Below are 72,089 nucleotides of genomic sequence, written 5' to 3'. Positions count from 1 at the left end.
GTTTAAAATATCAATGGCATATGCAGTTGTATTTTTGTTTCTATTATGACCGTTGAATACACTAAACCAATCCCTTTCTTTCCCCTCTGATTGAAGGTTTGGTTTCAGAATAGAAGAGCCAAGTGGAGACGACATCAGAGGGCACAGATGCTCCGAAATATGGGTCCTGTCATCATGGGCCCCCCTATTGGTGTATTCATCAATGGGCCCTATGGTGCTGTCCCTGTTCTGGAACCTGCTTGGAGATATGTTCCTATGATACCACAACCCTATGGGCCCCCTATCCCACCTATGGGACCCTGGCCACCTATGGGACCCTGGCCACCTATGAGACCCTGGCCACCTATGGGACTCTGGCCACCTATGGGACCCTGGCCACCCATGCCTCCCAGGCCACCGATGCCACCCATGCCACCCAGGCCCCCTCTGCCACCCAGACCACCCATGATGCCTATGCCTCCCAGGCCACCTATGGTTCCCTTTGGTCTGGCGCCTGTAGGTGTGGCATGGACCCCCTTCATGGATGGTTATTTCGCAGGTCCCATTTTCTAAAGCATGGTCTTCATGATAATTTTTCCAAAATGTTTTTCTGCCACATATAAATATACATAGCACAGCACCAAGAGTTATTCGGCAAGTACAAGATTAGTTCATCAGACACCTGTTACATGAATTGCACTTATTAGCAAAGTTTAGTGCCTTGTTGTTTCTGTAGACTATGTGATTGTATGTTCAATAAAGATGTGTACTCACAGTATCCTGGTTTTGAATGCCAAATGGTGGTAGTGGGTATAGGAGGGAATTGCTAAGGGAATGTGATTTCAACGGAATGATGAAGAAGCCTCCTTTTATAAGGTAATATTTAATGAGGTAATAGCCCTAAGTCACCATCAGTAGACTGTGCACATTCACAGTTCTCTAAGTATCCATGGCAGGTTCATACTGACCCACACATTGTCCTTCCACACCTACTGATCCTCATCCCTCCCATCCTCATTCCCACTTTGCCCCATTGGGAGAACATAACATGTCAGTTGGGAAGGGTGCAAGTCTAGTGAGAAAACAGTGTTTCCAGGAAGGGTCCTGATCCATTAATGCAAAGGAGCTCAGACTACACCCTGGACTCTAAGGGAAATTGTAAGGCTCCTCACAGGCAGTGAAGGTGGCAGCCAAATACTCACCCTGTACTCTAATTCTGTTTACTGTCCTTTGTTTTGTGGGGAGGTAGAGGAACAAGAGCCATTCAGAGCCAGGCACAGTGGCACATGCTTGTAATCCCAGCAGCTCTGGAGGCTGAGGCAGGAGGATCGTGAGTTCAAAGCCAGCCTCAGCAATTTATTGAGGTACTAAGAAACTCACTGAGACCCTGTCTCTAAAGTATGAGAAAAAGGGCTAGGGATGAGGATCAGTGGTTAAGCATTCCTGGGTTCAATCTCTGGTACCACCCTCTCCCCCCAAAAAAAGCTATTCAGGTTCCAAAGATTTGAAAATTCTTAGGCAATGAAAGGGAGCTCCATCAAGAACAGAAAAGGGCTCTTCCTTTCCTCACCTGCAGGCCAGGAGAGCATATTACTGTAGTTTCCTCAGCTAGAAAGCAGACAATTTCACCTTCAAGTATATTTGGTTGCCTTCAACATCCTGGAGAGAATCCTGGTTCCTGCTGATTAAACACTGAAAGGGAACCTGGTTTAGTGCTACTCAAAGCAAGATGTAGTGCCCTGAGTAATGTTGCAGAATAATCACTCATTGAAAAGAAGCAGTCAGATATTTGCTTTGTTTGTGTTGTCTTTGTGCAGTTCTGTAGGGTAGAAAACAAAACCAGGGGCTGGAGCTGGAGCTCAGTGGCAGAGCACTTGCCTAACACATGTGAAGCATTGGGTTCAATCCTTAGCAACTACAAAAAAATTAAAAAAACAAAAAACTAAAGTGGGGTATAGGAAGGAAGGCCAGACCCACTTTTTTTCTTTTCTTTCTTTCTTTCTTTCTTTCTTTTTTTTTTTGGAAATGAGGATAGAACTCAGGGTGTTTTACATTGAGTTATATCTTCAGCCCTTTATTTACTTATTTATTTTCTTTTGAGACAGGGTCTTGCTAAGTTGCTTAGGGCCTCTCTAGGTTGCTGAGGCTAGCCTCAAACTAGTGATCCTCCTGCCTCAGTCTCCTGAGTGACTAGGATTACAGGCCTGTGCCACTACACTCAGCCAGCCTCACTATTTTTAAAACATTTCGTTTTGGCAAAACCTTTGTTTTTGAGCAATTACTAGCAATATATGGTAATTTTATGAATATAAGTCATACTATGAAATGACTGCAGTGGATTCAGATAAGGGTGTCATGGTCATGCCAGAATTTTCTCACAGGAGGTGGCAGGGTGGTGGTAGTGGTATCAAGATAAGTTACAATCTGAGTGCAGTGGCATGCACCTGTAGTTCAGCTACTTGGGAGGCTGAGATAGCTCAGGAGTTGGAAGCCAATGTGTATAGCAAGACTCCATCTCAAAAAAAAGATTTTAAAGATAAATTACACAGCAGTTACATGCTCCCAAATTGAATGGAGGAGGCTGTTTTCTCAGCAAAGCGTATGGGTTTTGCAGTGTTGTCCAATACTTTTAATTCCTTTCTCTCCCTGATTCCACTGTTCACAATGTGGATGTCAACCACCAGCAAAGTGGCTGTATTTATTTATTTATTTATTTAGGCACTCAACCACTGAGCCACATCTCAGCCCTATTTTGTGTTTTATTTAGAGATAGAGTCTCATTGAGTTGTATAAGCGCCTTGCTTTTGCTGAGGCTGGCTTTAAACTCATGATCTTTCTGCCTCAGTCTCCTGCACTGCTGGAATTACAGTCATGCACCATGGCGCCCAGCAAAGCAGCTGTAGTTAATGTGAGACTTCTGCTGCAAAGAGATCGTCACTACCCCAGAGGCCCCAGCCTCCCTTGGGAGTGAGGAACATCAAGGAATGCACTCATGCATGCCCACAGCCATCCTCACCAGGTGGTTTTGAAATCAACCATTCTTATTGCTGACCCCTTTACTTCTTGTTAAACTTCAGGTTTCTCAATACCTTAAATCCTCTTGGAACCATAGGATTGGTATAAATACAAGTTCCAGGACTCTATCATGGGCCCTTGCCAACTCAGACTCAAAGCTAAACAGCATCCAGCACACAAATCCCACAGTTAACTCTTATATCCAATCTTACCACACAAACAGAACAGTTTTTTAATCTCAGACTACCAGGAAGAAGTGAAAAATCTGAATACTCTTTTCCATAAGTGGATGAGGTCAAGAGACATTCATACTATTTTAAAAATTATAGGGGCTGGGGTTGTGGCTCAGCAGTCGAGTGCTCACCTAGCACGTGCAAGGCCCTGGGTTTGATCCTCAGCACCTTATAAAAATAAATAAATAAATAAATAAATAAATAAATGAAATAAAAGCATTGTGTCCAACTACAACTAAAAAATAAATATTAAAAAAATATATATATACTTCTTCCGGGTGCCAAATGATTTAAGGAAGTGTGGTAGGAAGAGAACAGGGGTAATATGCAAAACATTTCTGCAGATAAAATGCCCCCCACCCCCTGCTAGGTTTTAAAAGGAAGACATCTTCTAATATAATCTCATCAGCCAAACATGGTGGGGCATACCTATGATCCCAGCTCCTCAGGAGGTTGAGTCAGGAGGTTGCAAGTTTGAGCACAACCTAGGTAACTTAGTGAGATCCTGTCTCAAAATAAAAAATAAAAAGGGCTGGAGATGTAGGTTGCCTAACAAGCATGAGGCCTTGGTCTCTATCTTCAATGCCACAAAAAATAAAATAAAATAATCCCACACAGAGCATTTCTCTTAAAGTACATTCCAAATACCCTAAGGCATGGATCAGAAACTATTTTAATATAAGGAAATTCTTTTGATTTATAAAGCATCTTTAGAAACTGGCTACCAGCAAATATATTTACCTGTGATAGGTGGTCTTTGCAAATGTTAGTTTTAGCTAAAAAGTTATAAACACAATCTCAGGAGAAATGTGAGCAATTTGCAGTAATCTCATAATTCGGGATGTGCTCTTGCTTTCTAAAGCTATTTCACATTGAAGAACACATGCTGGGGAGTTTTCACAGCAGTAACTTTCATGGTGAAATTAAGCAGGCAAAAGTGAAGTATTATCAACTATTTGGGGAATGGAAAAAGCTTTTTTTATTAAAACTAGATTTCTATAAACTGAATTTTGTTCTACATAGATGATATCAGAACCTTGGAGATATAACTTGAAAGTGACTGAGAATCAAAATTCTAAGCCATAATTTGTATTATAAGTACTTATAAAAAAGGATAAGAAATGAAGGGACTAGGGCAGGGGATGTGGCTCAAGCGGTAGTGCGCTCGCCTGGCATGCGTGCGGCCCGGGTTGGATCCTCAGCACCACATACAAACAAAGATGTTGTGTCCGCCAAAAACTAAAAAATAAATACTAAAAATTCTCTCTCTCTTAAAAAAAAGAAATGAAGGGGCTAGAAATAATTATTTAACTGATAATACAAAGGTTTGCCTTGAGGTAAGTGTGAAAAGTAACTTTTGAACAAAAAGAAGAGTCACTGTAAATACATACAAAATGTGGAACAAAGTTTTATGTTTTAGTTGTAGATCGACACAATACCTTTATTTTATTTATTTATTTTTATGTGGTACTGAGGATGGAACCCAGTGCCTCACACGTGCTAGGCAAGTGCTCTTCCACTGAGCCACAGCCCAAACTCTTGAAGAAAGTTTTACATGAGTTGTTTCAAAGAAGAGATATTTGCCTGAATTCTAACAGGGTGTTATACCTAAAATTGGTCATGTTCTGAGCATATATGGATATACTGTTTTCTACCCAATCATTTGGAGCTGATGAGATAACTCTAGAATTTTTGAGTACCTGAAGGTAAAAATATGGTGCCCAAACAGTCCTTTAATGCATTTCCTGATAGGTAATTCTACTTTGTCTAATTTGAATTATCATAATCCAGGGCCTCCTTTTGATAGAAATGGAGCAATTAGTACAATGGAATTTGGACTGGAGTCCTCAAACCTTGAGTGCAGCATTTCTTGAGAATGTTGCATGAAATTTTTTGAGGGAGATTCATCAAGACTTTCCTAAGGCTCCCTCCCAATTCATCAAGGCAGTAGGGTGTCCCGAAGAGAATGATACCTTGCCTCAGCTCTCATGTCCTCTTTCCTAGAAGGTACTTTCTGGTTTTCCTTTGAGATACATTCATACAAGATCATGTTAATTTGGCAAGTGAGACAAATCTTCATGAGTCCTACAGTAAAAGGATGACAACAACAGGAAGCCAGACACAGTTTTATGCTGCCCTCCTGAGCAATGGGCCTTTCTTTTAGGGGACACCCAATTTAAAGGGAGAACTCTAGTGGCTTTCACAGTCACCCAGTGTATTCCCTTCACTTTACAGATAAGGAGGAACATGTGCACATCAGGAATGACCTGTCCTAGATGGCAGGCAGATTCATCCCAGAGAAGGCCAGCATCTGTGTGGTCATGTCCTTCCCACCCAGGGCCCAGGACTGGCCAGCTAAGTGCAGTGCACACCAGCCCAGGTACAGCTCCTAAGTGCTTATCACCTTCATCTACCCAGAATACTTTCTTTCAAGAGACTGTAATCTCAGGGCACCTCCTCAAGCCTGGGCACTGGGCCATTTTACCTCTAGGAAAAGTAAGCAACTTCTCCTGAAGGCATGCAGTATCCTGGTGTCCATTCTCCAACACTGAACAGCAGGGGCTTGAGAGAGTGATGCAATTTGTACCCTCCTCACAAAAGGCTGAGTGTGCTTCCACTACAATAACCCTCATTTCCCCCAATCCCTTTGCGAAGTTGTGCCTGCCAACTGGCAGCACAACACATAAGCAACAGCCAGCACTGGGCTTGTGTTGAATTAACTTTTTTTGTAAAGTAGGCTAATAGTTTGGAAACCGTCATTATGCAATTTGTATTCATTTTGAAATGTGGTTATTTATGCTTTGCTTCAATCAACGTCACGCTCTCTCCCTCTCAGACATTAGTACAGCACTATGGGGCGAGGACCCAAGGTGCAATTGGTGTAGATTTAATTTTCAAATGTACCAAAGTGGTCTGTATGCCTCCCCATGCAAAGTGTAGATCTTAAGGAGACTGTCTGGATTCCCAACATTTACATGCAAATATTTTTAGACTCTAGGAATACAAAAGACTCTTTCTGAAAGCACACTCTGTTGTGCTTTACAAACAAGGGGACACAAGTGATTGAAGAGGCGGCATGCAGGCATGGGCAGCATAATTGATACACCTGGACCCTTTTGAAACACAGTCCCCAGACAAAACTAGGGCCTCTATGAGAAATGCAGAGTTGGAACACATTTTCTATTCCAAGCTCAGGAATCTTGATCTAGGGAATAAATAAGAGGCAGGATGGGGACTAAGGAAGAGTCTCTAGCCAGTTTGCCTTGAATAAGAGAGACCAAGATTTGAAACAGATGTTTTGAAGTCAGAAGTGGGAAATCAGGCTGTGGAGACCCAGGGAGAAAGCAGTCCATCTATGTCCATGACTGGGCCTTGAACTGTTGCTGGGGTTTTGGGTAGTGAGTGGGCACTGACAGCTGGAGAGTGTTTCTGGGAGATGGTGAGTGGGGCTCAAGGAGGTTGCTCTGGCCAGCTGGGCTTTACAAAAGAGAAGGAAAAACAAATCAGTTCCTCATATCTCCTTCCCCAGTTCTCATAACAGGGTGAGATGATGGAGCTGCCCTTTCTCATTTTCTCTTCTCCATGTTCTCCCATAACTCATCTGATCACCTTAAGGGGTTCTCACCAGCATTAAAATATTTATGAAGATCCCAGCAGCTTGGAAAACTGAGACAGGAGGATCATGAGTTCAAAGCCAGCCTTAGCACCTTAGCGAGGCACTAAACAACTTAGTGAGACATGGTCTCTAAATAAAATATTAAAAATGGCTGGGGAGGGGTTAGGATTGTGGCTCAGTGGCAGAGCACTTGCCTCGCATGTGTGGGGCGCTGGGTTCGATCTTCAGCAGCACATAAAAATAAAGTAAAGGTATTGTGTCCGTCTACAACTAAAAAAATTAAATAAAATGATTTTTTAAAAAGGGTTAGGGATGTGGTTCAGTGGATAAGCACTGGATTCAATTCCAAGTACCAAAAAAAATAATTATGAAGAAAGAGGAGGAATCAGAACAGTGAGGGTGGAGGAATACTAAAATATGGTTGTCCCTGTCCAAGGTCTGTAGCACAGACAACTCACAAAATACTCAGGATGGTTCTATTACTTTATTTTAAACAAAAAGAATTTCCAGACATTTTTGATAATTCCATGACCCCACCTAACACATCAAAATCTTAACTACAACAGGCAGTCAGATAGAAATATTACAAGATAGTAAATTCATTCTGCTGTTCATTCAATATAAAGGCTTAGGCCTCAGGACATATCCAGTTTCAAATCTGTTTTTCCATTACGTGAACATACTCTATAGTCTCAAAACTCTGCTTAATACTCAAAAGAGTGTTCAGCCAGGAGCAGTGGCACATGTCTGTAACCCCAGTAACTGGGGAGGATGAGGCAAAAGGATCACAAGTTCAAGGCGACCTCAGCAAATTAGCGATGCCCTAAATGATTTAGTGGGACCCTGTCTCAAAAGAAAAAAGAAAAAGGGATGGGGATGTAGCTCAGTGGTAAAGTGCCCCTGGATTCAATCCCCAGGACCAAAAAACAAAAGAGTGACAGCGAGAGAGAGAGAGAGAGAGAGAGAGAGAGAGAGAGAGAGAGAGAGAGAGAGAGAGAGCATTCAGTTCAATCCATTCATTCTGAACATAATCTCATCAGTGGGCGAACATCATTAGAGTGTTCTTACACAATTGAGACAGCTGTGATGTCACTAGACAATACCTTATGAGGCTGCCATTGTTTATGTGGTTCATCATTGACCAAACCATCATAATGAAGAGCATAACTGTAATATTATACATTAATATCTCAATTAAATTAGAATCACATTTTTAAGGAACACTGGTTTATTTGGATTATATATTTATTGCAAGGAAACACAAATTGTCAGAAAAGTCTCTGTTTTTGTTTTTATATTTTTAAACAATTTCTTGCTGTTGTTTTCATTGTGCTGTGCTTTCTATAGCCACTTCAAGTGAGGTTATCATACAGTCTAATTGCTTATGTCTTTTTCAGCTATAGTCTTAGCAAGGAATTTGATCTCTGGAATGATGACTACAACCTCACAGATAATCCCCAAAGCATGCCATACTCGTTTCTGACCCACACCTTTGTTTTGTACTGTTGCATCCCTTTTCTTCCTCTGGATGAATCATTTGAGACTTGCCTGCTTCTGTCTTGCCTTTTTCTCCTTTCCTCTCTCCTCTTTCCTCTCTTCCTTTTCTCAGCCTCACCTGCCCAGCTATTGTCTCCATCCCTGAACCCCAGTGGGCCTGAAATGTGCATCACTTGTTTGACAAGAACTTTCCTAACTTGTAACATTCCACTGAAATTTAAGTACTTAGTGGATGTAGTTCTTGTATCCTTTAACTGCACAGTAAGCACTTATAGTTTCCAATGAGTCTCCTACTTTTTTTCTTCCATTGCACCGAGGATGATGCTCCATATTTAACAATAATCAATACTGAGAATGGTAACAGCTAAAATTTTCTGAGAGCTTACAATGTGCCAAATACTGTGCATACCCATTTCTGGAATTATAATAAGTGCTGTTTTGCAGATGAGGAAACTAAAACCATTGAGGTTAAATAATCTGCCCCAAATCACAGAGCTGACAAGTGGTTGTGATAGAATCCAAACAAGTTTTTTTTTTCTTTGTTTAATACATAATCTGAGTCAAACATTTCATTCCATTTACTAGACTCTTAAAATTTGAGAGGAAAAGAACTAATGAATATTTTCACAATTTTTTTTATTGGTTGTTCAAAACCTTACAAAGCTCTTGACATATCATATTTTATACATTAGCATACATTAGCTTCAAGTGAGTTATGAACTCCCATTTTTACTTCACAATTTTTTTGATAGAAAAGTTGGAAATGCACAAAACATGGATTTCTTGTTGATTTCCAATTCATCACAAATCTCCACTAAGAAGAATAATCCCATTTATTGGATATTCTGATGTACTAAGGATTTATTTATTTTAATATACCATCATGCAATATTTCTAGATAAAATATTGGGTCTTAAACTGGGATTTTTTTCTCATTTATTCTTCTACCTGAACAATTTAAGTGGATTCCCTTTTCTCAGTTTTAAGCTGTCTTTTTTTTTTTTTTCCTTTTTGCAATGCTGGGGATTAGGGATTGAACCCAGTGCCTCACACATGCTAGGCAAGTGCTCTACCAATGAGCTACAACCCCTTTAAGAGAAATTAATCTCCCTTTTTCTGGGTGAACTAAGGACAGTCTGTGAACATACATTATCATTTGAAACTGGAAACGTTATTCATTAAAAAGCATTTGAATCCAATGTTTTCAATGCATGCTAATCTTTGGGGGTTTTTTTTTTTTAGTTTATTGGCATAGTTTACTTGACAATTGTCATAAACATAAATTTATCTGACATTAATTATAAAAATAGTTCATGAGTCACATTTATAGTCAAGTGATTTCCTAGAAGAATAACAAGACCATGGGAATGTAAATGTAAAACCATGCAACCACTTTAGAAAACCATTCAGCAGCGCTATGGCTGTGGCTCAGCAGTAGAGTGCTTGCCTAGCACATGTGAGGCCCTGGTTTGATCCTCAGCACCACATAAAAAAATAAATAAATAAAAGTATTGTGTCCACCTACAACTAAAATTTTTTTCTTTTTTAAAAAAATGTTTTTGTATGTGGACACAATACTTTTATTTTATTTATTTGCATGGTTTCACATTCCCATAGCAGTGTATGATTGCTCCATTTCTTCATTAACATTTGTTATTACCTAACTTTTTGATCAGAGCCATCCTAGTGTGTGTGAGGTAGTACTTCTTCATGGTTTTGATTTTCATTTCCCTAATGTCTAATGAAGTTGAGCAAATTTTCATATCTTTATTGACTATTTGTATATTGTCATTTGAAAAATTTCTCTGCAGATCTGTTCTCCACTTACCCTAATGCCTCTACTTTTGGCCAGCAGAAAGGCTTTCCCTGTGTACTTTTAGTACATTTTCATCCTGAGCCAGAATGAACACATCTGAAGCAAATCAGAACCAACCAAGAACAATGAGCCAATCCCAGTCAATGCATAGCTTGAAACATAGTCACTCAATAAAACTGTGTTGATCAGACAATTGCTAATTAATGTATAAGAAATAAATGCTTATTGTTGTATCTCCCTGAATTTTGGGCATGACTGTTAATACCTTATTGACACTGGAGGGAAAGAAAATTGGTGACATTATTATTTATAATAGCAAAATATGTATAGAACTACTGATAGTAATTCTCTGCCCCCTGCCTGCACTTCACCAACAAGTACCTACTCTGCATCCTTAGGGTCAAATTTGACAGTTTCCCGGGTATTTTTTAAATAATCTCATCCCACATTATTACTACATTGCTAGCTAGCATTTCCTTTTAAGAAATTCCTGAAGAATATAATTAATTCTATAATAGAGAATTTTAAGTCACATGGACATTCAATAGCAAGGTACTTTTAAAAATTCATTCACAATTTCATGATGCAATTAATTATGTCTTCCTTCTGCCTGACCACTCTTAGGATTTACAATTCCAACGCCACTGAAAAGAAAAGCAAATTCTAAATGAAAAAAAAAAAAAAACTCTTTCTTCTTTGCTCTTTACCACTAAGCATTCTGGTATGTTTCCACCAATAAATTAAAATGCAAACAATTGAGGAATTTGTAAGCTATTTTCATGGTCAGATAATTCTGGGTATTTATAGTAAGATATTGCCAAATAAGTTAAAGAAGCCAGGTAATTTACAAAATAAGTTTACCATTAGTTCTTTCAGTGAGAGGAGCTACTCAAAAATCCTCTCCACTGCTACTTTTACTTATTAGCCTAAAATTAAAGTCCAATGAACAATAAAAAAAGAAGAGACATTAAATAGAGTGAGTAAGCTGGCATCAGATACTGTACAGCAGGACACTTATGCTATAATCAATGTAAACTTTCCAAGAGCAGCCAGTGTTGTGTGTATTCTTTTATCACCTCTTTGGCTAAGAAGAATTGGATGTCACCTGCAAGCACAGAACAAATCAAAGAAATAAATCCCAATATTATCTCCATAGATACTCAGATGGTAAATGGAAATGACACTTAAAATTCAGTAAGGAAGCTAATAGTAATTTACTGAGAGATAATTTCTTTAGGCCCAAAAATCACCTGCCTACTGTGGCACAGGCAAATAAAAGTGTCTGATGGAAAATGGGGCTTGATAATATCACTCTTTAAACAGAGTTAACAAAATGGAAATCCAGTATACACATATTATGAGATATATAGCAAAGAGTTCCACAAAGCCTTTTATAATTTTACATTGCTGCAAATAATAGTAGCTTTTCAGTTTCTATTAATACAAGGAATGTTATTCTTTTTGAAAAATCAACAACACCAAAAATCAAATAACCCAGAAAATAAATAGGCAAAAGAACTAAATGGACATTTCTCAAAAGAAGAAATACATATGACCAACATTTATTTGAAAAATGTTCATCATCCTTAGCAATCAGGGAAATACAAATCAAAACTACATTGAGATTTCATCTCCAATTAGAATGGCAACCATCAAGGATACAAAATAGAAGCTGACAAGGATGCAGAGGAAAAGGAACACTTACACATTGTTTGTGGGACTGTAAATCAGCACAACCACTATGAGAAATCAGTATGGAGATTCCTCAAAAGACTAGGAATGTAACCACCACATGACCCAGCTACACCACTCCTTGATAATTTATCCAAAAGATAAATATCGCTATAATGATACATTCATAGCAATGTTTATAGCAGCACAATCCACAATAGCCGAGCTAGTGGACCGGTGCAGGTGTCCATCAACAGATGAATGGATACAAAAATGTGGTATATGTACACAATGAAGTTTTATTTAGCCATAAAGAAGAATGAAATTATGGCATTTGCTGATTAATGGATGGAACTGGAAATTTTCTTTTTTAAAATATTCTTACTTGTAGATGGACACAATACCTTTATTTTATTTATTTTTATGTGGTACTGAGGATTGAACCCATGCGTCACATGTGTTAGGCAAGCACTTTACCACTGAGCTACAACCCCAGCCCCTGGAAAACTTCTTGCTAAATGAAATAAGCCAGACTCAGAAAGTCAAGAATCAAATGTTCTCTTTCATATGTGGAAGCTAAAGAGGAAAAAAAGGAATAAAATTGGGACCTCACAAAAATAGAAGGGAGAATAGTAGAATACAGGGAGGAGGGGAGGGGAAAGGGGGTACTGAGGAATTAAATTGATCAAATTATGCTATGTGCATGCATGAATATATCACAATGAATCCCACTTGTATGTATAATTATAATGTATCAATTTAAAAAATAGAAGTGAGATTAGTAGAGGAAGGGGCTCATAGGGAGGGAGGGAAAGGAGAAATACTGGATAATGAAACTGATCAAATTATGTTTTTTTCATATATGAATATGTCAATGAATCCCACTGTTATGTATAATTGTAATACACCAATAAAACATTAAAAATCAACAAAAAACAAAAAACATATTTTAACTTTTCAGAGGAATCTCAATAAGTAAGTTAGGATCAAAGCTAGGCTTTTATCTCTAAGAATATCTCATGTGAACTTTTGAAATTTTGATGAATTGCCAAAGCACAAAGTTTAATCACTCAAAAACCAGTGTAATTATCTAAAAGAACTAAAATCAGCATGCTGTAGTGATAACAGGCACATCAATGTTTTTAGCAGCACAATTCACAATAGCCAAGTTATGGAACCAGTCCAGGTGCCTGTCAATAGATAAAGAGAATGTGGTATGTATACACAATGGAGTTTTACTCAGCCATAAAGAAGAATGAAATTATGTCATTTGCTGGTAAATGGATGGAGCTGGAGAATGTCATGCTAAGTGAAATAAGCCAGACTCAGAAAGTCAAAGGTCAAATGTTTTCTCTCATATGCGGAAGCTGTACAGAAAAAAAGGAATAAAAGGGGGATTGCATGAAAATAGAAGGGAGATCAGTGCAGTTGAGGTGGGGGGGAGGAAGGATGGGAAAAGGGAGTAACTGCAGAATAAAATTGGCCAAATTATCCTTAGTGCATATGTGAATATACCACAATGAATTCCACCTTTCTTTATATCTGTGAAGCACCAGGTTTTTTTTTAAGCAATAAATAAATAGAAGTAAGACCGGAAGGGTAGAGGAAAGTGCACAGGGGGAGGAAGGAGGCAAGAGAAAGTGGAAGTATTAGCAATTAAAATGAACAAATTATATTCCATGCCTGTGTGCATATGTTAAAATGAACCTCACTATTATGTATAACTAGAATGCACTATTAAAAATAAAATGTATGAATGAATAAAAAGTAAATTTTAAATTCTAAGTGTAATTACCAAATTAACAAACTAAAAAAGAAAAATCATTGCATTGTGATAGATACAGAAAATGCATCTGATAAAATCCAATCTTCATTCTTTTTTTTTTTTTTTTTTTTTTTTGTACCAAGGATTGAACTCAGGGGCATGCAACTGCTGAAACACATCCTCAGACCTATTTTGTATTTTTATTTAGAGACAAATTCTCACTGAGTTGCTTAGTGCTTTGCTTTGAACTCCTTTTCCTCCTGTCTCAGGTTTCCCAGAGGCGCCGGGATTACAGGCGTGCCACAACTTTTACTCTTGATTTAAGAAAAAAAAATTCTTGTAGCTCAGTTATAGAGCACTGGCCTAGCATATATGAGGCACTGGGTTCGATTCTCAGCACCACATAAAAATAAATAAAATAAAGGTATTGTGTCCATCTACAGCTAAAGAAGAAGGAGAAGGAGAAGAAAGAAAGAAAGAAAGAAAGAAAGAAAGAAAGAAAGAAAGAAAGAAAGAAAGAAAGAAAGAAAGAAAGAAAGAAAGAAAGAAAGAAAGAAACTCTTAGCAATCTAAGAATCAATGGGAATTTCCTTCACTTGTGAAGGAACAATTCTGAAAAACCTACAGTAGCACCATAATTATAATAGACTGAATAGTTTGAGACCAGCCTTGGCAACTTAGCAAGACCCTGTCCCAAAATTTTTTTTTTTTTAAAAAGAACAGGGGATGTAACTCAGTGGTAAACAGCCCCTAGGCTTGATCTCCAGTGCCACACAGACACACAAAAGTCCAATAATTTATTAGAATTGCTTGAATTTGCCCAACACTGTGCCAAGCATGACAAATAATGTATACCTCAAGGGGTTTTGCTCTTGTGAGGCAGTGTTCTCAAACTTTGGTTTGCTTTCAGAAGTGAAGTTCATTAAAATGCATATGCCTAAACTCCACTCCCAGAGATTCTAATTTAAAAGAATCCCTTAATTTTTGATACTGACGCAGGTAGTCCTGAGGCCCTCTGTGGAGTAAGGACTATAAAACATCATGAATACAGGAATCTAACTTTGCTGAAAGGACACTGAATGTTAACTCTGTCTTCCAGTACTCATGCTGCCAGATAATCTGTTGGCCACAGAGACACTCCCTATGCTATGATTTGAAAGCATCCCCCAAAACTCTGTCTGTTGGAGGTCATCTGTTGGCCACAGAGACACTCCCTATGCTATGATTTGAAAGCATCCCCCAAAACTCTGTCTGTTGGAGGTCATCTGTTGGCCACAGAGACACTCCCTATGCTATGATTTGAAAGCATCCCCCAAAACTCTGTCTGTTGGAGGTCATCTGTTGGCCACAGAGACACTCCCTATGCTATGATTTGAAAGCATCCCCCAAAACTCTGTCTGTTGGAGGTCATCTGTTGGCCACAGAGACACAACCTTTGCTAGGATTTGAAAGCCTCAAACTCTTATCTGTTGGAAACTTGATCCCCAATGCAACAATTTTGAGAGGGAATTCCTTTGGGAAGTAATTAACAGCACCCTCCTGAAAGAATAAATGGCTTTTGCAAGAGGGGCTTTGTTATAAAATGTAGCTCTCTGGCTACCTTGCCCTGCCTCACCTTTTGATGCCCTCCACCACGTGCAGTAGGAGCCTTTTACCAGATACTGAAAAAGCAACTATGCCATGTTCTTAGACTTCCCAGTCTCCAGAACTGTGAGCCAAATAAATATCTACTCTTATTAAATTCTACAAATCCAGTTTATGATTATTCAGTTATAGCAACAGAAAACAGACTAAGACACCCTACTACACACCTTCTCTGCCCCTGCCTCCATGACACAATTGGATTCTAGGCTTCCTCCCTTTTCTCTGACTGCCCATATGACAATTTTGACAGGGATTGACTGTTTTAAGACATGTAAAATCATCAGAGGAAGGGCATTTTCTGAACCACTCCCTACTAATATCATATTTGCTTTTGTTCTGGCACCTCCTCATCCTAGACTTTCTCTGCTCAGTCTCTGAAGGAGACTGATGAAGCTGTGCTGCTATTGGGTCATCTTGCTTTTTCAGCAGGACCATACATGTAGAAAACTACATATCATATTATATGTGTAATTAAAACCATTTAAGTCAAAACCAATTGTATGCAGTGAAAAGATACACTGGTAAACTGACCTAAATTACAACTGTTTCCATCCACATTAATTTGTTTTGTACATGAAAAGTGCAGTTGAAAGAGCAGCATGGTGCCCGACAGGACTTGAAAAGCAGCACTTGCTGTAAGTAATTTAAATTGAGCACTATTATCATTTACGGATTTATTCTGTTTAGAATCAATAAGAAGAAAAGACCTGAAAGCTATAAGCTGATGCTAATCACTTCTAGTTCAGTAACTCCTTGTACTCATGTATTTTTCCTTTGTGTCTTATTTAATGATATTTCTTAGGCAGCAAATATTTAAATGTTCTTAAAATATTTTACATGGTATCCTTTCTCCTCCCACCCCCTTCACCAAATGTGGCAACTATAAATTCATTGTGATAGGGAACTGGAATTTATCACAACTATAAGAAAGTCAGATAAATATGGTTGGTACCTAATTTCAGAAGGTAAAATTATTATGCGTTATTGACATTCACTACACATGACTTAAGAGTATTCACAGTGGAAGGACACTTAAGAATCATTTAGTTCCATCTCCCATTTTTAGATGGACAAATTGAGACCAAAGAAGGAAGAGATTTTCCCAGCTCCTAATGAGTCAAACATTACCTTTCTTTTTTCCTCCTTGCTCTTCCTTTCTCTAGCCTTCACTTACCTCAGGCCTGCTGGGACTCTAAGGTTAACCTTAAAGTCATGCTATATCTAGATATTGGGAACCCCTGACCATGTTGACCGTTTCGTCAGTCCCCAGATCTGGGGAAAGCCCACTATTTGCAATTACTGAATTGTACTTGACTCACTATGTCCTGCTCCAACCTTTTGCCAAATCAGGTGATTCTACTTTGGCAGTATTTTGCAAGGCAACCCATGCCTTCCTAATTCCTGCTGCCAACAAGTTCAGGTGTTCATTGCTTCTCTCCTGAATCAGTGGCACAGCCTCATAATTCTTCCCTATCACCAGTTTCTCTGTCCCCAATCCCATCTCCACTGCCACTCTCCATGGAACTGGAAGATTTACATTCCCAAAGCCAAGTCATTTTGTTACCCTCCTGCTTCAAACCTGACAGCAGCTCCCTATAATGGACAAAATAAATCCCAACTCTTTGACCTGGCATTCAAAGCATGCTATGCATTGATCCTCCTTTATTTATCTAGCCTCATCTTCTTCTATTCTCTTTGCTGTATCATATACCCCAAACTAGACTAGCAGCATATTTCCAAGTATACCCCAAGTCTTCACTTACCCTTACCATCCCCATTAATCTCTGTAAAGATCAGCTTAAATGTTCTTCCTGCCACATACCACACTAGAGATACTTTCTCCTTCCTCTTTCATAACACTTAACTATAATACAATTTTAGAAAGAAGCATTTGATTCTTATACTCTCCTTACTCAAACCATAAACTTCTTGGCAGTGTAACCCATTGGCTTCATCTCTGATTCAAGCAGAAGTCATGATTTAGTATGCAGCCATTGGAGCAGAGCTGTGCAATGAAAAAATAATGTGAACCACATATATAATTGAATATTCTCTAGTAGCCATCTTAAAAAATCTACAGATAAAATTAAATATAACCCTATATTTTAATTTATATCAAAATAATTAGCACTTCAACATGTGATAATATTAAAATATTATTGAGATATTTTATATTCTTCCTAAAAATCTTAGAAATGAAGTGTTTTTATAATATTTTATTTTTTTAGTTGTGGATAGACACAATATCTTTATTTTATTTTTATGTGGTGCCAAGGATCATACCTAGGGCCTCGCACATGCTAGGCAAACGCTCTGCCACTAAGCCACAACTCCAGCACAAGGTGTGTGTTTTTTTTTTAAGTTTACAGCACATATAAGTTTGGACTAGCCACATTTCAAGTGTTTAATCACTGCAAGTAGCCAGTGGCTACCATATTAAACAGTCTTGCTGTCCTGATTTATATCTCTAACTTAAAGCTGTGTGATCTGGACTAATTGCTTAACCTCCCTGTGTCAGTTGTATGTGTAAAAATAGGAAATTCATAGGGTTACAGTGAGGGTGAGAAAACTTAATAGCTTTTACATGCAGTTAAGCACATGGTAATCATCATTTGATTATCAATAATGATAATCATTATTTTTAGTGTCAACTTTGTAGCTACTGAAAGATCTACAGAACATCCACGGTTGGCAATTAATACGTGTTTCTTGAATCGAACTAAATTATTTTGAGTTCCTCAAAAAGTAGAGGTATTGAAAGTAATGTTTATCTTGGGGGGTGGATAGTAGAGGATAGGAAAGGCAGCAGAATACAACAGACACTAGTATTGCAATATGTAAATCAATGGATGTGTAACCGATGTGATTCTGCAATCTGTATACGGGGTAAAAATGGGAATTCATAACCCACTTGAATCGAAGTGTGAAATATGATATATCAAGAACTATGTAAGGTTTTGAACAACCAACAATAAAAATTAATAAAAAAGTAATGTTTATAGCTGGGTGCTTGTGATCCCAGATACTCAGCTAAGGTATGAGGATTGCTTGAGCCCAGGAGTTTGAGGCCAATCTTGGCAACATAATGAGACCCAATCTTTTTTAAAGAGAGAGAGAGAGAGAGAGAGAGAGAGAGACCCAATCTTTTTTAAAGAGAGAGAGAGAGAGAGAGAGAGTTGGGCACATGGTGCACATCTGCAATCCCAGCTGTTTAGGAGGCTGAAGCCGAAGATCACAGGTTGCAGGCCAACCTGAGAATATAGTGAAACCTCCCCTCAGAGAGGACTGGGGATATTTCTCAGTGGTAGAGGGTCCCGGGGTTCAATCCCCAGGACTAGAAAAACATTAATGTTTACAACAATTAGAATGGGAATATGAGAGATATTAAAGTACCAAATCACAAAAAAATATATTTGTCCTTTCAACATATTTACTTTGTAGCCTCTCTGATTCTCTCCATGCAGGGAGAAAGATCTGCTAGCGCTCTCTGGCTCTCATTGTTGGCTGAATATTGTAATCACCTGAGAAATTTTTTAAAAGCTACCACTTCATGAGTCCACTCACCAAGGAGATTCTGATTTAATTGGTGTTGAGTAGGGCTTGGCCATTGTTGGCTACAAGAGGCCCATAGGTGATGGTAATGTGAAGCCAAGGCTGAAAACCACTGACCCTGACATTATGATTTAAATATGACATGTCTCCCAAAAGCTCATGTATGAGACAATGCAAGAAAGTTTAGAGGTGAAACAAATGGGTTAAGAGAGCCTTAACATAATCAGTACAGTAATCCCCTGATTGGAATTAACTGGGTAGTAACTATAGGCAGGTAGGGTGTGGCTATAGGAGGTAGGTCATTGGGATCATACTTTGGGGTTTATATTTTGTCCCTGGTGAACACAGCTTTCTCTCAGCTTCCTGGTGGCCATGTTATGAGCTGCTTTCCTCCTCCATACCTTTCTGCTGTGATATTATACCTCACTTCGAGCCCTAAGAAATGGAGTCAGCCATCTATGGACTGAGACCTTTGAAACCATGAGTGCCAAATAAACTTTTCCTGCTCTAAAGTTGTTACTATCAAGTCTTTCGTCACAACAGTGAAAAAGCTGACTAAATCACTAGATCTCCATACTTTGAGTCAAGTTTCTCAGAGTGATATACAGACTACCCACATCAGAATTATCCAAGGCATTTGTCTAAAAGGCAGATTCTTGGGTTCTCTGGCAAGCAGCATCAGTCAAAAGGATCTGGGAATGTGAACCACAAGTGGTCTACCTTTGTAATAAGTTTCTTAGATGATTTTGCCTGTCTGGCATTCTCAACACCTCTCCTAAACACACCTTCCCACTTACTGTGTCATGAAATGTTCTTCCCATTGCACATGCTCAGAGGGTAGTCTACTGTTCTTGGTCTTAGTACAAAAAAAAAAGCCCTTTTCTTTATCAGTGGGTGTTACCACTTCCACTCAACACCCCTTCTCCCAAATATGGCTGCTTTGTGGTTGAAATTCCTGTTCAGTGCTCTGACCCATCAGCACCTCCCTGGAAACAACACTCTGAAGGCATCACTGGATGCTGCTGGGCAGCTTTCCTTGTTTAGCTTTAAACCTAAAGAGCACCTTGTTCCTGGGAAGCAGGTGTCCTTGTAAAGTGCTCTGTGGCTATGACTGTGCTTCCAGGAGTCCAGCTGGACTTTGGCAAGCCACGAGGCTTGGTTAGCAAATCCAACGAAAGTGGCTGGTGGCTGGCCAAATACATTTGGTGGCCTTAGCAGTTCTCCCTTCTCTTGTCTCTGTGGGTATTAAGTTAAATCTAGCGTGATCAATGACAGTGTTAGGATGAGAAGGATTTGTTGCTTTTTACATCATGAATGGTTTTGCCCAAAGGAAGAATAATCACATTTTAACTTGAAAAGCAATGATAATAGGCAGCCATCATTATGTGTTTAACAAAAATCTGCAAAGCACCTATTTTGTATGCAGTACTGTGCTCCAAGCTGTCTCTTTGCCTTAGCAGGCCCCCTTTTGCCAGGAATGGATGGCTGCCTCCTAATCTTGTCTTTCAAGTCAAAGCTTAAATTTTCCCTCCTCAGTATTCCTTAGTCTTAAGTGACCCATTCCACAATCACTTTCCATTGCATTACCTGATTTTTATCTTCATATAGTGCTTTCAAGCACCTAAAATACATCTATTTGTTTTCTCTCCTTCATTCTCTCTCTCCTTCCTTTTCTTCTCTTCCCCCTAGAATGTAAGATCCAGGAAAGAAAGCTGGTCTTGTCTGTCTTGCTGCTATAGTTTGGATCCTGAGGGCTCTAACCTCATCAATGGGCAATCATTGTTAGATTCTTAGCAAAATGAGAGGTGGTGAAAACTGTAGGTGGTAGGAACTAGTTGAAGTAAGTGGGTACTTGAGGGTATGCCCTTAGGGACTATACCTTGTCCCTGGCCCAATTCCCCCTCCCTGATTCCTGGCTGCCATGAGATGAGCAACTTTGCTCTGCCACATCCTTCTCACCACAGGCCCAAAGCAATGGAGCCAGCTGACCATGGACTAAAACCTCTGAAACTGTGAGCCACAGAAAATCTTTCTTCCTTTAAGTTGATTTTCTCAGGTATTTTGTCACAGCATCAAAAAGCTGACAGCCAGAGACTAGGGTTATGGCTCAGTGGTAGAGTGCTTGCTTGGCATGCACGAGGCACTGGGTTCAATCCTCAGCACCACATAAATGTAAAATAAAGATATTGTGTCCACCTAAAAATAAAAAATAATTTTAAGAAAAGCTGACAGCCAGGCATGGTGGCCCTGTAATTCCAGCGACTTAGGAGGCTGAGGCAGGAGGATCATGACTTCAAAGGCAGCCTCAGCAACTTAGCAAAGTCCTAAGCAACTTAGCAAGACCCTGTCTCAAAAGAAAAAAGAAAAAAGGGCTGGGGTTGTAGCTCAGTGGTAGAGCACTTACCTAACACGTGTGAGGCACTGGGTTCAACCCTTAGCACCACATAAAAAATAAATAAAATAAAGGTATTATGTCCATCTACAACTAAAATATTTTTTTAAAGGCTGGGAATATAGCTCAGTGGTTAAGCACTGGGTTTAATCCTTGGTACTGAAAAAAAAAAAAAAAAAGCTAACACACCTGCTTTTTTCTTCATCCCTAGTGAATAGCCACTCAATAACATTTGTTATGTTATTCAAGTACACTTGTTCCTCAAGTAAAACCTTCTTGGAGAATATAACCTGAAACAGGAAAAAGACCTTACCCCTCTCATGTCCTTCTTTCCCATCTATAAAACAAGAACTTAAGTAACATTACCAACAATGACATAAGTATTCTTTTTTTGTGTGTGTGCTGGGGATTGAACTCATGAGCATTTAACTACTGAGCCACACCCCCAGCCTTTTTTGTATTTTATTTAGAGACAGGATCTTTCTAAGTTGCTTAGGGCCTTGCTACATTGCTGAGACTGGCTTTGAACTCATGATCCTCCTGCCTGAGCCTCCCAAGCCTCTGGGATTAAGAATTCTATCATCAAGCACTAGTCCATATGACAATCTGATAAGTAGGTCCTCTTATTAGCCCCATTTTAGAGATCAAGAAATTGAGGCTCAGAAAGGAAGTTATAAAATTCACACCCAGATCTGTTCCAGAGTTCTATTAAACAACATCTGTAACATGAAAGTTTCAAAGATAGAATCCCATGTGCAAACTTACTGGGAGAAGCTGCCATCTAAAAAGTGGCAAAATTCTTTTAGAATGTGAGAGTTTTGGACACCACAGTCTGAAATGAAAATGTGGTAATTATACTCTGTTCTGAGAGCAGGCAATCTAAACATATTTATGAGGCCCTGTGATAAAGATTTAAGAACAGGGCTGGAGTTGTGGCTTAGTGGTACAGCGCTTGCCTAGCACGCATGAGGCACTGGATTGGAACCTCAGCACCACATAAAAATAAATAAAATAAGGGTATTGTGTTCATCTACAGCTAAAAATACATTTTTTAAAAAAAGAGTTAAGAAGAAAGAATGAGGAAATCTAGCTAGACATGGTGGTGCATGCATGTAATCCCAGCAACTCCAGAGGCATAGGCAGGAGATTAGGAGTTCCTGGCCAGCCTCAGCAATTTAGCAAGGCCCTAAACAACTTAGCAAGACACTGTCTCAAAAAAAAAAAAAAAAAAGGGCTGGGAATGTGTTTAAGTCCCTCTGGGTTCAATCCCTGGGACAAAAACAAAATGAGGAAAACTAGAACAGCACAACTACCTTCTGAAAGTATGATGTTGAACAGGTTACTTATCTCTCTGAACCTCAGCTGCCTCCTCTATAAAATGAAGATGACTGATACTGCTCCTGAGGTCATGACCTATAGTGAAGATTAAGTGAGCTACCATAGGCAACCTTCCACTGTTAGAGGACAAGAGCAGCTTTAGAATGGGATGGATAGGGACCCAAATGAAGCTCAACAATATAGACACTGTGTGACTTTGGGCAGGGCACTTTACCTTTCTGAGAACTGATTTCTTTATGTGCAAAATGGGAAAAATCATAAACTCATTCTTCCAACAACTATTTATTAAATGCCTGTGGTGCTAGGCACTGTATTCAGCTTTGACACCAAAACATGAATATCTTTGCCCTTAAAAGCTTTATAATTTGGGCTGGGGCTGTAGCTCAGCGGCAGAGCACCTGCCTAGCATGCATGAGGCACTGGGTTTGATCCTCAGCACCACATAAAAATCAACAAATAAAACAAAGTCATTCTATCCATCTACAACTACAAAAAAAAAATTTAAAAAGCTTTATAATTTTCTAGTAGGAGACAACAAACAAACAATAAGAAAACATTTTTTTGCAAGGACTATGATACAATAGGGGTCCAAATAGAGGAGACGACAATCCTGCATGGGGAAATTAGGAAAGTCCGCATAGAGGAGGCAGGAAAGTAGAGACATCCAAATTAGGTATATTCTAGTGTGTCAAATGAATAGTAAGTGAAAGTAGATTATAAATGGAAAATAATGTACAGAGATTTAATATTGTTTCTGTGATGGGGTTTTACTATGCTTCCTGGGTTGATCTCTTAACCCACAGGCTCAAGGGATCCTCCTGTCTCAGCCTTCCAAGTAGTTGAAAGTACAGTTATGTGCCACTATGTCCTGCTGAGGAATGAACTTGCGTTACTCTGCAAGTCTTCCTGCAAGTGGATAGAGTTACCTGGCAATCTGGGAATTTTAATCCAATTTCAATGACTGAATTAGTTGTAAACTGGGCTTCTACTTTTGCAAAAGCTGATCTATTTCTGTTTATTCCTAGGGCATAATTTTTTTGGGGGGAGGGGGGCAGGATGCCAGGGATTGAACCTAGGGGTGCTTAACCACTTAGCTACATCCCTAGCCTTTTTTTTTAAATTTTGAGACAGGGTCTCACTAAGTTGCTACGGGCCTTGCTAAATTGCTGAGGCTAGTCTCAAACTTGAGATCCTCCTTTCTCAGCCTCCCAAGTCACTGGAATTACAGATGTGCTCTCCTATGCCTGCCTAGGGCATAGGTTTTTGAAGTGCCATCAAGAGTTTGTATGGAGGGAGTGCTGTGCTCTCCTTGAATTGTCCCTGGATTTCAGCATTTGTACCCCTTGTGCCTTGAAGCTCTCAAAGCACTGCTTAACTTTTCAGTTGTTCAACTGTGTTTTATGGAATTTGAGAGTCACTAGAGCAAAAGTTGCCCAAAATGCCAGACTTACTTCTGAGTTTCTTCCTTTTCTTGATCCTTTGGACCTTTGGTTCCCAAAATTCTGCATTGCCTTTACTCATACACACACACACACACACACACACTCACACACAAACATACACACACATACACTTACACACACTTTTCTTGTTGCCTTCAATGGGAAGGTTGTCCAAATTTCTAGTCCACCATTACCACAGCAGAAATGCTACTAGAAACATTTTAAAAACACTACCACATGCTGGGCACAGTGGTACATGCCTGCAATCCCAGTGACTTGGGAGGCTGAGGCAGGAGGATTGCAAGTTTGAGGTTAGCCTTAGTAACTTAATGAGACCTTCAGCAACTTATCGAGAACCTAGGCACTGTAAATAAAAAATAAAAGGGCTGGAAATTTGGCTCAAGTGACTCAGTGGTTAAACACTTCTGGTTTTAATCCCCACTATCAAAACAAACAATAAAACACATAAAACACTACCTTGTGTAATCCTCCCAGCAAGCTGAGTGATTTGCTCAGCATCACTCAGCTAAAAAATGGGAAAAATAGGAATGGTAGCCTAGTCTCTCTGGTTCCAAAATGTAAGTAAAAAAATGAAAAAGGTCAATGGAACACCTGGAATGTTGCATTGTAAGAGCTCTCCAGTTAGTTTGTATTCCTTTCATCCCATATTTAACATTTAATGCTAATTCAAAATATTATAGAAAATGGGGGAAAACCTCTTTAAGTGAACTAACATCAGTAAGTTTTAGAAACAATAACTTGAAGTAACTGGCTTCTACACAATGAAGAATGCACTCATCCCCCTTTCCATCCATATTTCCATTACCTTAATTGAGACCCTCATTATCTCTTATGTAAATTCTATGCACAGAAGAATCTAAGGATGATCACTTTTTTGTTTTTTGTTTTTGTACTGGGAAGAGACTTAAACAGGGACCCTTTTCACTGAGCCACATCCCCAGCCCCTTTTTTAAATATTTTTTTTATTTATAGGTGGACACAATATCTTTATTTTTATGTGGTGCTGAGAATGGACCCCAATGCCTCACACCTGGTAGGCAAGCACTCTATCTCTGAGCCACAATCCCAGCCCAATCCCCAGCCCTTTTTATTTTTTATTTTGAGACAGGGTCTTGCTTAGTTGCTGAGACTGCCCTCAAACTTGTGATCCTCCTGTATCAGCCTCAGGAGTCACTGTGATTACAGGTATATACCACCATGCTTGGCTATCTTCTCAAAGCAATAATAAGCTTACCACTCCCATTTAGAATTCTTCAGAAAAGGTTCTGGTATTTCTTTTGACCCCACATCTCCCCCCAACTACCAACAAATTTCTATGATCCCATTCAAAAGAATTCTTTACCATGACTATCTTCATTTTCTCACTTCTCATTCTCTCTTAGACCCATTTCTTTCTGTCTTCTGACCCTCAGCATTCCACAAAATTTTGATGTGGAATGCTCTCCATGTTGTTAAGTACAATGGAATATTCTCTTATCTCATCAGGAGTAGCATTCCACATAATTATTCATTTCTTCATTCTAGAAACATTAGTCTCCTCTTCTGACTTCTCTTCCTTTCATCAACATCAAAATGTTGGTGTCTCAAGTTTTGGTTCTAATAAAAACTATTCTCTCCCTGTGTGATCCCGTCTAGTCCCAGCTTGAAATAGTATGTATATGTTGTCTTGCAAATTTACATCTTCAACCAGACCATCCCTGAGTTTCAGCCTCCTAATCTAATGATGATCTATTGATATGGCCACTTCAAATTCCTACCTCACTCACCATGTCAAAAACAAAACCTTGATTCTCACATTATACAACTTTTCACCCCAGTTTTTTACCATCTCAGAAAATGTCATCTTTGCATTTCTACTATTATCATCCTAGTCCAAACTCCCATCATTTCTTTTAGACTATATCAATGCCTTCCTAATAGGTTTCTCTGCTTTTATCTTTACCTTTCTTTCTTTTCCTTTTTAATTTTGGTATTGAGAATTGAACCCAGGGCTATTTATGACTGAACTAAATTCCTAGCCCTTTTATTTTTTTATTTTTTTAATTTTGAGATAAGATATCATTGAGCTGCTTAGGGCCTAAATTGCTGAGGCTGGACTTGAACTTACAACCCTCCTGAACAGTATCTCAATTTCACTGGGATTACAGGCATGTGCTACAGTGCCAGCTTATCTTTGCTTTCCTATAATATGTTCTCCATAGAGCCACCAAAATAGTCCTTTAAAAATCTGAGACTGAACACATAACTATTGTTTTTAAATCCTTCCTTCTATGCACCCAAATGAATCACATGTTGTAGGAGACATAGAAATCATAACATAATCCTGGCATTAATAAAGGATTTTTGCAAATGTTTTACTTTTCTTGTACAACTGGTTAACTTGTACAACTTCATAGATCCTATAGGACTCTGCACATTAGTAGTACTCAAACTTTTTCTCTAAAGGACAATATTTTAGGCTTTGTGGGTCATATTGCCTCTGTCATAACTACTTAACTTTGTCATCGTAGCATGAAAGCAGCCATGGACAATAGATGAATGGGCATGGCTATATCCTGACAAAACTTTATTTATGAAAAAAAGGCAGCTGACTGGATTTAGCTCATAGGTAATAGTTTGTGGAACCCTATATCAAATGTCCTGAGTGTCACCTTGACTATATCAAAGAAAAATGGTTACTATGTCAGACATGAAGGTGAACCATTCAGATCTTCCTTCAAGATAGAACCCACCTCAAGAAGTGCAATTATCTGACAGCCTCCAGTTGCAAGTTCCTTCAGGGTCTGCTCAATTTTTGAGCAGAGCCTTGTGTTTCCTAGGCAGTTAAGCTATGATAGAGGATTGTGGTAGTTTAAAACCTCAAAATTTCTGGATAGCATAGGACACTCTTTTAACATGGACAATCTTTGCAACAGAGCTCCCTATTCGGCTGACCTAAATTGTATCAGAGCTGCAGTGTAATGTGAGTTTGATCCCCATCCCCAGTTCTCTTTGCTACCCTGCTCTTGCAGGTTTCAGGTCTGTATCACAAATCTGCAGAGAAGTAATATTATGGTGACCTGGACCTCGGTAGTAGAAATGGTAACAATAAAAAGTGATCAGATTGAGCAGAAGAGCCTGTTGGATTTGCCCACAGATTGGGTATAAAGTATAAATTAAAGAAAGGAGTTATGGATGATGTTAAAGTTACTTCCATGTAATGTTTTCCAGTTCATTCAGTTATCTGTTTTTTTTTTCTTTTTTAGTTTTATTCTGCCTCTGAATTCTTAACTTGTACACTTAATGAATTAATGTTTAATTCTTTCTTCTTTTTTAAAACATAAGCATGGAGGACTGTATTCCCTGTTGGTAATGTTAAGCTGCATACCATTATTTTTTATTTTATTTATTTATTTTTTATTTTTTTGGTACCAGGGATTGGGCACTCAACCAATAAGTTACATCCCCAGCCCTATTTTGTATTTTATTTAGAGACAGAGTCTCACTGAGTTGTTTAATGCCTTGCTAAATTGCTGAGGCTGGCTTTGAACTCTCAGTCCTCCTGCCTCAGCCTCCCCAGCTGCTGGGATTACAGGTATGCGTCACCGAGCCAAGTGATGCCATGATTTTTGATGCAGAGTATTTTCAAACTTCCAATTTTTTTCCTAGCTTACCTTTTATTAACTTATAATTTATCTGCATGTGGGCAGAGAATGTGCTCTGAATAAGACACATTTTTTAAAAAAAATTAGTTGTAGATGGACACAATACCTTTATTTATTTATTGTTATGTACTGCTAAGGATCTAATCCAGTGCCTCACATGTGCTAGGCAAGCACCCTACAGAGCTACAACTCCAGCCCAGAAGATATTTTTAAAAATTGGTTCAGACATGCTTAAGTCCTGGTATATGGTCAAATTTCATAAAAATACACTGAACTTGCTGAGAATTCTGTTATCGTTAGGCATACTGTTCTACATATTCCATTAGGTTAAGCTTGGTAATTACATTTTTAAGTCTGTCTCTACTAAAAAAAAATTTTTTTTTGAAACTGGGGATTGAATTTAGGGGCAGTTGACCATTGAGATAGATCCCCAGCTTTATTTTGTATTTTATTTAGAGACAGGGTATCACTGGGTTGCTTAGTGCCTCACTGCTGCAGAGGCTAGCTTTGATCCTCCTGCCTCAGGCTCTTTCAGGAGGGGCTGGGGTTAGGGATGTGCGCTACAGCATCCAGCTTCTCTACTGAATTTTTATTGACCTGATCTAAAAAAAAAAGCATTTTAAAGTCCCATTATGATGTAAATTTGCCAATTTCTCCTTTTGGTTCTGTAAATTTGTCCAGTACACTTTGACACTCCTTTTATAAGCATATTCAAGTTTGGAATTGTTGTATTCTTCTGGTGATTTGAATCTTTTACTTTATATAATGGCAACCTTCTTTGTTTCTAGAATGTTTTTTGCCCTCAGGTCTACTTTGTTTGGTATTGATAGAGCTATACTTCCCTTCTTTTGGTTAGTATGTGCCTGTATCTTTCCTCATTTAAACTTTTTATCTTTTTTGTTTGTTTGTTTGTTTAAAAAAAAATTTTTGTAGTTGTAGATGGACAGCATGCTTTAATTTTATTTATTTATTTTTGTGCAGCGCTAAGGCTCGAACCCAGTGCCTCACACATGCTAGGCAAGCACCCTGCCACTGAGCCACAACCCCAGCCCTCCTTTAAAAGAATTGTTCTATAAACATGACAGTAGAGTATATTTTGACATATTGTACATACATGAAGTATAACTTCCCATTCTTGTGGTTGAACATGATGAGGAGTTTCACTGGTCATGTATTCATATATGAGCCTAGGAATGTAATGTCTGGGTCATTCTATTATCTTTCCTATTTGTATCCTCTCTCCCTTTCCTTCATTCCCCTTGTCTAATCCAATGAATTTCTATTCTTCCTTCCCTCAGCCACCTTTAACTTTTATGGGTTTTCATGTTTTATAGGTGCCTCTTACAAAGAATAAACCTAGTCATATGTTTTTTGTTGTTGTTGTTTAACAGTTGTTTTATATTACTGTGATATTTTAAATATGTTTGAGTTTTTTTTTCAGTCATTTTATGGGTTTTATTTGTCCCATTTTGGTTTTCTTTTTTATTTTCTTGCCTACATTTGAGTTAAAAGTTTTTTTTCTTATTCTACTTTTTTCCTTTTAGCGATTTAGAAATTAAAACTGCTGTTTTTATTTTTAGTAGTCATCCCTGAGATTTAAGTTTAATTAACAATTATTTTACTAAAATAAATTTTTTAATATTTATTTTTTTACTTGTAGTTGGGCACAATACCTTTATTTAATTTATTTATTTATATGTGGTGCTGAGGATTGAACCCAGGGCCTCACATGTGCTAGGTGAGCCATCTGCCACTGAGCCACAACCCCAGCCCCTACTAAAATAAAATTTAAATGTTATTAAGCACTGTGTATAGGTCCTTAGAATATTTTTACTTTAATTTCCTGCTGGCTTAAGTGCTTTTTCCCAAGGGTATTTAACCACTGAGCCACATCCCCAGTCCTTGTTTTTCCTTTCTTTTCTTTAGGGCCTCAATAAGTTGCTGAGGCTGGCATTGAACTTGTGATCCTCCTACCTAAGCTTCTGAGTTGCTGGGATTTCAGGTGTGCATCACCACAACCAGCCTTAAGTGCTAATTTAAAAGCATTTTATTGAAATATAACATATGTACAGAACATTGCACATTAGTGTACAGCCCACTGACTTCCTAGAAGCTGACCATATTATTTAATTAACAGTTACATAAAGACACTAAAAATTACCAGTACCCTAGAAGGCCTCCTCAAATACCCTTCTAGTTATTATAGGCACCCTAGGCTCCTAAGGGTAACCACTATCCTAGCTAGTTCTAGCAACATACACCATCTTCTCTTTTGTTTTGTTTATACCATGTATTAGGTATTCTTTTGTATTTTTAAACAGAAGAATATTTTGAAACACAACATTATGCTTGTGATATATATCCTCATTGTTAGATGTAGTGGCATATCATTCATGATCAAAGTTGCACAGTATTATTGTGTGAATATACTTACTCTTATTAAGTTCACATTTTTGTCATTTAGGTAGTTTCCAATTTGAAGATATTATAATTGTTGTACTCAAGTAAATGTCTTGGCAAACATACATATTTATATTGTATATATATCTAAGAGTAGAATTGCTGGGTATTAAGTATACATATGTTCAGCTATAGTAAATACTGCTAAACAATTTTTGAAAGTTCTGGTTCCTCCACTCTCTAAATCCAACTTGGGTATATGCTATTGTATTTATTTTTGTGGTGCTGGGGATTGAACCCAGGGCCTCATGCACACTAAGCTACATCCCCAGTCCTATGCTATTTTTAAACTGCAAGGTTTTTTTAACCCCACAAAGTACGTATTATTTTATACTGCTTATGTTTTAGATTTACCTATGTTTTCCTTTTGGAACCTTATCATTTTTTTCCACTTTTGTTTTAATTGGAGTATAATTGACATACATTGAACAACACAGATCTTAAATACAATTGTCCTTCCTTCTCAAATGTCAGATATCTTTCTGGAATTATTTTTCTTCCTTCTAAAGTATATAATTTAGAAATTGGCCTAATAAGAATCTAATGATACTAATCTCAGCTTTTTTATTCTGAAAATGCTTTAACTTGCCCTCATATTTTAAACTTTTATTAATTAAACAAATTAAATCTATTTAAATCAAGAAAATATCATTAACTCTGATGTAACTGCCACCCAATGTCAACAATTATCCATTCATGCTAATCTTTCATATTTATCCTTTTGAAGGAAATTCAAGATATTATGATTCACCCATAAATATATTAATGTGCATCTCTGAAAGATAAACTCTTAAAAATTAAAGATAACAACAACCTGTTATCACTCTAGGAAAATAGATGATTGTTTAATATATAAGATCATTGAATATCCAGTGTTCACATTTTCCCTGATTGCTTCTTTTTTAACAATTGTTTGAATAGGGACTCAACAGGTCCATACATTGAAATTATGTTTGGAGCTGGGTTTGTGGCTCAGTGGTAGAGTGCTCACCTAGCACATGCAAGGCCCTGGGTTTGATCCTCAGCACCACATAAAAACAAATAAAATAAAGGCATTGTGTCCAACTACAACTAAAAAATAAATATAAAAAAGAAACTAATGTTTGTTTCTCATGTGTCTTTTTATGGATAAGATTCCTCCTCCATCTTCTCATTTCCTTTGTAATGTTTTTGTTAAGGAAATTGAGTTGTTTATCCTGTTGTTTCCTGGAATATGTATCTTACAAATTACCTTTGATTTCATCTGAATTCATTCAAACTCAAATCACCTAGCTACATAGAATCCTTAACCAAAACACACACATATAAACAAGGTCTTTTAAATGTACATTTTCCTTTTCAAAGCTATGTAGACAAGGACAGCATCATCTCCATCCTACCTCTACTAAGTAATAAGGTGCCCGCCATTCTTACTTCATATTGGTCTGTGTTTTATATGTATATCAAATATTGACCTAATGAACAATGTGAAAGACCAGATATCAGATGTAGTTCGTAGATAATTTTAACTAAAAATGAGGATAATATTAAATATTTCATGAAATGTATGTTGTTAACATGGGGAAGCGAAGGAAAATTTGAAATATTTTTAGTTAAAAATATTTCCAGTAAAGTATATTTTGACATATTTATACAAACATAGAATGCATCTTATTCTAATTAGGATCCCAGTATATCTAAAAAAGAATAAAAAATTTCCTTCAGAAATCAACAAAAAGGGGCTGGGGTTATGGCTCAGTGGTAGAGTGCTTGCCTAGCATGTGTGAGGCACTGGGTTTGATCCTCAGCACAACATAAAAATAAAAAGTAAAGATATTGTGTCCACGTATAACTACAAATATTAAAAAAAAGAAAAAGAAATCAAGGAAAACATGTCAAATTACTTTGCTACCAATGGTGGCATCTTAAATAATGTAATAAAGTACTCAAACTGAATTCTCTTAGGAGGTTTTTAAATGATCATACTCCCGTGGGGAAAAATATTTTAATAACTGTCATATTTAGACATAGTATACTGATGACAAGGCAATTTTCTGAATGCACACGAGATAAATGAAGTTAATACCACTGAGCAAACATGACATTTTTGTTGTACTATGATCAAGGATGAATCACCAAGTAAAATAATTAATCAGAAATCGGTGCTAACTCTCACTGGGAAACTATTATTTCCTTGCAAGGCAGTTAACTGCTCTAAATTTATAAGCTAATGAATTTGTTCTAGTTATAAGCAGGTATTAGTTGCAGGAAATTTTTGTGCATTTAAGCAAAAGTAATGACCTTTTTATATACATTTTGGCACACTTTTATCATATAGGATATTGTGCAAATATGTTAGATGACAGCATACATTACAAATAAATTTTGGATAATATAATATTACAAAACAAGTCTAGAATTTGAATACATGTCCAAAATATATTTAGGAATCGTAAATTTAAATCTTAATTTCATCAGCCTTTGAATAGCATTTTTTTCAATGATTAAATAAATTATAAAAAATGGCTAGGGATGTAGTTCAGTGGTTTAATGCTCCTGGGTTCAATCCCTGGTACCAAAAAAATAAAAGAGAGAGAGAGATGACGATAGGTCAAAGATGAGCAAAGCCTTAAGAGTTTCAATGTCCATGATCATACCTTAATAAATATGATCATGATTTAAATCAGTTTGAAAGAAATGGGGAGTTGCAAAGAAGCAACAGTGTTCATGATTTCAATAAATATGAAGAATAATAGGACTAGGATTTTTAAAATAATTCTATTCGAATTGAAATCTCCATTAAACTCAGATTTAAAAAGCTATTATTAATATCAAATTAACAAAGCTCTGTACATGTGCAAGAAACTAGAGATGTGAAAATGAAAATGAGGACTCATGGGAATGACAAATAAACCTAATTGTAAGGCAGAATGGCATACATGCTTAATGAAGGTAGAATAAATGTTTTAATAGTGCCTAAAAGAAACACACCCTGAGAGGAATAAGGATTACCTCCAAGTGCATGAGAACTAGGACTTCCGAAATGCCTATATGGGGCCTGTGGCCAGACCAGAATGAAATCTCTTCACTGGTCTGTAACAAAATGACCAAAATGGTAATGTGGAAAAGTTTTCATACATCTTCTTTAGAAGTATGCCTTCCTCCCTTCTTGGTTTGAAAATTAGCTTTCCTTTGATGAAATGCATCTTGGTTGTCTCTGATCTGAAACTCTGAAAACCAATTTAAGAGAATGTAAGGTGGCTGGATGCAGTGATACACACTTTCCATCCCAGCCTCTCAGGAGGCTGAGGTAGGAGGATCACAAGTTCAAAGACTTTGTCTCAATATAAAATATAAAAAGGAATGGGTATGTAGCTCAGTGGTTGAGTGTTCCTGGGTTTAATTCCTGGTACAAAAAAAAAATGAGGCTAGGTCAAAGGTACTCAGGTGAAAAGCCTTAAGAGTTTCCAATATCAAAGCTGGAAAAAGTTGAGTAACAAATAAATAACATAGTATTAGGTTCTAACCCAAAATATAAAATACCCATTTGTCTACTTATTTGACATAAATAATTGAATAAATAAATGGGCAAAAGAGAAAATCCTCTATAGAGAAGAATTCCAAATAATATGTGTAGATACTCCAGTCTTTAGGAAATGGAATCTCATTTCCCCTTTGGTTGTGGGCTGGATGGAGTAACTTGCTTCTGAAAAACAGTACAGAAAGGGAAAATCAAGCTAGGTGCAGTGGAGCACACCTGTAGTCACAGTGGTTCAGAAGGCTGAGGCAGGAGGAACCTGAGTTCAAAGCCAGCTTCAGCAATTTAGTGAGTCCTTAAGCAACTCAGCAAGACCCTTCTCTAAATATAAAATACAAAAAAGGGATGGGCATGTGGCTCAGTGGTTAAGCACCCCTGGGTTCAATACCAAGTACAAAAAAAAAAAGGAAAATCAGTAACTTTACAATGAAGAAGACTGGCAAATAGCACCTTACCCAGGTGATCAGTTAGCATGATTAGTGTTAAGCCATGTTCATAGGATAAACTCTTTGAGACAATGCAATGAGAATGGCACCACACCCTTATGGTACTCCTCAAAACTCCAAATTCCAGTCTAACCATGAGAAACACATCAGGCAAAACCAAACTGAGGAATAACATTCCACAAAAACCTAATTTTCGTATTTTAAAAACAAGGAAAACTATGGCCCTATTACAGACCAGAGGAGTCTAAAGAGACATGATGATTAAATGCAATGAGGTATCCTGGATTAGATTCCAGGATCTAAAAGGGCTATTAGTGGGAAAACTAGTGAAATCAAAAGGAAATCAATCTGTAGTTCAGTTAATAGTAATGCACTGATGTTCATATTAAAGTGAATTTCAAAATGTACTATAGTTATGCAAGATATTAATATTAGGGGAAACTAAATGGGAGTTACTCTCTGTACTATCTTTACAACTTTTTATAAGCCTAAAATTATTCCAAAATAAAATGTTTGCTATGAACCAATAAATGCAAAGACTTTGCCTCTAAGATTCTAATTTATCTGGATGAGGGATGGGAAGAGTTAGAAATCTGTATTTTCCAAAAGTCTCCTGATGATTCCGATGATTAGCTAGAGTGGAGAAATACTATATCAGTGGTTTTTAAACATAAATATGCATCTGAATTCCCTGGCAAGCTTGCTAAACAGATTACTAGGCTGGAGATGGAACTCAATGGGAGAGTGCCTATTTAGCATGCATGAAACCCTGGGTTCAAATCACAAAAACAAGAACAACAACAAAACAAAACAAAACCCCACACAGATTGCTAGTCCCCCACTTCAGGATTTATTACATAGTAGATCTGGAATGGCGCCTGAGAAATTGGTCTTCTTAAAAGTTCTCAGGTGATGCTGATTTTACTGCTCTACATGATGGGACCATACCTTGAGAACCATTGTTTTACACCCAAATCTTAACTCCCAATATCTTAGTGTGAATTGTACAAGTGTGCAAACCACTATGAAATGTAGCAGAATAGCAGTGTGATCCAGTGGAAATATAATTGGTCTATAGTTTCACAGACTTGGATTCTGGTCCTTAATTTGTCATCATCAAACCACATGACCTAGATGAAATGCTTAACCTTCCTTGGCCTCAAAGTTTCTCATCTACACAGTAAAGACAATGGTTTAATAAAACTTCTTTCAAGCTTTCCAATCACCAAATAGTTCTTTTTTTTTTTTTTTTTTTTTTTTTTGTACCAGGGATTGAACCCAGGGACACTTAACCACTGAGCCACATCCCCAACCCTTGTTTATATTTTATTGGGAGACAGGGTGTTGCCTAGTTGCTTAGAGCCTTGCTAAATTATTGGGATTGGCTTTGAACTCACAATCCTCCTGCCTCAGCCTCCCAAGCCACTAGGATTATAGTTGTGTGCCCCTACACCTGGCACCAACTAGTTTTCTGTCATCTCAGATTTGATAAAGAATTGTGTGAATCTAATCCAATATTTTAAAAACATTAGTGGAAAATATTTCTCTAGAGTATATGTTATTATGAAGCAATAAAATACTATTTTTAAACAATAAGCCAGAACAGGTCCAAATTAATATTATCTTCATTCCATGTCATCATGATACACCTTGTTCAATCATGTGGTCATTGCCATAAATAAATAAATAAATAAATAAATTAAAGGTATTGTGTCCATCTACAACTAAAAATATAAAACAAAGTCTCATTTTAAAAAAATCACACCTCATTGGCCAAAGCCATCAATTTCCAGCTTTCTCACCCACATTAACTACCAGAAAGCCTCCAAATGACAGTTATTTCTAAAAACCAAATTGCCCTACATAGACAGTCGTAGCTATTAGGAGGGAGGAAACCCATTTTTTTAAAAAAAAATTTATTTTTTAGGTGTAGTTGGACACAATGCCTTTATTTTATTTACTTATTTTTATGTGGTGCTGAGGATCGAACCAAGAGCCTCGCACATGCTAGGCAACCGCTCTACCACTGAGCCCCAGCCCCAGTATCAGCCCCAGGAAACCCATTTGAGACCTTGATAAAAGATATGGAAGCTGGGCACAAGGGGCACACCTATAATCCCAGCTACTAGGGAGGATGAGACAAGAGGATCCCAAATTCAAGGCCAGCATGGGCAACTTAATGAGACCATTTAAAAAAAAAAATCAAGGTAGGGTTGTAGGTCCCTTGAAGCACTCATATTCTATAGTTTAACTGGAAAGTGTAAACTTCAGTAAGTTACAATACAATATACAGAAAAAAAGACATGCTGTCCATTTAAAGCTACAAAAAAAGTCTCAGTTACATCTGCTAAAAGTAGATTTCTTTCTTCTTTTTAAAAATCATTTTATTATTGTTTATTTTTTATGTGGTGATGGGGATTGAACCAGGGCCTCATGCATGCTAGGCATTGCTTTACCACTGAGCTACCTTCCCAGCCCAAAAGTAGATTTCTTAATTTCTTCTTTTTTATTTATAGGTAGATACAATATCTTTATTTTATATGATGCTGAGGATCGAACCCAGTGCCCCATGCATGCTAGGTGAGCGCACTACCTCTGAGCCACAGCCACAGCCCCAGATTTCTTAATTTCTAAGAGATACAAATCTTAAATTTTCCTTGTATCCTCCACAGTATTCTCACAAAATTCTATACCTATTTACAAATCTACCACATGGGTCAATTTTGGCTAAAAAGAAAGTTATTGGGCTAAGAGGTAGGTGGGATAGTAAATACATGCTCCAACTTATCTTGAACGGTTATTTCCCTTCCTCCTGCCTCCTACCCAAATTATCCCATGGTTTTAATAACTAAGTACTGAGGAACAACTGGAATCTGTTTTTATCTAAAAGCAACAGGACGGGCTGGGGAAGTGGCTCAAGCGGTAGCGCGCTCGCCTGGCATGCGTGCCGCCCGGGTTGGATTCTCAGCACCACATACAAAAAAAAAAAAAAAGATGTTGTGTCCACGGATAACTAAAAACTAAATATTAAAATTCTCTCTCTCTCTCTCTCACTCTCTCTTTAAAAAAAATTAAAAAAAAAATAAAAGCAACAGGACATCTCACTTTCACTGAAAAGTGTTTAAGACACCATCAGGGCTTATCAAGCAATAGTAAAAATTCTTCTACACTAGTGCTAACAAAATGAATGATTTTGAAATGAATTATACAAATGATCATGATTTTGACTGCAAATAGAAACAAATATTTGATATTAAGGAACTATTTTAAAAGGTATTATTTTTAGAGGTATGATGGTGGTATGATGATGGTTACATATAAGACAGTAATATCTTTGTCTTTAAAAATCACATACTTCACACTTTGATTCAAGTGGGATATGAACTCCCATTTTTACCCCATATACAGATTGCAGAATCACATCAGTTGCACATTGATTTACATATTGCCATTCTGGAGTCTGATATATCAAAAACTATGTAATGTTTTGAACAACCTACAATAAAAATCAATTAAAAAAAAAAAAAAAAAAAAAAAAATCACATACTAAAATACTTTAAAATGAAATTCTGTCACCTGAGATTAGCTTCAGTATCATTGGAATTTTAAGATAAGGTGAGTGGGTGGGTAGCTAAGGTAAAAGAAACAAAAGATAGTGGTGAGAGTCAAAGTATAGATGTCTACATGGGGATTCATTTTATTCTTCTCTACTTGAAATTTTTTATAATGAAACTGAAAATACACAAATCCAATAATCTGTCAGGAGGATCCTGATAACCAAAGGAGTGTTAAAACATTATGTACTCATTACAAAGGGAAGTGATATTGTACCTAAATGTAGCATCAACCTATTAGTAAAGAAACATGGATATTATAATATAAGCATCCCGCTTACTATGAGATCCAAGCTAATGGCAAGGGTGAAGAATTGTCAGATCCAAGAAACAGTGAATCTATTAAGGCTCTTGTATCCTAAGGATTAATGAAGAAACACTTTGGGAGGATGATCCGGAAATTCACACTTCTATTTTTTATATTTACTTTTTAGTTATAGTTGGACATAATACCTTTATTTTTTTTTATTTTTATGTGGTGCTGAGGAACCAGTGCCTCACATGTGCTGGGTGAGTGCTCTACCACTGAGACACAACCCCAGCCCTCTATGTTTTTTATAAGCATATTTTTTAAAAACTGCAGTCTTTTAAAACGTATGTATTCAGTTCTGAGTACTAGTATTGTCATTTACAACTGTTTTTGCATCAAAGGGCAAACTCATAAAGAAACCTGGAAAGATAAAAACTGAGAAATTGTGTGGTTGGGGGTATAGTTCAATGGCAGGGCACACACGTGGTAGGCCCTGGGTTCAATCCCCAGCACTAAAATATACAAACCTGGGAAAATGCACCAAATTTCCCACAGTATTCGAATATATCTTTTTAATAGTCAAATGAAATGGTCAATGTTTGAGGAATTCCTCCTTGAAACCACCAAGTTCCTAATTTTGGTAGTGGCTTTAATGAAGCAGAAAATGAAATAGATCTTGCTTTTCCTCTCATGCCAATCACAACAGTTAGTTGTAAACAGTAGTTTTTAGCCACTCATTATCATTCACTAGTGAAATAATGATTTTTTATTGGTTGTTCAAAACATTATAAAGCTCTTGACATATCATATTTCATACATTAGATTCAAGATGCTTATGAACTCCCAATTTTACCCCAAATACAGATTGCAGAATCACATAGGTTACACATCCACATTTTTACATAATGCCCTATTAGTGATTGTTGTATTCTGCTACCTTTCCTATCCTCTACTATCCCCCCTCCCCTCCCCTCCCATCTTCTCTCCCTACCCCATCTACTATAATTCATTTCTCTCCTTGTTAATTTTCCCATTCCCCTCACAACCTCTTATATGTAATTTTGTATAACAATGAGGGTCTCCCTCCATTACCATGCAATTTCCTTTTCTTCTCCCTTTCCCTCCCACCTCATGTATCTGTTTAGTGTTAATTTTTTCTTCCTGCACTTCCTCCCTGCTCTGTTCTTAGTTGTTCTCATTATATCAAAGAAGACATTTGGCATTTGTTTTTTAGGGATTGGCTAGCTTCACTAAGCATAATCTGCACTAGTGCCATCCATTTCCCTGCAAATTCCATGATTTTGTCATTTTTTAGTGCTGCGTAATACTCCATGGTGTATAAATGCCACTTTTTTTTAATCCATTCATCTATTGAAGGGCAACTAGGTTGGTTCCACAGTCTAGCAATTGTGAATTGTGCTGCTATGAACATCGATGTGGCAGTATCCCTGTAGTACGCTCTTTTAAGGTCTTCAGGGAATAGTCCGAGAAGGGCAATAGCTGGGTCAAATGGTGGTTCCATTCCCAGCTTTCCCAGGAATCTCCATACTGCTTTCCAGATTGGCCGTACCAGTTTGCAGTCCCACCAGCAATGTACAAGAGTACCCTTTTCCCCACATCCTCTCCAGCACTTATTGTTGTTTGACTTCATAATGGCTGACAATCTTACTGGAGTGAGATGGTATCTTAGGGTGGTTTTGATTTGCATTTCTGACTGCTAGAGATGGTGAGCATTTTTTCATGTACTTGTTGATTGATTGTATGTCCTCCTCTGAGAAGTCTGTTCAGGTCTTTGGCCCATTTGTTAATTGGGTTATTTGTTTTCTTATTGTTTAATTTTTTGAGTTCTTTGTATACTCTGGATATTAGGGCTCTATCTGAAGTGTGAGGAGTAAAAATTTGTTCCCATGATATAGGCTCCCTATTTACCTCTCTTATTGTTTCTCTTGCGGAGAAAAAACTTTTTAGTTTGAGTAAGTCCCATTTGTTGATTCTTGTTATTAACTCTTGTGCTATGGGTGTCCTATTAAGGAATTTGGAGCCCGACCCCACAATATGTAGATCGGAGCCAACTTTTTCTTCTATCAGACGCAAAGTCTCTGATTTGATATCTACCTCCTTGATCCACTTTGAGTTAACTTTTGTGCATGGCCAGAGGAGGGGATTCAGTTTCATTTAAAATAATGATTAATGGCTTGCTATATAAGCCATCAAATCTCTATTGCAGCATTGTCAAGAACTCTCTGTGGTAATGGGAATGTTCTAGAGCCTTTGCTTTCCAATAGAGAAATAGAAATATTTCACATGTGGTTATTGGGCACTTGAAGCACTGCTATGGGACTAAGGAATTAATTTTCAAAATTTATTTAGTTTTATATCATTTAAATAGCCACATATGGGGCTGGGGTCGTGGCTTAGTAGTAGAGTGCTTGCCTAGTATGTGCGAGGCACACCGGGTTCAATCCTCAGCACCACATAAAAAGAAATAAATAAAATAAAGGTATTGTGTCAACCTACAACTAAAAATATATTTTTTAAAAAATAATAAATAAATAACCACATGTGGCTAATGGCTACCATAGGGACAGTACAGCTCTCAAGTACACAAAAGAAGAAATACACATACTCAAGTTTCACTTAATACCTAACTCACATTTATTAAAAATTGAAGATTACAGAAAAGCATGAATAAGACTGGCTTCACTAAACAAGCTTAATTAAGTTACCTTTGACTAATAAATGAAAGTACTTAATACCACAAAGGAATTTTGAGAATAAGGTCTATGCCAACCTCTGAAATTAAAAACAAAGGAAAAGCAGCTAGGACATTTTCCAAAGGAGAGAGCAATCATAGGCCTCCCTCTAGTGGCAAGAGATAAAGTTGCTGCTGAAAAGCTGAACTGTTCCTGTTTCTTCTATACATCAAACTGCGCACAGGGATTTCTTTTATAAAACCATAACTTAAAAAGATTTAGAGTGACTATAAGGAAACCAGATCATTTTTGTCAACAAAATAAGGCCTAATTTTCACTTATTATCAACGTTAATCTCTCTCTTGAAATCTAATCTCTTCAGAAAAAAAATATTTTGCCAATGACTTTTGGGGAATTGGGCTCTACCCAAGCAGAGAGCTAAAGGAAAGAGAGTGATTCTTCTCTGCTGGTCAGTATCCTAGGATGAACATGAAAGAAACTGATTCAGAAGTATAAAGTGGTAACCAGCAGCAGGGTTTGTAAAAACTTGCACATCAAAAGAAACAATAAAAATGATATTATTACAAGTGTTCTTAATAACTGGAAACATTTTTTCATTCTGATATTCAGTTCAAAAGACAGCTCTGCCACATAGCCAGTTTTAATTACAATCACACACACTCATTTAGACTTAACTACTGAATTACTTTCAAGTACAAGAAGGAACTCAAAATAGAAATGACTTGTGTTATAACTATTGTTATTTCCTCATACAACTTCAGGAAAAACAGGCTTTATATACACTGTAGTAAGTACAGAATGTACAGAAGACAGTTATATATACAAAAGTGCATTAATACATTTAGCAGGAATACAGGAAAAATAAATCCTGGTTAACAACCGGATACATTACAGTATTTAAGACTACTTGAAGATTCTCCAAACCAGTCAACTTCCTACTTGCTTTGGTTATGATATTGATGCTACATAACTAATCTTTGAAACTAAAAAAAAAAAAAAGACAAAAAAAAACCCTCAAACAATTTGAAATACTTAACCATCTGTGAAATGTCTTACATGGGGTTGATCATTAATATCTTTGACAAAGAGTTCTATTAGATTCCCAACACAAAGATTTAGAATGTCTAATATTTATATCTAAATTAGGAAATATCAAATAGGAAATTAAATGAATCTACTTCGAGAACAGAGATTATTTGCTCCATTCTTAAACGCCTCAGCTAGATAAGCTAACTCCAAAGTTTCATTTTACAATAAGTCACCTACTGTTAAGAGCAAGTAGCTCCACAAAACAAGTCATGGCTTCAGGCCAATGTTCCTTAGAACAAACCAGAATAGTAAGTATTAACTTGTCATTTATACATATTACTTGTACAACTACCTTTACATAGTCAAAATGTATATGCATAATTAAACAATTCACCTTTTTTTTTAACCTCCATCCCTCACCACAAAAAAGAACACAGATTTCCACAGGTTCCATTAACCACAAAAACGCAACAATAAACTTGACAATAAAGAAAAAGTTCTACAAATTTAGCAAAGATCAAATCAGGCCAAACTGGTTTTTCTGAGTTCCTCATGAATTTCAAATTAAAATGTAATTCACCATTATTTGATCTAGGTTAAGACACTAATAACATTATTTTAAAAAATAATTGGAAAGAGAGCTGAAAACAATTTTAATATTTTTAAAATGAGAATACAATTTTAGTGAGTCAACTCAGATCTTCAACTATACCATGCAACTTCCTTATTCTTAATACCCAATTAGAAGAATTTTCAGAGTTCTTTCTAAGCCTTTTGGAATAAGTAAATTATTTTCCAAAGAAATAATGACAGGTAGCAGATAGACAGGAACAGTAGGAACATTAAGGGGATAATTCTATAGATGGGCCTACTGTGTTGGCCTACCCACATGCTTTCTTTTAAAAAGCAATTTACCTAAGGCCACTCAGGCCCTGCCCTGGCTTAAGGCAATAGGATGAGTTGCAACCTGTTATCTGTAGAGTTATTCTCAGGCATAAGGAACTTAAGATCCCTCCCTGCCTAAAAGAACACAAAGTACCCTGAAGTGAAGACTTTCAAAACCCTTATATACACCAAAAGTTCTACTGAGGAAGACGGGATAATTAAAAACAAAGCCCACCCACCATGAAATCTGTTTAAATTTTTTTAAAAAATATCAAGTTCCAATTAGAACTGGTTAGGTGGACCAAGTGACCAGAGTTGCCTTCAGATCTTTAGCATTACATGGTAAAATTCCCCCCATGGGCTCTGCTTGGGTACCTGAGGCTAAGATACTATGCAGTAGGGACTAAAAATCTGATGCAAAACTATTATCAGTCAAAAAGTTGAGACCTTCCCCCATCTTCCTCCCTCTTGAGAGTGCTTTTTTCTTCTAATAAAACTGCTAGACTTTACTGCTTTTCATGCCTTGCCTGGAATTTTCTCCTGCAAGAACTCAAGATCTGAGAAACACAACATAATCCCAGACCATGGATGGTAACATTAAGACTTAATTTCTAAGGAGTATGTTTCAGATACTATGCTTAGAGATGCTTAGCTCAAAGTGTCTCCCAGATGATTCTTAGCCACTTAACCTAATTTCAGTTTTAAGAAAAATTTACTTTATCAGACTGAAAACTAATCTGAAGTTACCACAGTACATATGTATACAAATTTATTTACTAATAGTACTTTTCATGATTAAATATACTTGTAATTTAGACATGCTGAATATCACTGAACGCATTGTCAACAAAATTATTTAATGTAACTGGGAATTTTACTATCAACTGTCCCCAAATAAAAATGGACAGAAGTATTCCCCCTCAATGCCAAATAAGATAGAAGTGCTAAAAGGTTAATTTGTTAAAGGAAAGTATTATGTTTTTGGATATGAGTTATCCTCCAATAAGCTCATGTGATAGACAGAAATGTTAAGAGGTGAAATGATTAGACTGAAAGCTATAACCTAATCAGTGGATTAATCCATTTGATAGTTTGATAATTTGAAAGGATTTATTGGGTGGTAACTGGCATGACTGGAGGAAGTAGGTCACTGAAGGGCATGCCCTTAAGGAATCATATTTTGTCCCTGGCACCTATTCTCTGTGAGTTGAGTAGTTTTCCTTCACCCTGCCCTGCTAGGATGTTCTGCCTCACCTCCATCTGGCTCAGAGTGATATAGCCAACTGTCCATGGACTGAGCCTCTGAAACTGTGGGCCCAAATTAAATCTTTTTCTCCTCCAAGTTGTTCTTGTCGGGCCTTTTGGTCACAGTGATGAAAAGCTAACACAGAAAGGGAAGGTAGTATTCCAATTATGACACAAATGAATTCAAAGAATCCTTAAAGTTAACAAGAGAATCAGCTTGCTATATGCTCTTGGCTCTTGGAATACTTTTACCTATACCTTGAAAATTTTCTTTCCAGATAACTGTATCTGGTTTTAAAGGTATCCTGGCCTATGACTTTTCTCAGGGAAAAAAAAAAAGAATACATTAAGTCATACTTCAGATAACTTTCAAGATTCTTCAGTGATCTAGCTGTGTAGAAAATAAAGTTACACAAATGAGGTTTAACATCTGAAGGATTTTGTTTTTGTTTTACACTCTATCACTATAGATTGGTTCAATTCAAAGGTATTACTTACTGATATCCAAACACCATGGGCATTATACAAAATGAATTATCACATGATTATTTTTTGAGTTTGGAGAAGCCTGATATTGACAAAAAGTACAGAGTTCACCACCTTTTAAGGCACATGAGGCTAAAAGACTAAGCCATGAACAAAAAGTCTACTAGAGAACCCAAAACAAACAAGACTTCTATATTGTTTATATACTAACATTTTTGGCTTAAATATGAAGATATTTGACAAATTTTACAATTTTTAAAGCTCATCAGAATCTGGATAACTTTATATAATAATTTCTTACAATTTTAGTTTTCTTGAGATTTAGCATTTCAAAAGCTAAATAAAATGAGACATCTACTCAATCTATGAATAGTCATTATTTTATTAAGTCAGTTTCTGAGATTAATTCAGCAATATCTAATTTACCCAAGGGACAAAGAAATTAAACTAAGCTGCCACATCCAACAAAATATGAGACAAGTATTACTTTTAAGTTTTTGTTGAGAAAGAATGAATTAGCCCTTTATACCCCACTACACATTATAGCACACTGTCTTCCTTTAATAGGTTGCAAAACTGTAGAAAAATACACGCCATTTTCTTTAACTCAAGGTTCATGCTTTTAAAAGTAGCATTAAGGACTGAAATACCATTCATTACAAGATCTCTAATCAAAGGTCTCTGGAAAGTCTGTGGGAACTTTATCATGCACTCTGTTAACAAGTTTTATTTTTTAAAGAGGAGAATTATTTGCAGCAATGTCAGTTCTGTACAAATGAGAACCAACACTGGGGCAAATAAGCCTTGCCTTAATACTAATTGGTTAATAAGGGTTTATATTTAAGAAGGATAAATACTGAGTTGTATTTCTTTTATTTGAACTCAGAGAGATAACAGATTGAATAAATAATTACTTATTCCAAGAAAGAGATCATTCAAACTTTAATTATCCACATGAAGCATTAAAAAGATAAAAATCATTTCTTTTTGGGCTGGCTTCTTTTTTGGAGGGATAGAGAAAGACTTGGTAGTCTTCCTCTTAGATTATAAGCAAGTTCAAGTTATTTATTTATTTTTAAAGAAAGAAATATTTCATTTTTTTCCAAATCCTCTTTATGGGTTGGCTCTAATTTATAGTAAAGATAGTGCATCCAGATTTACACAAAATTTTATGACACATTTCTACAAACAATCAAACCTTTACAAACTTTAAAAATTCGCTTTGTGGCACTTTGGTAAATTTGTTTAATAGTGACTTAAGTTAAATCTAAGGTAATAAAACTATGTGATTGTTGGGAGAATACAGGAATTGGCCTTAAAATCACATCATGACCCTGTTTAGGAATTTCTCTTAGTGACCACTGGGATTTTCTTTTACAGGTCACCATATAAAGTAAATAGTTTCCAAGTATGTGACAGATAAATGCTGCTCACATTGGTCTCCCAATGTGGCCTATTTTCCTTGAATCATAGATAAAGAGTAGGCAATAAGTCTGTTGGATTTTGTTTTTCCTAAAAGCAGGTAGAGAATTCAGATGTATTTGCTCTTCTCTCCCTTTATTCTTCCTATACTTGGAAGGGAAAACAATGAGGTTTATCTTTTCCATCTTCTTCCAAGTAGTTTGGGGTCTTTTCCCAGCTCTCTTTGAGTCCTCTAAGCTGGGTAGGGGCACCAAAGAGGAAGTAAGAGGAAAGTCAGAAAGATACACATATGATTTTATTTTAGTAAACTTTTACATTCTGACTTTAGAAGTAGTCTTCAAAAGGTTACCACTAAATCACAGACCTCGCAAAACTGTAATGTATTAATTTTATCCTCAGTTTCAATTCTTTAACCTACAAGGAATCAAAATGAAATCAAAATTTCAAAACAAATGATTACAGTGAAGTTTAAGCCTTATAACAACTGAGAATTAAGAATTTAAGTTGATCTTTTTTTTAATGAGCTAATGTTAAAAAGAAGTAGAAATTCTATTAACCTCTGGACTCTAGAGTTTAAAAAAATATTGATTATGACTCTTCCTACAGAATCAAGATTACCTCCTAAATGTTATTCACTATAAAAAGAAAATTATGAAAGTCGAAAAGCAGCTTGATTGTCAGTAGTATCACTTTCCATCTTCTTTAACTCATATACGTGTTCAAAGACATGTAGTAGAAGAAAAGGAATCACTCTATTTCTAAATCTGTAATAAATTCTCTGTGAAAACATTTAAAGAATCTACATGATTTCACATTTAAATTTAGAGTTCTATTAATAACCAACAAATTAAGGTGTTTTCTGTAACTCACTGATCTGTATACTTACAGCAATTTATAGAGAAGTTTAGCAGAACTCTAAAGGCTGTCTGTCATCAGTTAATTTTGAACATTAACTTGTTCACATGCCTGAAGCTGTTACACCAAATTTTTAAAAATTAGAGCTGTGCTGGATGAAAAATGACCCACAAAAAGAACTTGAGAAACAGAGAATGATAAGGGGAAGGGGAGCGAGAGGAGAGAGATTTTCTATCTTTGAGACAATTTTGCAGCCTAAAATTTCAGAAAGCAATGGGAAAATAGAATCAGTTGTTCTGCTTAATTGCTTTCTCTACGTGCATATGAATCAACAGCATCAAGTCTACAATTCAGCTACTACTAACATTATATCCTCAGTAGTTATCATTTGCAGAAAGGATTCAATTTTACCTAAAGGGAAAAATGAAAACAAAAAACCTAACTGGAAAAAAAGAGTAGGGCCTGTTCTTTTACACCTTTGAGTTAACAATGAATGAAAACAAATAGAACTAAATCTAATGAAGGCACTATAGTAAACAGCAATCCACACTTTACACATACCCCTACTCTACCCCACCCCCGCTTCAAGAAAGATTCCCACAAGGAATTTTTGAGAATTATGCTATGGCCCTTTAGAAAAAGTAAACTAAGAAATCTTAACATTAAGAAGGGAACTAAGGGGCTAGGGATATGGCTCAGTGGTAGAGCACTTGCCTGGCATGCGTGAGGCCCTGGGTTTGATCCCAAGCACCACAAAAAAGGGGAGGGGGACTGAATTATGATCTATACACATGTATATAACAAACTACTTGTCAGCAGTACCATGAAGTAAAATCTCCTAAAAAGTACTACTTTTTGAAAAAAACCCATTTAACTACCATAAAGTTTAAATAGTCAAAACATTTACTTAAACCAGTGGTTCTTAAACCAGAATGCACATCAGAACAGCCTGGCACTGGTTGAAAAACACAATGCTGGGCTACTCCCCCAGCGTTTCTGACTCACTGGGTCTGTTGTGGGGCTGATAGTAAGCAATCCTAATAATTTCTCAGGTGATGCTAAAGTTGCAGTTCCTGGGACCACCCTCTGAGAATCACTGGCCTAAGTTACTAATGGTATATCAGCACAGCCCTAACCAAAATTTTGGTCAAGATGCATGTAAACCAATAAGGATAGAATAATGCTTAGAAAGAACGCTGATAAATTCATCCTTATTACATCAAAACATCAACATCTGCTTCATGGTCTTCCTCAGTCACTTTCAAGGACAGCACTTCTTCATTAAGGAAGAGCCCACTAAGCCTCTCCTTCCGGGCCTGCCTCTGCTCCTTCAGCTGCCTCTTGCGAAAGGCCTTCTGCTGTAACTTCCGCTGCTTAGATCGTTTCTGTCAAAGTAAAAAGCTCTAGATCAGTAAGGTTTACTTCTTGGAATATCCACCCCAAAGTGTTTTTTATAGCTCAATATTCTCCTTTCCCAATTTTAAGAGATGTTCAAGATTCTCCTTTCATGGCATCTGACCAGCAACTCTTCTGACTAGGAAGGGCTGATACTTGATAATTTGGGCTAGCTATGGATAACCAGACACTTACTAAGGCACATTGGTATCAATGCATAGTGAAAACAAAATTAATACTAGGGGACAAAATGAATATAAAATGTAGAGAACTTTTCATAAATCTCTACCACTTATGCTTTTAAGGAGGTTTGAACCCAAAAGCACTAGCAATTTTTATAATGGCTGGGAAAGAATCATGCCTTTTTATATTAGCCAAATATCATCTTAAAAGCCCATTAGAACCCCAGTGAATAATCCAATCTTCAATACCAGGGAACTAATGCCAAAAAGGAATGGCCACGTATCAAGAGAAATCCTCTGGCAACCAACAAAGCTGGCTATGTTTCTGCTACTTTGTTAAGAACCAGGAAAGAAATCATTGTGTATCTTTAAGTCACCACTGAGTTCTCAAAGAGTTAAAGAGATTCTCTTTTCATCTTTAAATTGGTTCCAGACTGTATCACTGCAAGGAACCAAATGCTCCTGTTAAGCCTCAGAACCATTCCATATACACTTACACTTTCTGTTTTTAAAAGTACCCAATATTATTATAAAGGATTTCTATAGACAGAAATTACAGAAAGCATTATTACATGTCTAAATTATCTAAGAAGGAACATTCAAGGTTAAAACATCAAGAAAACATTTAACATACACAAAAGACATACACAACATTTTTAGGAGCTAATAGACAGCAACATCAGCAACATAGTGAGATTCGCTCAGTAGTGAGTTGCAGTCAATATTGCAATATTGAGAATTACTCATTATTTTCATTAATATCTTACTTAAGACAGACACAAAAATCAAATAAAATTGAATGTGAATGATTGTGGGTGTCAAAAGAGTACTTCAAAGCACTCAGCCTAGAGTGCTCTCTTTGACAGCAGAGCATCCTGCTTGTTCAATTAAAACCCAAACCCACAGGCATCTAGATAGACAATTTTCACTGTTCAAGAAATTTAAATGAAGAAGGACTAATATTAATATTGAAAGGTAAAGTTTTGTATTGATTAGACATTTTACTTTTGAATCCCGAATCCGCTCTGCTGCACTTGCAGACAGGTTGCTGTCACTGTGTGCTCGACTCATGTTGGCACTGGAGTTTGAAGCAGAGTTTCCAACACTGGACCCACTGCTGCTTGCAGAACTGACCATGCTGGCACTGCTGCTGCTGGCACTGGCACTGGCACCGCTCACTCCACTAGTGCTTGCACAACTAAAGTTGCTTCTCTTCCAGGCCTCTCTCGCAGGCCGCTGGCGAGGACTATGCTCCTTGATATAGTTTCTGACCTTGGGACATAAGGATGAAAAACAGCTTAGTGTGATACCTTGATATTTGACTGTCAAGATACTGGAGGGGAAAAAAAATCACATTGTCCTTAATAAAAAAAAAACTGTCAAAAGTGCTACAAATGTATAAATAAAGTAGAATGGAAGGGCAACAGAAATCTTTAAATTTAAAACAATTACCAAAAAAATTGACTGTTTGAAATGCCAGAAAACATATTATGGATACAGACTTTCAAACCATAAAAGTATAATCAGTGAATGAAAGGCTAACAGAAATCAAAACAAAGCACAATAGATATGATTAATCATTTGTAAAATCTCCACTTAAGATGACTTAAGTAAATTAACAATTGTATTTATGATCAGGGTATTTGTTCCTATACTTTAATGAGGGGTCAATGGTACCTGTCTTCAAATGCAAGGCAGCAATTTAGCATAATAAATAAAAAGGGCTAGAATGTAGAAAATTATATTCTATGTCTATTGAGAGAAAAATCAAAATGAGAGAAATTTTTCACAGATGATAAATGCAAAATAAACCAAAAGGAGAACATAAAAATATTAAGTATTCATTTAGCCATCTACTAGAGAAAAAGGGAGCAGCAAAGACTATAATTAGAAGATATCAGAAATATAAGTTTCAGAATGGCAGAGGGAATAGTCATTAGATTTCACCCCAGTCAATTACTCCATAAGACTACTCAAAGCCCTCAGCTAATATATTTACTAAAGTATTGAGCTTGTTAATTAGTACGTTTATTCTGTCAATTCATCTTTTGTAAATTGAGTTAGAATAAATCTATACCTTAGCTTAACCACACCTTATATAATAAAACTAATTTTCAAAGCCTTTATAACTGAACAGCAGGTTCTAGATCCATGTTGACCAGAAAAGGTACTACCAAGTGAGAAGTACATAAAACCTTTTAAAAGCACATGTTCTCCAATATTACCATTATTTTTTTTTCATTTTCTTCTTCTTTTCTTTGTGGTGCTAGGAAATGAACCTAGATCCTTGCATATGCTAGGCAAGCAAATGCTCTACCTCGGAGGTATATCCCCAGCCCCATCATTTTTTTAAATACCTTTGTTTATTTATTTATTTTTATGTGGCACTGAGCATGGAACCCAGTGCCTCACACATGCTAGGCAAGTGCTCTACTACTGAGCTACAACCCTAGCACCCCCATCATCATTTTTTTTAAATATTACAAATCACAACAGTGATTTCTCAATGTATACATGCATGATTATTCATTTCTACATTTTATAAGATGGTAGCATTTTCAATAGGCAAACAAACTGTATTAACATACCTGCTTCAGTTTTTCATCTGTGAGACAGTTAAGTTCAATGATAAACTCACTGTCTGTAGGGGAGATTTGAGCAGAAGGATCAATGATTTTAATAATATCAAGTTGCTCCCGAAGGCCCATCTCAGTACTGACTTTTCGGCTCAGATATTCAATATATTCCACCTATATGATGAAAAATTACAACACACAATATCAATGCTAAAACCTCTGGTCCTTCAATATACCAATTATAACATATCTTATGTATCAGAAACACTTAACATTATATTTGGTTCCCAAAAAACAATTAAAGCTCAAATTCAGACTTACTAAGCAATCCATATTTACCAAGTGGCTTTAAATAGGAAATCAAATGGGCTTCACATATTCTCTACACATGCTTTCAGTTAAGCATGTCAACATTTTTACCTGTTCATCATTTGTCATTGCACTCCAAGGAAGTTCATCTAAATTTCGGTGCTTGTTTTTCTTTTTAGGAAGCAGGCAAGGTGAACTTGGAATACTGGGTATGACATCAGAAAGTACATCACTTCCACTGGCAATGTCACTGCCTGGTAACTTTATAAAAATAAGGAAGGTAGGAGATAGGGAAAGCAAGATTTTTAAAAACACATTTTGAATATCACAACAAATTTCATTCATTGATTAAAAGTTACTTTAACATAAAACTAATGGTAAATATACCAATCACAGAACATAAATTCAGATGTACACTTAATTTATACACGGCAGCATAATCAATATTCTCTTTACATATATATATATATATTCACTTATTCAATAGAATATGTTTTCTGAAAGTTTAAAATCATAATCAAAACTTGTTAAAGTGCTAACTTAAGAGACAATCATCATTAAGGAGCTGGGCGCAGTGATGTACATCTGTAATCCCAGTGACTTGGGAGGCTGAGGCAGGAGGATCTAAAGTTCAAAGTAAGCCTCGGCAACTTGGCAAGGCCTGAAGCAACTCAGTGAGATCCTGTCTCAAAATAAAAAATTAAAAACGGCTGGGGATGTGGTTCAGTGGCTAATGTCCCTGGGTTCAATCCCTGGTATCCCCCCAAATCATTAAAGATTTTTAATTTAGAATGCCATTGTTACTAGGGCCCAAACAGCAATAAATAAGTAGTACTGGTCTGAATATTGGGAGATCTGAGTGAGCTGTCACTCATTGGCTTTTTGCCAGACGTTGCTAGTCATATTGCCAACAAAAAGACAAATAAACCATGGTTCTTGTCCTTAAGTCCATGTTAACAACCTCAAGAAAATTTTAAAAATTCAAAATATGTATTGCCCTAAAGCAAGAAATTTTAAAGACCAGAAGTACTAAAGAAAATAGAAAACAAAGTGTAGACAAAAGAGAAATAAAAGCAACCCTAACACACAGCAAATCAAACCAGCTTAAGGTAAGACAAACAGCAAAAATACATGCCATAATTTTATACTGCCTATTAAAAAAGAGAGGCTATTTAATCTTTATAGCTTTATTAATGTACACTTAAAACCAAAACTGTACATATTAAATGTATACAATTCAATGCATTTGAAAACATACACATACCCAAGAAACCATCACCACAATCAAAGTGATAAGCATATCCCTCACCTCTAAAAGTGAGAATGGATTTAAATAAATGTATTTAACATATATGTCAAAAAGAGAAATCAGGGGCTGGGGTTGTGGCTCAATGGTAGAGTGCTTGCCTAGCACGTGCAAGGCCCTGGGTTTGATCCTCAGCACCACATAATAAATAAGATATTGTGTCCAACTATAACTAAAACATAAATATTTTTTTAAAAAGAGAAATCATTTTCTGCTGAAGTAGCATGTAACAATTTTCAAAGATATTGTTTTCATGTTTACAAGGTACAAAACAGCACCTTTTTGTTGTTCTATAGTGTTTGCAATTAAACCTAAACTGAGTGATTTCCAGGTTTTTAAAGTTACCAAGAGAAGAGCTTCTTCATTTACAAAAACTATCACAATCATGTATTTGAACTCCTATTATACACACAATATAACAAGCACAGGAGATTTAAAGGAGTGTAAGTTTTGGTCCTTACACAAAAATGTTATACTCCAGTTGGGAAGATAATAACACCCAAATATAACAGATCACAGGATGAATGCTAGGCCTGAGGTGATAGGTCAATTCATAGAAATACTTAGCAGTGAGTTGAAACTCCAGGATTGAAGTTTGGGAGACCTGTGAGGGTTTTAAAGGTGGGAATTGGGAAGTCAATTATATAGAAGAGATTGGGTAAGGCCACAAAAATGGGATCAATCACTATAATTATGATATTTAGAATGAAACTATTAGGGACCATTTTTTCTACATCTCCATAAGCAACTACTAATCCTACAAACCATATTTTCACTATGACAGTCATTGATGAATCCAATACTAGTGTATAAGTAACTTCCAACAATTTGTAGGACTTGTAAAAATCTCATTAACACTGCTTGAATCGTTCACCCTTATCCCTAATGTTATCAAGCCAGTGCTATAAAAGGATGATTGCTGAATACACAATCGAAGGTCATCTCTTTTCCATGCTTTATTGGCAAAAATGAAAAAGCTCTGCTATTTTTTCAAAACTTCAAATTACAACGTTACATTAGAGATCTCCCTAGAGTCTCCAAACACAATGATACCCTCCTTATCAAATGAAAGATCTCCTGTATTTCAAGTTCCTTCGACAAAGAAGGTAGAAAAAGGAAACACTCAAAATAGCTATACTTGGGCTGGGGTTGTGGCTCAGTGGTAGAGCGCTTGCCTAGCATGTATGAGGCACTGGATTTGATCCTCAGCACCACATAAAAATAAATAAATAAATAAAAGTACTCTGTCCATCTACAACTAAAAAAAATATTTTAAAATACCTATACTTGGGCTGGGGATGTGGCTCAAGCGATGGCGCGCTCGCCTGGCATGCGTGTGGCCCGGGTTCGATCCTCAGCACCATATACAGACAAAGATGTTGTGTCCGCCAAATACTAAAAAATAAATATTAAAATTCTCTCTCTCTCTCTCCCTCTTTCTCACTCTCTCTCTTTAAAAAAAAATACCTATACTTTCAAAATCAAGAAATTTTCTTTAATCTAATTTTTCAGAGAATATCTCCTAGGCGCCAGACTATATGAAATGTGGTTAATGCCATTGATTTCAAAGGATTATTAACAGAGCTTTAAATTAGATAACATGCCTGACACATAGATGATACTCAAAAAAGAGATGTATTTTTAAAAACTTTTTCCACCTCCGGCCATGGTTTAAGGTAGCATAAATATTCAGGGAATACTATATGTTGCTAAAGTGACTAGGTTGAGTTTCACAAGGAGGTATTTCAGAATGACAGAAGGGGAAAAGGAAATGGCATTTCAGGTAAAGAGAATAACTTAGTGAAATCACAGATGAAAATATAAAAAGGCAAGTTGAAAAACAATACAATTAAAACAAAATCAATGTTAGGGATTTGAAAGCTCAAAAGAAGAACCAGAAGATGTCCAGTGACATATAGAAGTTGGCCCATAGCATCATGTGATGAAGGCAGTCACCAGGAAATATTAGTTAAAAAGTACTAGGAGCACAAAACAGTGAGAAAAGTTTGGAATTAGGATGCTCTTGTTATGATTAACGCCTGGACTAAAGCAAAAATAGAAAGAAAAAAGGGAATAAATAGGAAACATTTTTTTAATGAAAAACAATTTACAAAGCTGTTTGATAACTGATGCAAGAATAAGGAGTCAGATGTTGAGACTAGAAGAAAACTGGTAATATTTCAAGGTCATATGAACACCCATGGTGATATTCTCAAAGACTTGAATAGTTACAGGAAGAGAACTGAAGCAATCTTACAGATCTTGTAGTCCAACACCCTCTTAAAAATAAGGAAAAATGACATCCAGAGAGAAGCATACAACTAGTGGCAGAATTCGAAGTTGACACAAGTCCAGTGCTTTCAACTGTGCCAGACAGCCTTGCCTTAGATGCAGTTTGGAATGAAAGAACACGATTTGGGATACTGAGAGTCTGTGGTGATAATGGGAAAAACACAAATGTCCTTTGAACAGACAATAGCCATTTTTCACTATGCTATAAAGACATATCACAAAGCAGAATTTATTTTTTCCTATGGAAACACTATACGTGGAAATGGCATCACTGACCAAGGATTCAGCATCAGATAACAGGTTAGTATTAAATAATAAGGTCATCCAAGTGGAAATGTCATGTGCTCAATTGGACATATGGGATTAGAGAAGCAGTTGTACAGCAGAATTAATTGCATGGGCTCCTGTATATTTATTAGACCAGCAATGTTCCATTTCATAACTGATAATATATTTCAGAATAAAAATGTTTAATGAGTCCTATCCTATATTTTTCAGGGATAATATTTGGTATATTTATATTATAATCAGTAATTGTGACACATAAGGAGAATTAAATCAAAGCTCTGCCATATTTTCTGCAGGATGCAGCAGAATTTTATGAGTAAGCTCATTTCTGTAACAGCTGATGTGTAATTTCAGATTGCACCTCTAGGTTTCAATTGTGGCAGCTGAATTACTCTGTAAATTTTCTAAGCTCTCCTGCCCAACAACAGAAATAATTTCTCAAGCTCTAAGACTAGTCAAATATATCTTCAATAATGAAAGGACTGCAAGCAATGCAAATGATCAGTAAGCAAAATGCACTGATGCTACCTCAAATGCTAAGATCAAATCTTGCTTTATCAAGAAGTTAGCATTTCTCTTCCTAGAGAATCTATGAATCATTTATTTTTTATTTATTTTTATTTTAGTAGCAACTGAAATATCTAATGTTAAAAGAAAGATTTAAACACATATGCTTTTTAATCACAACAGAGGTAATATGAATTTTTAAACTATAGTAAACGATTTTTATTTTATATTATTCTAACATATAATTTGTAATTATCCTCTTGGACAATTTACTGCTCATCATTATGAGGCCCCACAAAAATAAGAGCATTTTAAACCTTTCAGCATATTTAAATAGTAAATATCCATGGTAACAGAGTACCCATACTCCAATTTCAGAATTGGGAAAACACATTACTAAAGCAGACCTGATTTTTGTTCCAACTTTGTAGCCACTAATGTACATTAACTGTGAGTAGTTGTGGATGGATTTCCACTCTAATCACTCATGAAATGAGTTAAGAAGCCAGCAATTAAAAACTTTAAAAGCCTGCCACATTGTGACATTATAGATGATAAGAATGCTAAATAAATCATATGAACTAAGCAGAAAATATATTTCCCATAATCATCAGGGCTCTATCTGATTATACTTTATTAAGAATCCTTGAAGTATGATTTTAAATACAATTTACACACTTAAAAATGAGATTCTAAAGAATAAAAAAGACACACACAAAAATTATTACTGTGGTGTTATCTGTAACAAAAAAATTGAAACAGAAGTAAACAAAACATTTTCACAAGTTCTGACACATCTAATAGCAGGAATATCATGTAGTCATTACAAAATGTATTATGAAGAACATGGAAAAGTCATATGTTAAATAAGAAAATATTACCAAATTTTATCAAGAAGAAAGAACATTTCCTAACTCCTTCTATGAGGCCAGTGTTACCTGATACCAAAGAAAAACAAAGATAAAAGAAAACCAGAGACCAATATCCCTTATGAGTACAGATGCAAAATTCCTTAAAAAAATACTATACAACTGTATCCAGGGGCTGGAGTTAAGGCTCAGTAGTAGAGAGCCTGCCTAGCACATATGAGGCACTGGGTTCAATTCTCAGCACCACATAAAAATAAATAAATAAAATAAAGGTATATGTCTATCAACAACTAAAAAAAAAAAACTATATCCAGAAGCACATTAAAAGGACTATATACCGGGTTGGGGATGTGGCTCAAGCGGTAGTGCGCTCGCCTGGCATGCGTGGGACGCTGGGTTCGATCCTCAGCACCACATAAAAATTAAAAAAAGATGTTGTGTCCATCGAAACTAAAAAATAAATATTAAAATATTATCTCTCTCTCTCTTTAAAAAAAAAAAAAAGGACTATACACCATAACCAATTAGGATTTATTCCAGGAAAGTAAGGGTAGTTAAACATGAAAATCAACCAATGTAACACTACCAATTCTATTAATAGAATTCCAATCAATTCTATTAATAGAATGAAGAAGGAACACATATCATCTAAACTGATGTAGAAATAACATTTGATGAAATTCTATACTCTTTCATGAAAAAAAATTGTACCAATTGGAACAAAAGATAAATTCCTCAGTATGATATAGGGTTCTTATGGCAAAAAATAAATAAAAAAAAATTTCTCCCCTGAGATGAGAAAAAAACACAAGATCCTCCCACTCTCATCATTCTATTCAACACTGTATGATCCAGCCAGGGCAATTAAACAAGAAATAAAAGATATCCAGATTGGGAAAAAAGGAAGGAAAAACTATCTCTATTCACAGATGACATAATGTTAAATGTAGAAAAACCTGGAGAATCTATACAGGGAAAAAACTATTAATGCTAACAAAGAAGTTCAGCAAAGTTGCAGGATACAAAATCAGTATACAGAAATTAATTAGACATCTTTAAACATATATACACTTGCAATGAACAATCTAAAAATGAAATTAAGAAAATGGTACCATTTATAATAATGGCACAAAGAATAAGTATTTAGGAATACATTCAACCAAGGAAGTATAAGAGTTGGGCACTGAAAACTCTAAAACATCACTGAAAGAAATTAAAGAAGATGTAAATAAAGACATTCCATCTCATTTCTTGGATTGGAATATTTAATACTGTTAAGATGTCAATACTCCCCAAACTGATGTATGGATTCAATGCAATCTCTCTCAAAATTCCAACTGCCCTTTATAGAAATGGATAACCTTGTCCTAAAATTCATATAGAATTGGGAGGGACCTCCAAAAGCAAACCAATCTTTATAAAGAAAAATAAAGTGAGAAAACTCCCACTTTCCATTTTGAAAGCTTACTACAAAACTGTAATTTAAACAATGCTGTACTGGCATAAGGACAGACACACATATTAATGGAAAATAATTGAGAGTCCAAAGATAACCCTATTTTGGACAGGGTGCCAAGACTGTTTAATGAGGAAAAAAATAGTCTTTTCAAAAATGGTGCTGGAACAACTGGAAATCCACATGCAAAGGAATGAATTTGGACCCTTATTTCATACTAGAAAGAAAAAGTAATTCAAGATGGATCAAAGACCTAACTTAGTATAAGAACTAAAACTCAGAGGAAAACAGGTGAAAATCTTAATGATACTGGATTAGTCTACAAATAAATTAGACTTCAAAATTCAAAATGTTTACATAAGATACTATGAAGTGAATAGAAACTATCAAGTGAAAAGACAACCCACAAAATAGGGAAAAAAATTTCTAAATTATATACCTGATAAAAGTTTAGTAGCAAAAGAACTCTTAGAACTAAAAGACAACACAATTTAAAAAAAAACAGGTAAAGGACTTAAATAGAACAACATCAAAGATGATGTACAAACAGCCAATAAGCACAGGAGAAGTTGTCCAACACAATTAGTCACTAGAAAAATATAAACAAAAATCACAAGAACATAACCACTTCACACCCAGTAAGACACTATAATCAAAAGAAAGAATACCAAGTGTAGGCAAGAATGTGGAGAAAGTGAAACTTTCATACACTGCTGGGGGAAATGTAAAATGAGGCAGCTACTCTGGAAAACATTATTGGCAGTTCCTTAAAATGTTAAAGAGTTATCATATAAAGTCTTAATAATGGTGACCATTGTGGAGTGAGACTTTGAGACTTTTAACTTCATGTCATTCTGTATTATTTGATATTTTAAGAATTTTCTGAAATAAAATATCTGATTCCTGTTTTGGAATACCACTTCAAGTATTCAGTTTTCAAATATAGTAAGCATTCAAGCTTATTTGTGGAATAAAACATTTGCTGTACTCAAGAAGAGCTCTTGGAATGTTATTGCCTTTTATAATCAGAAAAAAGGATGTAGGGAAAACATCATCTATATTTTCTGATAGACTGTACTCATTATAAGGCAGCATTTTCAAACAATTTGTCACAAAACCATTTTGTATGGTATACATGCCATGAGAAAAGTGTCAGGTGAAAAAATGTCTACAAAGAGAATACAAAATGAGAAATTATACTCCATTTCTGATAACAAAACCAAAAATTATGTATTTATGGTAATAATGGTTTATGGCATTAGATACATAAGGTGACACTGATGTATGTCCTATGAGAACATAAGGCTATCTATTACAAAGCAGGGAGAATAAATGTGCCTGGATTCATGCATAGAAAAGTACTGATTATTTTGTAAACAAAAACCTACAAAAGGGGCTGGGGCTATAGCTTAGTGACAGAGTGCTTGCCTAGCATGTGTGAGGCACTGGGTTTGATCCTCAGCACCACATAAAAACAAACAAATAAAATAAAGGCATTCTGTCCATCTATAACTACAAAATTTTTAAAAACCTACAAAAGGATTATCTATAGCATCATAAAGCTAAAGGATATATTTGCAAAAATAAAAAATACATATTTCATTGAATTCTCAACCTTAAAATGTGTTGTCAAAGAATCCCCAGATCTAGAGATTGTAGAAAAACTTACTTTGAGGTAGAAATGAAAAAATGAAAAAGAAAAATTATACTTGTATTTATATAGTAATAACGTCAATTAAAGAAAAAACAAAGCTGGGCATGGTGGCACACACCTGTAATTCCAGTGGTTCAGGAGGCTGAGATAGGAGGATTGCAAGTACAAAGCCAGCAACTTAAGAAAGACCCTGTCTCAAAATAAAATATTAAAAACCAAAAGTGCTGGGGATGTGGCTCAGTGGCTAAGTGCCCCTGGGTTCAATCCCCAGTAAGGGGGCAGAGAGATGACCAAATACCTACCTGCCATTCAAATTCACTATCTGACCAATCCCAGTAAGTACTAATAGAAGAAGACACATCACTGCAGACACTCCCCTCAGGGAACAAATCAAAAGAAGTGAAGTCTTGATCATCTAACAGGGAATAGCAATCATCTTGATCTCCAACAGAAACTGATGAAAACAGCTCCTCACTGCATTCTGAGCTGGCAACACTTGTTCCACACGAAGTTAGGTTCCACCTTTAAAAACATAACACAAAAGAAATCATGACAGGGACTACAGTCCACACACTTTGAAGTTATTAATAGGAAACATTTATGAGGAATGTATTTTTAGGTAATATAATAGTGATTATTTTTAAAAAGCATCTACATTTTAAGAAAATATACTAAAATATTTATGAGTAAAATATGTCTGGGATTTGCCTCAAAATAATAAGAAAGGAGTTGGGGAATAGGTTAGAAATATAGATAAAGCATGATGCCATATGTGAATAATTGAAGCTGGGTGATGTGTACAAAGGGTTCAGTATACTATTTTCTTTTATAGCTGTCTGAAAAACTTTATAATAAAACATTTTAAAACAAAAATATATTTAAATTAGGAATGAAGTAGAACCTTCTTTCAAAACAAAATATATAACACAGTGGGTATGACTAAGCCTTGGAGTCAGAATGAGTACAAATTCTTGCTCTGTCATCATCTGCTAGCTCTTTGATCTTAAGTAAATCACAACCTTTCCAAGTCTACGTCCTCATCTTTAAAATGGAGTTATTGTGGGCAGTATATGCATACAGAGAATTTAGCACACATAAAAAGTGCTCAATACATAACAGCTATTATTACTAAATTAAAGGATGAGGACAGCCAGTTCGTGGCAGAGAAAATCACCAACAAAGTACACAGGAAGAAGTTTAAGAAGTGGTTGTTATATTTAAATAACTTTTATATATTAATGTTACACAGGATCACTGTAGAGATGCTGGAATAAAAAAAGAGTAAATATGTTTAAAAGGTCATATAGTTCCACTATCCAGCAACAGCTAGCCTATAAAATTTTGTAACTTTTTTCTAGATGCATATATATACTTTTTACAGAATTGGCAATCAGCCTATGTATACATATATGTGTGTTAGTATCTTGTTTACACTGAATATTATATATTGAACATTTTTCTAAGCACAAGTTGAATATTTCTTATCTAAAACATTTAAAACAAAATGGGGACCAGAATTGTTTCAATCATTTTTAAATTTTTGAATTATTTGCATATACATAATGATATGTATTGGGGATGAGACCTGAGTATAAAAATGTTTCATATACACTGTAAACACATATCCTGAAAGTAATTTTATACAATATTTTTAGTGCACCTATTTTTTTTTGTCTTGAGATACTAGGCACTGAGCTATATCCACACCCTCTTTTACTTTTTATTTTGAGACAGGGTTTCACTAAATTTCTAAGGCTGGCCTCAAACTTTCAATCTTCCTGCCTCAGGCACTGGAATAGGTGAGATTAGAGGCATGTGTCACCACATGCAGGTAGTGCACCTGTATTTTGACTGCATTCCATCACGTGAGGTCACAGTGGAACTTTCCACTTGCTATGTCGAGTTGCCATTCAGGAAGTTTCAGATTTTGAATTTTTACATTAGGTATACTCAACCTGCATATTATTTGAAACTATTTTAATATCAATATAATATTATATTGATTGAATGAATTATAACCTATTTACCTATGGATATAGCTCTCTGTTTTTATATATTACACATAACACAGAGATGAGCTTTCTGTTTATAATTATTTATCCAAACATCAATACTCCCAGGATAGACTGCTTGAAAGGTAAGTACTGAGTCAAAGAATATAAACACTCCTAAGGGCCACAGTACATTTAGTCAAATACCTTTTTGAAAGGCTGCATCAATTCATATTCCCCAAGGCAGCATATAAATATGTTAATTTTGGGCTGGGGATATAGGACAATGGTAAAGTACTTGTCTAACAAGTGGAAGGCCCTGTATTCAAGCCACAGTACCACAAAAAAAAAAAAATCAAAACTGAAATAAGGTTCATCTCACCATAACCATAACAGCATAGAAATTTTCATTTAAGAAAACTTTTACCTATCTCCTGGGACAGAAATATTTTATTCACATTTTTATTTGATTATCAGGATGATCAAAACTTTAAATATGTATTAGCTATTTTTCTAATGGTGTTTTTCTATGTGTTAAATGTTTTCATTTATTGACTTCATGAATTCTTCATGCATTAAGAATATTAATATTTTTTCCATGTACTATTTGTTAAAGGGATTTTGGGGTTTGCCTTTTTGTTGTTGTTTTATGGTCTTAAAAATCTATGAAATTTATACTGGGCATGATGATGCACGCCTATAATCCAAGGCTCGAGAAGCTGAAGGAGGAGGATTGCGGGTTCAAAGCCAGCTTCAGCAACTTAGCAAGATCCTAAGCAAGCGATACCCTGTCTCTAAATAAAAAATATATAGGGGGCTGGGGTTGTGGCTCAGTGGTAGCATGCTTGCCTGGCATGTGTGAGGCACTGGGTTTAATCCTCAGCACCACATAAAAGTAAATAAACAAAGGTACTGTATCCATCTACAACTAAAAAACAAAGTTTAAAATATATATAGATATACACATCTCGGGAAGTGGCTCAGTGGTTAAGTGCCCCTGGGCTCATTCCTGTTACCACTCCCCCCCCCAAAAAAAAACAACGGCATAAAATTTGTTTTCTTTTGTGAATTTCCACTAGTTTCATACCATTAATGAGATAATGAGATCTTTTTCATTGTTTTGCTAGTAGAATAGGGAATTAATCCTGAAGATAATGATTTAGTATTTCCAATACTAATAAGCTACTGAACTAATGGCTTCCTGAAGAAAAGCCTATTATTTATCTATTATTAGGCTGTTCCTCATCCTTCATTAAATCCAGATTTTTTGAATTATAAAATTTTTTAACTTCCTTCTCTGCCTTTTTTGAAGTGGGAATTGAATTCAGGTGCACTTTACCACTGAGCTACATCCCCCAACCTTTTATTTTTAATTTTGAGACAGGGTCTTGGTAAATTGCTGAGGCTGACCTCAAATTTGAGATCCTACTGCCTCAGCCTCTGGAATCTCTGGGATTACAGGATATGACACCACCCGCAGCCTTTCCTTATTTTTCATAGCTAACATTAAATTCAGAAGTTCATGATTTACCAAATTTGGAAAACTCAAAAAAATGTATGGTATCTATTTCTGCTGAGCTGACAGTAGAGTTGAAATGTGCAGGAGCCTGTATAGACACACTCAACTATTACAGTTCAATAAATAAAAAGCACATGTTGATAATTTGTTACAAATCTATCATTCATCTAAGAATTACAGAATACTATGTAGTATTACTTAGTTTCATTGTATCCTTGTTGTGTGGGCAGTATCCTCATTTAAAAAAATTAACAAACTAGTAGATCTAACCAAATTGCTCAGAACTTGCAATAAAAGCTCTAAACCTTAATCATAAGTTCTCTCCTAGACACAGTAAGCCAGTTACACTGAGCAAACTATTTTCTCTTCAAACTGCATGTCTTCAAATTGCACATGACTTTCCCCCCCTTTATTCATTCACCCATTCAACAAACATTTAGTCAGTGTCTTCTGTGTGCCAAATACAATGTTCACTGTTAGGAAGAGCTGTTAGATAATTGTTTTTTAATTAGAATTTCTTTTCAGCTTGTAAAAATTCTGCTGAAATGTTATTTCCCTCAATGAGTAATAACATACCTTTTTAAAAAGCTATGTCACATTTGATAATCTAACCATTAGTTTACTGGCAAGTTAGGGATTTGCTTGGTTTTGTGCCCTTACCATAGGGCAAAATTAGTATGTTTCTCAGCCTTTCAGATTTATGACTATGTAACAAGGTTCTAGATATTCTCAGAAGCCTTTGTCTTTTTTATTATCAGTGGCAAGTAAACTGGGCTTTTTACTTTACAAATAATCATTTACAAAATAGAAAAAGAGTATTTTTATTACTAATGATTTTTTAAAAATTCTTTATCTTCTAATTTATAATATTGTTTTATTATTATTTTAAAGCAGTGTGGATAAAAACATAGCAAGAAATGCTTTTATCCATTTCTGATATGAGTATAAATTGATATAATCCTTTTGAAAAGCAATTAGTAGTATATGCATACCAAAAGCATTAAAAAGGTTCATTCTTAGCAGGGTTCAGTATCACACTCTTATAATCCAACCCACTTGGGAGACTGAGGCACAATGATTACAAGTTCAAGACCAGCCCCAGCAACCTAATGAGACCTTGTCTCAAAATAAAAAATAAAAAGGGCTGGGATGCAGCTCAATGGTAGAGTCCCATGCACCCAACCCAAGTGACACCCTCCCCCCCACCAACGAAGGTCCATACCTTTGGACTCCATTAATTTATATTCTAGGAAATCTATTCCTTTCCCCAAATAGAAATTTAGAAAAAATATATTTAGAAATATGTCAAAAATATCATTTATATTGGGGGGATGTGGCTCAAGCGGTAGTGTGCTCGCCTGGCATGCGTGCGGCCCAGGTTCGATCCTCAGCACTGCATACAAACAAAAATGTTGTGTCTGCCGAGAACTAAAAAAAATAAATATTAAAAATTCTCTCTCTCTCTCTCTCTCTCTCTCTCTCTCTCTTTAAAAAATATCATTTATAATAGCAAAAATGGGAAAATAAGTGACCTTAAAACCTGGGGAATAACTGTCATATCTCAATAATAGTATTTTTGTAATCATTAAATCACATTTTCAGATGATTTGTTGAAAAGGAAAGCATTCATCTATATTAGTGCAAATAAACAAATAACAAATAGTATATGTGGCCTGATAGTGATTTTTTAAAATTACATAGGTTAAGCATCACTAATCTGAAAATCCAAAATTTGAACCTTTCCAAAATCCATTCAACTTTTTGAATGTTGACTTGACACAACAAGTGGAAAATTCCACTCTGACCTTGTGATGGGCTGCAGTCAAAATACAGGCACACTAAAAATAGAGTATAAAATTACCTTCAGGCTATGTGTATAAGACACATGTGAAACAAATGAATTTTGTGTTTACTCTTGGGTCTCACCCCCAAGATATCTCATTATGCACATGCAACTATTTAAAAAAATGAAATCTGAAACACTTCTAGTCCCAAGCATTTTAGATAAGAGATACTTAAACCTCTATCTGTACAGAGAAGGGACATTAAAAGTAACATTGAAGTGTTGACAAATTGTTAACTCTGGGAAAAGGGATCATGAGTGGTCTTCATAGTTTTAATATGCCCTCAATTTTTTATTATGAGCTTTTATAATAAAAATTTAACTGTGATTCACTTTGACTGTTCTGACAGCTTTCAATGAATGTTCAGTGTAGGCGTAGCACTGAATCATTCAAATTTACAAGCTCTTCCATCTTATTCACTAAGGGAAAGCTGTCTAATACTAAGGTTCTAGATATAACTATAACATTACTCTCAAAGGAGACTTTCTCCAAAAAGTGTACAAGAAAAAATGTTGACAAGAACTCCAATGAAATTGTGTTTAACTCAATAACTAGGCTTCCTGCCCCAATTTTTTTTAATTTAAATTTTTTTAGTTGTAGTTGGACACAATATTTTTATTTTATTTATTTTATGTGGTGCTGAGGATCGAGCTCAGTGCCTTTACATGCTAGGCAAGTGCTCTACTGCTGAGCCATAAGCCCAGCCCCACAAATTTTAATTAAAAAAAAAGACAAGAACACTTCTTTGCAAGGTTTTTCAGCAAGAATATACAGACTAACAATTTTCAGTTGTATTTTGATAAGTAGCTATTTAAATGTGGAATAAAGGAAAGGATATCCACCATGTACTCATTCCTCTGTAGTTCTTTCCTCTTTCAGGTGGATCTCTCAGGATGAGAATCCAGCCAACAGGCACTGTCAAAGTCAAAACTGTCAAGCTGATCAAGGTCACTCCAAATCCGTGCTATACATTCTTTCTTAGAGGACAGTCCCCCATCATCATAAGTATTCATCTTTGAATCCCTGACAGAATCCCCACATAGTCACCCCACTCTGCTTCTCCTTTGGATTCTAACAGGTCATCAGGGTTCCAATAGGGAGTAGATGGCACTACCCACTTCTCTATTTCCCCTAAGTTTCCTACTGTCCTCCCAGCTACCTTAATTGTCTTGAGATCATTACCCATCTTTCTTACTCCTTCTACCGTCTTAGAAGTTAAAAAAAAAATCCTGTGCCTCTTCTTTTTTTTTAAGTATTTATTTTTAGATATCGATGGACCTTTATTTTATTCATTTATATGTGGTGCTGAGAATTGAACCCAGTGCCTCACACATGCTAGGCAAGTGCTCTACCACTGAGCCACAACTCCAACCCCTCCTGTGCCATTTCTAAGGTCAATTCTTCATTTGGGCTCCTGAGTTCACCATATCTATCTCCACTCATCTCAACCTCTCTTCTGTTTTCAACTTCTCCCTTTCTATGGCCTGCTCCAAGGAAGCTAAAATATCTATTATTGGAAAAGAAAAACTAAACAAAAAAATTTATCATCCATTCCCTGCTAGATTTATTGAAAAATTCCCACTCTTTCAGCCATTAGAACCTGTGCTTTTACTATTATCACAGTACTAGAAATTCTGTTGATTACTCTATTATGGTTTGGATATGAGGAATCCCCACCCAGCAAAGCTCCAGTATTAATGCAGGAAAATATTCAGAGGTGAAATGGCTGAATTGTGAGAGCTGTAACCTAATCAGTACATCCTAATTTGAGTGAGCGAGGTGGTAACTGTAGGCAGGTGGAGTATGGCTAAAGGAGGTGGGTCACTGGGGGTTAACTTCCCTGTGGCCCCTTCCTCTGCTTCCTGGCTATCATGAATGGAGCACCATGTCCTTCCATCATGAGGTTCTCTCTGACTTGGGCCCAGAGCAATGGAGTTGGCCCAAAACAGACTGAACCTCTGAAACCATGAGCCCAAATAAACTTTCCCTCTAAGTTATCCTTGTCAGATATTTTGGTCAGTGACAAAAAGAGGACTAATACATACCTCCAAGTCTATTATTTCTAGCTTGGAAATTTCTCCAAAGCCTGAGCCCCATTCTCATTTTGTCTCAAGTCCCTAAACCAAATTCCTCCAATTTGTTTCTCTCACCTGTAACCCACAGTTCTTCTGCACCTCCAATTCTATACCTAGATAGCAAAACTGTGTGTGGTATAAAAGATACACAATAGGGGCTGGGGATGTAGCTCAGTGGTAAAGCATTTCCTTAGCATGTGTGAGACCCTAGGTTCAATTCCCAGCACTGCCAAACAATAACAAAAAAGGAAACACAATAGTATTGGAATTTTTCTGCTTAATTGTGGTTGAAAATGGGGGCTCTAAAATCTCATCACTGAGTAACTGATTTATTCAATAGTTCATTTCATACCCTGCAGGTAAGGTGTACAAAAAGTAAGGCACTGTCCTCCCACACACTTTTCACAATTGTTTAATGTCATAGTACTGATGCAGTCCTGAAGGATGTAGAGAATAACACACTTCATAGTTAATATTAACTTCTGTCATCTCACAGTTTAATCATAGGACCTATCAATATCATGAAAAATTTTCCAATCTGCTAAATGACATCTGTTTTTGGTGATGGGAGTGGTTGCAGCAGACATAGCTAATATACAAAAAAAAAAAAAGTCCTGATGCTAATTCAAGAGAAAAACACCATTTACATCAGAAAACCCTGTCCCAAAAACCACAGAGAATGTCTTGAAAACATGCCCACACAAATTAATATATATTATATATATAAACACTGACATTCCAAGTTTCTTTTTAAGTCTTAATTTTTTAGCTAATTTAAATTTATTCTATTTTTCCAAAATTCTAGAAAAACTCAATTAGTTCTTAAAATTCTAAAAGATGTGATTTCCCTCCTGTTTTTTTTTTTTTTTTTAAGATAATGTCTCCTATGTTGCCCAGCCTGGGTTTCTGGTCTTAAGTTCTGGTTAGGGGACAGACAGATGAGGATGGTGGAAACATGAGGTTAAGAGAATAATTCTATAAAATGGGCTCACTGTGCTGACCCCACATGCTTTCTTTGCCAAAAAGCAATTTGCCTGCAGCCCTGCCTGGCCTAAATGGACAGGATATGTCACATTCCTCAATAAACTACCTGTTATCTATAAAGAAATGTAAGCAGGAAATATTGTTGATAAAAAGAACCCAAGTTACTTTGAAGGGAAACTTTTGTGACCCTCTTCACAGATCAGATCCTAGAAGATAAGGATAGTTCCTCCTGACCATAAAACATGTAAAAATGATTAGGAGTCCAATTAAAATTACTCATCACAAGCCAGGGTATCATAGAGTTGTCATGCAACAGGCACTTGAAAATCTGATGTCAACCTGCTGTCAGTCAAAAGTCAAGAGGTGGACCTGGGTGGGACTCTCTGGAAACTTATCTGGGATCCCCAATAAAACTGGAGTCCAGGAGAGGCACATTGTTCCTCTCCTCTCTGAGAGGACCAACTCCCTCCCTTGAGAGTTTCCCCTTTCCCTTTTCCTATCCCTTCAATAAACTCATTCCTGTTACTCTGAGTGGCATGTCTGAAATCTTTGTGACTAGATTGTAAGAATTAGGGTTTGAAGGGTGGGTCTTCATGCTGTCTCAGTTTTCTGGAAGGCCCCAGCTTCATAACATTCTGAGCTCAAGTGATTCTTTGCCTCAGCCTCCACAGTAGCTGGTACTACAAGAGTACATCACCATACCTTGATAGAAAATGAAAATTCTTCAAAAAAATGGTTATGTCCCTGTAATTTATTTTCTACTGAACCTAGATCAGTGACACACCAACCTATATCAAACATGATTCTAATGTGTACACATGTATTCAAACTTAGGGACCAGTATTAGTTCCATGACTTTCTTGGTTAATGAAGATTGGAAATAGAGCTCATTCAAGTAAATGAGTAGGCACAATAGTCATAATCACAAGGTCCTTATCAAGGGCATTAATCTCCCTATTTTCTTATCCGATAATAAGGAAGAAGCCAAATAAAGGTAAACCAAATATCTACGTACTGACAAGCTTTCTATTTTCAATAAAACTTATTTTACAGTGACTAAACCCAAAGCAGAATTTTAGTACTCGACTATTCACATCTGATTTTTGGAATGTTGCTTGAATTGGCAAATGATGTGATATGAAGGAAAAAAGTGATACATACAACTCCAAAATAAAAACTCCCTATATTAAACTTTGCCTACATAGATGATTTAGCTGTTTGCTTCTCCCTGAAAAGAAATGGCTGGAAGCATATGGTTCTCTCAAACACCATCTTGAAGAGGGGTAAGAAGGCAGAACATTCCAGAAGGAGGAAAGATTTAAAAAGCAAGGTAGCCTAGGGCAGAAACATCATGTGCTATAAATATTGCTAATTCTGTTTCTTCTACTTTCTGCTGAAAAGAATGCAGAGCATTAGATCCCATGCTACCATTCCAAGCCTTGTGAAAAATACAGTAGAAAAGGGAAAGTTAAAAAAAAGCAGGCACACCCATAATCCCAGCTACTGTGGAGGTTGAGGCAGGAGGAGTAAAAGTTCAAGGCCAGGCTAAGCATTTTAGGAAGACCCTGTCTGGGGCTAAAGATGGAACTCAGTGGTCCTGCACTCCTGGGTTCAATCCCCTGTACTGTTAAAAAAAAAAAAAAAAGGGCAGTAAGAAAAAAATAAAAAATAAAGCTTGACTTAGACAAACTTGGCCTTGACAGGAACCTCCTTTCACCCTCACTGCCCCATTCTGGAAAACAGCCCTGACCTTTTCACAGTCTTTTAAAGGGGAAAAATATAAGGAAATAATGGGGAGGAGGAGGAACAGAACAAGCTGTAAGAAACATATTATTCTCACTGCTTCACTCCCCATAACTTCCACCAGTTTGGGCAACATTGACTCTCAAATTCTGCCCCCACTTCCTTGCCCTCATCATCAGAGCCAGCTAATTCTAAAATCATTTAACTTTCCTGGGTATGTAACTTACTCCACTACTGCAAAACTTGAATACCGAATATATGCAAAGGCATTCTTTCATATTATTTTTCAAAACAAATAACCTTAATACTTGATTTTATCAATTTTACATTCATGTTAGTTACATCATAGTTAAACAGGCTTCTGTGAGTCAGTCTAAGAAACTACAATGACCATTGATAACCCTAGATCCATTGGTTCTGATCCAAGTTCCATCACTGGCTCCAAAGGAGTAGTCCAGGTCTGACTAGGCCTGTCCCTGACTGGGAAAGGTTTTGTGACCTTCAAATCAGTCTTTTTCTCTCTGAGCCTCAGTTTCTTCATTTTTGCAATAAAAACTTGGAATAGTTGTAAAAAATTCACTGCCATTTTGTGTTATGCTGATGTTCTGAAAGAGTATTAAAGCATCTTTGTTTCCACAGACTATAACTTTCTTTTAGATAAGAATCATGTTTTATACATCCCTTGTATTTGGTAGAGACTTAGTAGATCTAAATTGATTTAAGTGGGTAGGAGGGGAAAATATGCAAGACACTAAAATGTGGATGGATTTGATCAAACTCACATAGTAAACTTGGATCAGAAATAAGAACTAGACTACTTCCAGTATTTTCTACAGCTGAACCCTCTCGAGTCCCTTTTACACATTCTCCCAGTCCTTTGTATGCCTATCTCAAATATCCTCAGTTATTAAAAGTTGAGGCTTATATCTAAAACATCTTCAAATCCCCCACAACGTTTGATGTAACACTTAAGTACTTTCGTGGGAGAATTCTCCAGAACACTGCCTTCCAATAAAACCAGTTAAAAGATGCACCCTCTGAATAAAATTTGTATAATCAAGCTCATTTTAAGCCTTGCTCTAACCCCATTCTGAGGAAGCAAACGAAGGATTATGTTACATGAAGGAATCTTCCAGATTTTAAGTTTTATACATTTTCGCAGGGCCTAAAGCGCTCAGGCGAAGAGTTCATAAAGGAAGGGGGGGGTAGTTTTTACAGCGCTCCGCTAAAAAATGGGGGAGGTGGAAGGGAAAATAACTATTTAGACAGGTTAAAAATTGGGAAAGAGAAGGTTCGAGCTTCAAAAGTGCCACCTTTCAAAGATCCATGGATTGATTTTTGAGCCACCCAAAATTCACTCAGTAGCGTACCGGAAATGGAATGGGTTAAACTTTTGCAGAGGGATGGAAACAGGGGAGCATCTAAAAATCAAGGGTGGGGGTTTGGGATTCGCAGGGTACAGATGGGGAGGTGGAAGGGAAAAAGCAGAGGGCAGGAAAACAAGATATCGCTGTAGTCATAAGATGAATGGGGGAAAGAAACCTAGTAACGCCCGTGGGAAGGAAAATCAGAGGGCAGGGGTGAAAATAGGGAGGAGGAGGAAGAGGAGGGAAAGAGCCCGGGAATGAGCGCTGGTCGAAGGAAGGTGGGGGAGGGGGCCATTGGAAGCTCAGCCTCAGGCAAAGGACCTGAAACGCGGCTGGGGCGCGACCCAGCGTTCTCCAGCAATAGGCAGCGATGTGGGAAGTCCACCGCTGCCCTCGGAGGCGGCTCATACCTGTTGGTATGGAAGCGGTGGAGCGGGTCGGTGCGATGGCAGGAGGACAGCTGGCAGCCAAAGTCGCTGATGTCCAGGCAGCCTGGCTCCTCGCTGGGGCAGGTGCCCACCCCTCGAGGGGGTCCCAGGAGCGGGAAGGGCTCCTCCGGGGTTAGGAACTTCTCGTAGGAAGTGGTGGCCGACGCCTCGTCGGACATGGCTGGAGATTGTCCGGCTTGGACTCCTTCTCTGGCCCTGGGCTGTTCCCGCGCCCTCCCCTGCCCCCACTCTAACCTGTCCGCTGTCACCGCAGCTCCAGGGTGTGCCCACCGCAGCTCGCTGGCGGGCTGAGCACCGAGGTCCCCGATGCCCGGGGAGTGCGGATCTGTGTGAAGAGGCTGCACGAGGGCAGAGAGGGTCGCCGGCCACCCAGTCGGCGCCCCAGTGGCCTCTGCAGCCGCAGCCTCCGCCGCTGCCGCTGCCGCTGCCACTGCCACTACCCCGCCCAGCCAGTCAGCGCAGCGCCACCGCCCCGTTTGGGCGGCCCCGCCCACTGCGCTCGCAGCTTGCGACTGCTGCAGTCGGCCAGACGCTGTCCAGTATAGGAAGAGCGGCGGGAAGCCGCTCCCCTTGCCCCCTGCTGGAGCGGAGGAGCAACTGAACCTCAGGGATTCAGGGCTTTGGAAGGACTGACTCAAACCAGCCTCCTCCTCCACTTTCCCACTTGCACCTAAGCAGCAACCGCAGCCCTGAGAAAAGGGACTTGGCCAAGGTCACACCGCGGGTGCTTGAGAA

The 72,089-nt window shown here is 36.8% G+C and overlaps 1 protein-coding gene across 1 annotated transcript; it reads right to left on the bottom strand.

Annotated features, from left to right (window-relative positions):
* Nucleotides 1-40,562: 40,562 nt before the first annotated feature.
* Fam199x (family with sequence similarity 199, X-linked) lies at nucleotides 40,563-71,767 on the bottom strand. The gene is made up of 6 exons (XM_077106972.1): nucleotides 71,316-71,767; nucleotides 59,685-59,904; nucleotides 51,122-51,271; nucleotides 50,714-50,875; nucleotides 49,131-49,397; nucleotides 40,563-47,933 (listed from the first exon to the last, which is right to left on the bottom strand). Exons 1-6 carry the CDS (start codon nucleotides 71,510-71,512, stop codon nucleotides 47,763-47,765), a joined length of 1,167 nt encoding a protein of 388 aa, XP_076963087.1. The 5' UTR covers nucleotides 71,513-71,767; the 3' UTR covers nucleotides 40,563-47,762.
* Nucleotides 71,768-72,089: the final 322 nt, after the last annotated feature.

Source organism: Callospermophilus lateralis, chromosome X, assembly GCF_048772815.1.
Source record: "Callospermophilus lateralis isolate mCalLat2 chromosome X, mCalLat2.hap1, whole genome shotgun sequence".
NCBI lineage: Eukaryota > Metazoa > Chordata > Mammalia > Rodentia > Sciuridae > Callospermophilus > Callospermophilus lateralis.
The sequence above is the reverse complement of the archived record's forward strand: the minus strand, read 5'-3'. Positions and strand labels throughout refer to the sequence as shown.

What these genes read in the sequence shown, in the direction of transcription:
- Fam199x (XM_077106972.1), bottom strand. Translation starts at nt 71,512, where the DNA reads ATGTCCGACGAGGCGTCGGCCACCACTTCCTACGAGAAGTTCCTAACC. An exon ending in ATAGTGAATTTGAATGGCAG is followed by an intron (nt 51,272 to 59,684) that starts GTAGGTATTTGG and finishes ATTTTTATAAAG; the next exon opens with TTACCAGGCAGTGACATTGC. An exon ending in CAATGACAAATGATGAACAG is followed by an intron (nt 50,876 to 51,121) that starts GTAAAAATGTTG and finishes TTCATCATATAG; the next exon opens with GTGGAATATATTGAATATCT.